Source organism: Columba livia, chromosome 14, assembly GCF_036013475.1.
Source record: "Columba livia isolate bColLiv1 breed racing homer chromosome 14, bColLiv1.pat.W.v2, whole genome shotgun sequence".
Classification (NCBI taxonomy): Eukaryota; Metazoa; Chordata; class Aves; order Columbiformes; family Columbidae; genus Columba; species Columba livia.
In genome coordinates this window covers 9,443,622-9,514,937 of record NC_088615.1, presented here as the reverse complement: position 1 = coordinate 9,514,937, position 71,316 = coordinate 9,443,622, and the positions used below count along the sequence as shown (strand labels likewise).

Sequence of the window (71,316 nt, the reverse complement as noted above, 5' to 3'; positions counted from 1 at the left end):
CCCTGAGTATGGGTAGATTGCAGGGGGGATGAGAGGGCAGTTTGGTTACCTAAATGTCAGGTTTTGGAAATATTCAGGTTTTGCAAGATTCTAGTTTAATTTCTAACATGAAATTGAAGGAAGTGAGCCCCAGGGCATGGTACTGCAGATCTCTGTTACCAACGTCTTATTGTTCTTCTCTTTTTTGATGGTGGCAAAATACGAGTGAACACACATTCCCCTGCTGTGCTGGGTTGTGTCACCCAAGTTTCCTAGAGACTGCCAAATGTGTAAAAGAAGACCCGAATTAGTCAAAAAACTGTCTATGTGGATAACAACTTATTGCTTCTGTTAGTTATGCTTATAAAAGAAATTAATTGGGAGAACAGGGCATTCTAGAGAGCACACTGTCCAAAAGTAGGCGTTTCATCTGCCTTCGCTTCTCTGATAACATCTTGGACCTTTAAAGAAATAGGAAATAGTTTATCACAAAAAGTCTTTTTTTAAATCTTGCTTTTAATTTATTTTTAGGAGGAAACATTTTTGTTGTTAGCGTGTAATGGATTCCTGAAATGCAGCATCCAGCTGGTGTAATGGGCACTGAGGGAAAGGATGGTAATGAAACCCAATTTAACAAATTAGTGTAATTTAGAGAGAGACTTTATTGCAGAGTTTCATGGGAAATAGTTTAGAAACATTCAGCCTGGGGAAAAGAAGGGTTTTGTGGTTCCTCAAAAAGCCTTGCTTCAATCTATAGAAACGCATAGTGGTTTTTTATTAGTTAACGTGAGCAACTGAAGATGTGTGCAATCAGGAGAACACACTTGTCTCTCCAGCACATCCCCAGCTGCTGCAGAGCTGCCTCTCAGTTGTCCCACCAGATGCTCCTGCAAACCCAGGCGAGGTGTGGTTTGTGAGGCTTTGCACTCAGTATTTACTTTAGTGTGTTGTTAACTTTAACCCCCCCAGTTTACTGTGCACAGCTGCCTGCTGGCTCTTGCAGAAAGACATTTCTTTAGGTCCTGGGTCCCCGTCAGCATGGTGGGGTGTGATGGGACGAGCTCCACAGCTCCATATCCCTTCCTCTCCTCTGTGGTGCATCAGCCCTGAGATGCCCCTTGTGTAATGGTAACAGTGTCTCTCTGCCTGTTCTCCATCAATGGCCTTGTCTTTGTTCTTGTCCTGTTACTGGATTTTGGAGTATTTGGGGATTTTCTTTTTTTCCTTCCAAAAAACCTATTGAATAAGAGCTCGTCTTAGCACAGCTGGGCTCATCCACCTGACACGAAATGCTGACCTGGTGGCAGCTATTAATGGAGGTTTGTGGGCAGAAATGGAAAAGTTGCTTTACTTTTCCATCATTGTGCATCTACATGCTCCTGCACCTCCCACCATCCAGGGCTGTGGATGAATGCTTAAGCAGGTCTTGTGGTGCCAGGATCCTGAATCTCCCTTGTCCAGGTACCCCAGCCTCCCAGATCAGCCCACAAACTTCTCTGTACCTTGGCACTTGCAGCACAGAGAACTGCAATATACTGAGAAAACATGTAAAGATGACTATAAATCTGAGTGATACAGCTCTTGTGATGATTGTTACTCTTTCATGTTCAGTAGATTTTCTTTTACAGTTTAAGAGGAAGTGTTGTTAGATTTTAAAAAAACTACAGGCAGAAAATGTTGTGCAGAAGTTGAGGCTGGTTTTGCTGATAGATGAAGGCAGATGCTGTCTATCCCCCTTTACTTCAGGCTGGCAGAGCCCAGTCCTCACTAAAATAAAGACTGTGTGGAAATGGCCCCTTGGCAGGTCTTTGAATGGAAACCATATAATTATAAACCACTGTCTAGCCTAAAGTACTGCTAAGTGTTTAAGCTATCATATTTCCACTGCTCATTCAAGGGTATTTTTAGTGTTGGTGGAAGAAATTGCTGAGTCTAGGTCAAGTAATCCCTCCTAAAGTCTACGATCCTGATTTGGGGAAAATAAACCATTTGCTTAAATCTGTGTTATTGTGAAGCCTCTCCTTCTCTCTGTCCAAGCCTGTGCAGGGAGAGAGTTTGCATGAAAGAGGGTTGGGCCTGGGGTACAGACATAGAGAAAGAAGACTGACTTGCACTGGCATTCAAAGTAGAATAGTCTGCTACTGCTAAAATGCAGATATTTGTCTAAATATAATTTCTGTTATACCTATACTTCCATTGCACATACTTGCTTTTGCCAGAGTGGAGGCAAGCAGCAAAGATCTGCTTCAATAAGCAGTGCCTTGGCCAAGGCCCTTCTTGGCTCATAAATCCAGCTGTGCAGCACAGCTGGCTCAAAAGCTTGGATGTGTTTGTAACACAAGTCTCTTGGTGATGATGGGATGGCATCATTAAACTGTTGCTCACCCAGCAAAGAAAAAAGCCAGATCTAGAAGTTTGCATGGTATTTGTTATCCTGTTTCTGTGTTTGGGGATTTATTGCTCTGTGGTCATGGCTGACGATCCCCATCACCCCATTCTGGTCCCTTGTGACAGCCCACTGAAGGAGATCTGTGCTCAGGGTGAGCAGTCTAATGAGCTGGAGCTGTTGGAGGGTGAAAGCAGCAAGGACACCATGCTGGCCAGCACCAAGGGTGAAGGGCTTAGTCTGCTTTTTCACAGGAGGAATAAAGCTCCAGGAAACACCTGAGGAGGGTCACTGGGTGATGGAGAAGAGGTCCCCTGCATGCAGGCGACAGGTTGGAGGGTTCACTGTTGGCAGTGGAGGCGACCTGTGCTGGCAAATGGGAGGTGGGTGCTGATGGCTTGACAGCAGTGGGAGATGGCTGGTGTGGGGATGAGCTGTGAAGAGCCTTGAGATGGATCGGAGTGTTTGACATGAGAGAGGGGGAGTCATGGAGAGAAGAGTGATGTGGTTATGTTGTCATGCCAGAAAATGAGCCCAGGCTGCTCTGAGAAGACATCCTAACTCTAAGCCACAAACACTTAAGCCAAACAGGCTGCTGAAGTCACCCAAATTAATTCTAGTTTGAACTAGAAAAATCATCCCATTTAATTTAAACACTGCCAATGAGTATCCAGCAGCAAGTATTTCTTCTGGGCAACTAACCTCAGAGTTGGGGACATGAGCACACCCAGGGTCTCCCTTGATGCGTTTGAGGTGTCACAACTGCTTTGTGATACCTTAAATGCCACTTCCAGTGGCATCGCCCCCCCTGCTGAACACCTACTTCAGGTTTGATAACTATGCTGCACCATTAAGAGAGGGTTTGTAAATAACTCCTCCCTGTGTCATTAAATCCACAGTTCATTCCCTACCCTTGTATTTCATTTCTTGAGTGGCTGATGACTTTCCTGTATGGCTTCTCTCAGAAAACAGTCTTTCCTGGTATGCATTTCCTTCTATTGGCACATAAATGTTAATTAAAACCTCCTTAGGCTGTGTTGCTTTGATGCAATGAAGACTAGAGAAGCTTTTTTTTTTTTCTAGTAAGAAACAACCAAATGTCTGCAGATAGTCTGCATTCTCCTGTAGCTCTGATAAGACATTCCTACTTGTCTGCAGGATCCTTTCTGAACACACAGCTTTGATTTAGTCCATTGTACTATGAAATAAGGAAGACCTGTGGCTCTGGAGAACCTCACGGACTAATGTTTTGCTGTGGAAAACCCAGAGCGCTTTATCTCAGGACATGGTTATCCAGCTCAGGAGGTAGATGATGCCTCTCAGTTTTGCCCTGTTGCCCCTCAGAAGAAGATCATGTCCCACCAAGAGATGTAGGATGAGTTCAGCTCCCATGGAGCTGTGGATCTCCAAACTCTGCTGCAGGGGGGAGGATGCTCTGGGCCATTCCAGCTGCCTGGTGCTTGACCCCTCTTCGGTGTTTCTGACCCAGCTGTGCCCAGACCAGAAGTGCTGGACACATCTTCTCTGTTTGCTTGATGCACATTTGTCAGCTGCCTATTCACTCCCAGTTGTGGCTGATGCCAGATTTGTCATTCCTGGTACCCAGAGCACAGTTTGCACCACTGGTCATCTAACTGGGATGAGAGCTGCTTTGAGCCATGTCGTGGTTTCACCTGTTCTGTTCAATTGAAAAGATAATTTCAGGAAAAAAATAATGTATCTTGTTCAGGACAACATATGATGTATGAAGCTTGTTTAAAGGACTCCTCTGGCAGTGTCCGGCAGAGGGTGCAGTGACTTTTTATGTCTGCACAGATGATTTCCAGGGAAAGGATGTCTTTATTGCTTACTTCTGTTCATTCTGTTTTTAAAAGGGAAAAAGATTGAAGGACATTTTGCTGTCTTAAAACTGAAGTTATTTGCTTCCCATATCAAAACTAATATCTACTTAATCTTAGAGATAAATATAGCAGTATTATAGGTTGTTCAAAAACGCTCTCTGATATCCAACTATGTGAAATGATTACCAATAGGCAACAGATGAGAGGTTTGTAAGTGTCCTTTTATACTTAATTGTATGTGCTTTTATGGAGCCCTTATGTATCAAATTGTGTTGGAGTGGTTAACATTTTGTAATGCTTTTTGGGGTGTGTTGTTCTCAGTGTTGGTAGCAAAGGCAGGATATTTCTTTCTTTGAGTTATGAGTTCTCAGCACCACAGAGGCCACAGGAGAGCATTACTTGCTGGGAAATTTTAATCTTTATGTTCTTGCTTTCAGAATGCAAATATGGTGTGAAATTAGCTCTCCTTTAAATCACCATCTCAGTGCTCAATGGCTGTTCCTTCCAGTTTCTATACAGGCTGACACAAGGTTTTCTCCCCTGGAATAACAGGCTTTAAAAACTGCCCACAGAATACTCACTGTTGGGCAGGAGGAACTTGATACTACAATTATGAAGTGCTCCTTTGTAGGATGGATGGGCTTCAGGTGTCACCTGGGCTTCAGATGATCCTTATATCAAACAGTTGTGAATAATTTCTCTGCCACCAAGAGTCAGCCAAACAGCACTGGAGAATTGCCGGGGATCAAGCAGTAAGTTCTTTTTCAACACTTTTATTTTTAATTAAAATAAATAAATTTTAAAAAACCCAAAACCACACTGGTCCTACAAAAAGCCAGTGGGCATTCTGCCCCAGCTTGGGCAGGAGCTTGTCCAGACACACTGCTGCCTTTGTATGCCAGCACCCGGTGAAAAGGGGCAGAGGATAATTTCAGTAGATGACAGCCCAGGGCTTGGTGCTGAAGGCTGAGTTGATCGAGGCCTCGTTATTTTCATAGCAGGGGCTTCTGTGCTGAGTTCACCCACAGACGAGCAGTGCCACACGGGTGCCAAGTCTCCAGAAGGTTCCCCACCTCTTTACAGTGGCTTGGAGATCTATTTATTTAATCGTGCCAGTAATGATTGACAGAAATTGGCATGGGGATAATGAGGGCTGCTGTAAAAATGGTCTGAGGGTTTGCAAAATCTGCTCTTTGCAAACATCCAGCATGTAAACTGTACATCTCAAATGGGATTGGGCTTTTGCGGTCTCTTTAAGACTTGGAACATTGCAACTCAGTGCAGCTTAATTGGATTTAGCCTCCTAATTCAAGTCTATGTTCTCTTCATAACGAGCTATAGATCTTACAAAGATTATTGAGATATCGGTGAGTGTGTTGTGAGCCACACATCAAATTTATTCTTCTTGCAAAGGAAGAGAGAGCCAAGACCTCAGCAATGGCTGCACCCAGGCAGAGCCCTCCTTGCTTCGGCTGCTCTACCAGACTATGCATTAAGCTAATGAGGGCCAAAAAGTGATCTAATTCCTGCTGGAACTGCACTGAGCAATTCAGCTCCCACATTCAGACCTGCTGCTCACACTGACACCTAAGGCCATGTCAAGGTCTGGGTACAGCCTGGGACCACGTGCTCATGGCTGTGTGATTTATCTGTTTATATTGAGCTGTCTCTAAACATCACTAAAGGGCTTGCTAATGTGTTTGAAAAGCCTGTTATTTCTCTAAAAGGAGATAATTCCCTCATTTAAATGTGGCACTTTGAGTTTGTATGTGCCAACATGATCCTTGTTGTTACACCAGGACTTGGACAACTTCCACTGAACCTGCTTAGATGATCTGTCTGCAAGAGGCACAAATTCAACAGCTCCTTGACACTGTTCTCCTGGTAGAAAGGAAAAAAATGAGTCATTTCTGCTTCCTTCTTTCCTCCCCAATGAATGGGCTGAGAAATTGGGTGAACTTCCCACATCTCTGAAAGAGCAAACCAGTCAGATACTGGTCACTGCTCCTGCTTCCCCATTGCCTGTGATGTGAGCCAAAGCTGGCCCAATAGGAAGTGGCAGTATTTTCATTTTTGATGGTCATTTCTTTGCAGAAAGGCTGTGAGCCTTCCCTTTACTGATGATGATGTCTCAGAAAGCTGTGGCAGAGCAATAGAAAGGAACCTGATCTCTGTAGGAAGATGGCATCAAAGTAGGTTGGGCTGAATTGATGGGGAGGGTAGGAAGTGAAAATTTCACCCATTTCTCAAATTAAACACTTGTTGTCCTTCTTCCTTGCCTCCCATGGCCCCTTGGTTCAGAGAGGTGGGTGAGTGGTTCAGCAAGTGCCCCATGGGATGCTCTGCATGATTTGAGCTCCAATGGTGTTTCCAATGGCAGAAGGAACCAAAAAGAGTATGAAGGCCCTAGAGAAACCTTCCTGTGAGATTTCTTACCATCTTGAGGAAACTCAAAATCTTATTCAGACAAGCAGGGAAGAGGAGGGGGTTCTTAGAGCTCTTCTGCCTCTGGCAAAAGGCTGCCCACTGCTCAGCTCTGGTGTTAAACAGTTCTGAATAACCTTCAGCTAACTCTTGCTGGTAATTAAAAGGTGGCTCATTAGTACTTGCATGTTGGAGTCCATAGTGGGTATTTCCCTAATGACTCAAGATAGCTGAAGCCGTGGCATGCACACGCACCGACTGAACTGCATCCTGTGCTCTCCATCCCTTCAGGGAAGGCAGCCTCACTCCAGCTCGCTGGGCTTCCTATGAAAAAAGTTCAACTAATAACTTAGCTGTGTATATTTTTTTCAAAAATGATGAAGCAATGTTTTCCTACTGAAACATTATTCCACCTCTCCCTGCAAGGGAGCCTTTGTTTTTGTTCATTTTGAAAAAACGTATGTCTTGTTTCAGCTCTGTCTCTGTACCAGTCTCAATCTTTTGCATTTGCAGTTAATTTCCTACTTCAAAGAAAAACAGAAAGGTCCTTGATTTACTAGATTGGCTAAATTCAATATCTTTTCCAGAAACAGTGGCTCAGTGTTTCCTAACAGTAAATTTGAATGATATAATTTCCTCACTTCTGACACTCATCAAAATCAGCATATTGTATCCAATTTGGTCTCCTTCATATCCCTGTGGCAAGTTTAGCATAAATTTTATCCACTTTAAACAATACTTGTGTTTGCCACACAGTGTCCTAAAGCTGCAAGGTCTGATTCGTGATATGAATAACACGCACAGTTGGACACCTACATTAAGTATGTATGATGAGATCACTTCCAGTAAAATCTTGAAATGCAGTAATGTGAAAAACATCTGGTTGTTGTGCATTTGATTTAAAGTTGGAAGCCTTGGACAAAGGGACTATACATTTATTAATGAGTTCTGTGCTTTATGGAGGTTTCCATGCAATTTACTCATTAGACTTCATAAGCAGGAAATTATACAACCTCTTGATTGAAATTAGCTTATTAAACATCAAAAGCAGGAAAATATGTGATCTCTTGGTGTGAATTAATTATTGCTTTTTTTTAAAGTCTGAATTTAACATAGCAATTCCCACCTACAAACCCACCACTGATACAATATGTGTGTGAGTGCTTATGCGCACACATACCAAAAACAAAACGGGCAAAAAGATTTGGATGTTGGGAGTTGGCCATGCCAAGCCATGGTGGTTCCTTAGTTGGAGATATTGGTGCATGTTCAAGGGGCAAGGCCAGAAGAGAGGATTCAGGGGTTTCTGCAGCTGTGCCAAATGTTTACAGCCACGTGGGGTGGCTATGTGATATCTCTTCCCCAGAGCAAGGAGATGCAAGGATGAAGCATCACCTCTCCCATCACCTGGGTTAGTCCCTGCTATCACCTTTGTGGCCTCAGCAGTGGCCAGCACAGGGCTGAGCTGTGTCCTGTTGCTCCGGGCAGTTGTGCAGGAATGACTCTGTGTCTACATCTCCTCAGCAAAAATGTACAGTATGTTTGAGGCGTATCGGTAGCGAGCCCTGGTAACCATGGAAATCCGGCTGTTTAGCAAATTGTAGAGGGGAAAATTCAACAGAGATGGCCAAGGGGATGAGTTAGAGCTGCCCCTTGGCAAGCACAGCATAGAAACTGGTGTGTTTTTTTCTTTAAAAAAAAAATAAATATGTACACATGTGAAATTTCTAATTTTTCATTCAGCACTGTCTGCTCTGAGCTGTGGAAAATATTTGCAGGGGTGTTGCAAAGTCTCCTACATCTCATTTGTGGTCCTGCCTGGCCTTGCCGAGATGGTCTCTCCTTACACCATGGGTGCTGCTGTGGTGGGGTGTCCGTCTACCCCTTTGTCTCACAGAAATGTGCTTTTTGCAGTCCTGAATTCACATGCTCTGAGGGGAGATCCCCTAATACGGGGAAAAAGTTGGTGGAAATGCTGCCAGGGGCATAACCAGAATGCAGAGGGGCTGAGGGTGTGTGATCTCTTCACTTGCCCATCACAGCCGGGACCCCCTTTCTATACATGAGGTTTCATATAGGACTTCTCCATTGCCTTTGCTTTGTGCCCAGTTCCTCACAACTGCCCAGTTATGATGTTTAGATCACTTTTCAAATGTGGGAGCTGCAATGGCTCATATTAATTCTATAATGGGAAAATCTGAAAAAAAAATAAATACAGGAGATCTTGGTGTTTCTGAAATTGCTTTGTGCCATATTCTCTCTGATGCTGCTTAAAGGTACATTTGTTTCTATATTTCATTTGGTGCTGCTGAGGATTTTGCTGCATTAATATTTAGTTTCTTATAAATTGCTACAAATTTACATATTATATTATGATTTTAGTCCCTATAACCTCTGCTGTAGAGAAACACAGATGGCAAAGCAATTCATCTCTGCAGCAGTCACTGCATTGTCCTTAGAAATCCAGGCAGCCAACCAAGCGTAATTTAAGCAGTTTATTCTGAAGAAGTTATTTTGCTCTTCCCTCAGGCTGCCTTTTTGGGATGCACATACACAAATCCCTTGGCTTGCGCACAGTTGGATAAATAGGACCAGTTTCCACCTGATGTGCAGTTCCCCACCAGAAACAAAGGTGTAAACCTCAGGAGTTTTGGTAAGCCTCTTTCTGACCAGTCATTTTTAACTCAGTCTGTTCTGGCTTTTTATCATTTGGGTCCAGCAGTGTTTCAAATGCAGCCGAGATTCAACTCACAGTATCTCTGTGCCTGGGCTGGGGAAACAACGGAGGAAACCTGTCCTCTGGATGTGCAGACCATTACAAATGACCAATTACTGGAAAATATTTTTCTAATGAAACTGTCTATGTGCAGTCTGACTCATCTAAAAGCAGACTAAGGAGACAAGTCACCTTTCATGTTTAATAAAACTGTGTTAGCCCCATGTATAAATATTCTTTTCCCGTAGCCCCATTACTATATCCATGAGGCACGTTCTGCTGAGCCCTCTGTGGGTCGGTTTCCCATGAAAACACAACCCGGGCATGATAATCCCAGCTACTACAGAACATCTGCTCTACATTTTCACATGATTTATGGTAACATGTTGCAAACATATATGCATACGTGTGCGTATATATATGTTTATGAAAAAATATGCTAGCACTGATCAAAATTCCTTCTTATTACTCCAACAAATGTTTTTATTACATTTCACAAATCATTTGTTTTCCAAATTCCTACATGGCATACTTGCATAATAAAACAAGAAGGAAACAGCAATTCCATTGATCTTCTTCAAAGCCAACTGCACTTTATTTTTGTATATGATAAGATAATGGAGAGATTTATACACAATATTTCTTTATTCCTACAGTTACCCAAGACTAAGGTACTTAGCAGCAGTACAGATTAACTTTGGACGATGTGGAATCATTTATGTCAGTGTAATACCAATGAAGGTCTCTAATTATTTAAGAGCTTACACGTTTCACAGCAGAAGCTCAAATTCCTGACGTTAGGCCCTTCATTTGCTTTTTATTCTGAAAAACCTGATAACCCTTGGAGGAAAGAGAAAAGTTTTTTCCCAGCTAAAGAGAAGTCTGAGCAATGACTCCACAGGAGATTTTCTTGATGAGTGTCTTACAGACTAGATTGCACAATTTCTATGCTTTTGAGTTTGCTTCTCAGTCTGCTCTTTTTTCCCCCCCCTTTAAGCAGGAAGGACTTATTCTTCCTCCTTTTCTGCTTTTTACAGTCAAAGCAGAACATGAGGCAATAGCATCAGGGACTAATGTTAGTGCCAGACTTTTCCCACTGGACAGACAAAATGGGAAAGTCAAATTCTAACTGTAAAAAAATGAAAACTTCTCAGTGAGGATGCCCAAGGGTCTTAAACAGCGCTTGGGTCAGGTATTCACTACTGTCAATACACGTGGGTTGGTGAGCATCAGTGGCACATACCCGTTTTGTGGTGCTGCTGGTTCATTAGTGTTGATATTACTCTGCAATTTATAGTCTGGAGAACCTGCTCATAGCAAAGAGCACAGGCTCTATGCTTGTAGATGCTAATTTGATGTGATAGGATAAGTCCATACATTGCACAGCAAGAAGCAGTTATGATATTTTCCCCTTTCTCTCCCTTTGTTGTTCGTGCTGTGATGATTTCATCCTCCCACATGTAATACCCAGAGCTGCAGCCTCAGGTCCCCTCTATGGCTCCACCAGCAACCGGGAATGAGAAGCAGCCCTGAACAGCAACAAGGAGTCTACTGGATGGACCGGGATGCAGATGAATCATGGCCTGCAATTATGTCAGACTCTGCAATATGTTTCTCATTTGCTGAACTAAGGCTTTTATGAAACAATAGTGCAGTGTGTGCTATGTCAAAGGCAAGAGAGCTGAAGGATAGTGGGGAAGTCAGAGCGACAAGAAATAAATAGCCCATGGTAGGTATGGACTCTGCTTCCTTTTCTAATTTTTAGTTTATATTCAGTAACTTAAATGGCATTTGACTTATGCTCAAAGTAAAGTCAGTACTGCCACACATCCCTCTGTCTTCATTTAGGCTGCTTACAGCTTTCTAATGTTTTGGGAAAAAAATATTCGTATTTAATTACTCATTCTTAAAAAATAATACCTAGCAATTATGTAATGGAGTTCTTAATTAATCCATTTATTCGCATACATGGGCACATCATGCTCCTGCTGCTATCACTGAGGAATCCCAAACATTTATTTGGTGGAGGTTATTTACCCTGTTTTTGATCCCGGGTGTGTGCTGAAGTGTGGTGTGAATCTGGGGGGCTGTGGTCAGACCCCGCCAGGGCTGCTGCTCCCGGTGACAGGCTGTGCCTGCATATGGGCACTCTGATAGAAACACTTCATGTAACCACTCAAGTGTTCATAATGCCACTTTTTTGCACTGACTATTTTGGTTAAGAGCAGTATAAAGTTACTGGAAAATGAATAACCACAGTTACAAGTGTGAAAGCAAAGCATTGGCAGGGAAATCTCCTCCCTGGGTCACCTATCTTGTTTCTCACTCTGATTTGCTTGTCCTTCCATCCCACCTTGCTCCCCAAACCGGAGCCAATGCCTGTGTTTTCTGGACCGGCTGTATCACTTACTGGAAAAAGTTGCATGATTTTGTACCTCATGGGGAGGAATAAGGTTACGTTTGATTTTTCCACTGCAGTCTGCACCTCAGGAGAACACTGAGTTGTGGTTCATCTCTGAGATATTTGCTCTCCATCACTGAAGTACATGGAGGAAGAGGAGGAGGGGGCCTGAAGGTGCACAGGAGGGAGTAATTGGAAGGCACTGGGTGGATGCAGGCTTGGGATGTGCAGGCTCAAGGGAAAGGAGAAGTGCTGTTATATTATATTAGCACAGAGGGATTGTAGTTTTGTAGGGTTTTGGTGCAATTTTCTTTACATCCATTTGCTTGAAGAAAATTTCCAGGCATCTTCCCTCAGGACTTGGAAAAGACAATGGGAACCAATGGGGCAGGGCTGGGGGTGGTGAGATGGAGAAATGAACTCACTTCCTGGGGGATAAAAGGAGAAAAAGGGCTTTGGGAGATGGGTTTTCCACATTTCCTTGGGGAAAACACAAAGCACCCCACTTCTGAGAATGCAGCAAGCGTCTGTCAATTTGTGCTGGAAAGGAGAGACAGGTCTTTGTTTGGAGATAGCTTGTGGTCCTTTTTTGAGGTCAGGGATGTGATTGTAGTGGAGAAAAAGGAAATAAATCTTCACTGGGAACTGTGTGAGAGGCGATGAGCCGAGTCAGCACTTGTGGGCTTGCTGTTGAACAGCGGCATCTTCTAGTGGTTTTATCAGGGGAAATTTGGAGGACTGGTTCTCAAACAACACCCTCCTGGGCTGGCTGTGGTGGCTCACATGGATGACCTGAATCTGGGAAGGATTCAGCCTCCAGATGTTTCTCAAATGGATGTGATGTGTATGATCCTCAGCAAAACTGGTGGGTTTGACTTAAAATGAGGCACTAATGCATTTGAGGAGGTATCTGTATGTTCTTTCACAGCATATATTTGTTTTGCAACCAAACCTCCTGGTTTGGAATTTTTTTTCGGAGTTGCTCTATATTCTGCTTCACCCATTTATGGTGCATTGCTGCAGGAGCAATGCTGATGCTGCAGCTGGTTTCACACCAGGCAGAACATCTCAACCAACAACAGCTCTGCAGCATCTTGAGGTGAGCAAGATCTGACTTTCTTGTTTATATAGAAAATATCTCAGGAACACCATTTCCAGAGGTGTCTGCTAACCTTCCCTGGTGCTTTGGGTGTCCAGATCTGGCGCATCATACCTGATCACTGCAGGTCCCACTGGGTGGGGACAGGAGGTTCCAACCCAGGCTGTGGGCTGGGTCCTGCGCAGGTCAGTGTTGGGCCCATAAATGAGGAACAAAGCTCCAGTAGTCAAACTTTTTGTCCTGTCAACGTGGGAGAGATTTGCCCAGATGACTTACATTAATTTTAATGGAAACTGTGTGCAGAAACCACAAGCTTAAATCAAGAAGATTATGTCAAAAGAGCAGACTTTACATTCATAAATCCAAATGACAGGCTCCAAGTGTGTTTTTTTTTTTTTCCTCGCTGCAAAGAACCCATCACTATTTTCAGCTTCTTAAAGCTGACACAATGCCCAGCCTTCATAGGGATCAAGTTTTTAAATGGTTTTCATAACTCAAAGGATAAAGGAAGAAATCTCCCCAACCAAGGTCATGTTAATAAGCAGTTACATTAAAAGAGCAGTTCCCAGAGACTTCAGCATAAGTTTTGGTTTGGCATCTCACCGCAGCCTCTGTGCCAAGGTGGGATGAGCTGCTGAATCTCATTTCCCTGCAGTGGTGCGGCTGGGAGCACAGCAAAGGATGTTGCATCAGTCCATCCTGTGTGCTCATCCCAGTGAGGAGACTGGCACTTTCCATGGAATAAACAGCCTTTCCTGGCCAGCTGCACTTTCTAAATTCTATCCATTGACAGCGATGAAAGGAAGGGAAAATAGAAACGTCAGGAATGTCCACAATGGATAGTATTGATTTTTCTGAGGATGTTTTTAGTCTGGAAACATACCTCCTCAGCTTGTAATGAGCTTGGGGGTTTCATGCAGATCCAATGTAGCAATCACAGACTGATCAAAATGCACTCAAAGAAGTATGGTGTGTAATTTGATGTACTGCAACAGGTTGAGAAAACCGTGACAGGTCTTTGGGCAAGCAGAAAGGAAAGGACCTGGCTTGGAGGCTGGGAGTGAAAATTCCATTGCATCCTGTGCTTGAGAGAGCCCCTTCACACCCGGCTCCTGGCTCTCTCCATTAGGAAGATGGGAACAGATAGTTCTTGGGGAAGAAAGAAGAAACCCTCCCTGCAAAAAAACCTGCTTTCAGAGATTTCTGGGCAGGGCGGGAGGAAGTTTCACTGCCAAGAAACAGTAGCCATCAATAACGAACAGGGAGCAACTTGTCATTAGGTTCTTGTCAATGATTGACATGTTTGTGGCTCTGGACATCTGGAAGGGATTTAGCAGAAAGGTCTGGTTCCTGTGACACTGCTAATCTCTCCAGCTGATGGATTCAAAGGGAATGAGGTAGAAAGAGAAAAGAAAACTGAAGAACCAAGGGCTGATTCTTGCCACATGTGAAATAAATAAAGGACCTGCTCAAGAAAGGGTAAATAACCCAGTTCTGCAGCATCAACCACTTTCTCTTCCTTTTCCCTTTGCCTGCTATTTTGTCAGAGGTGACTACTACACACTGAAAGCAAAACACACTTTTACTTTTCCCTGCAGAGACTGGCTTTCTGCAGGGTAGCGGGGCACTCCATGAGTCTCCCCCACGCTGGTTCCCAGCCACCTTCCCCTCCTGGACTGAGCACTTGGGCCTCAGCGATGCTCGTCCTGCAGAGGTGGTGAGCAGAGCTTTAACTAAAGCCCAAAACATCACTTGGTACAAACTCTCATCCAGACTTGGTGAGTACATTTGAGGCTCAGCCTGTGACCCTGCCTTTGGCTCAATGGCATGACCAGAGTAGAGCCCATCACTGACCTGGGACAAACATGGGGAACGAAGATGGAAACACAGAGGTTTTAATTGTTCGTTTCATTTTGATATGACGTAAAACCCAAGACTTGTGGAAAACATTATGCAGAGAAAGAGGGAGATTTCCCAAAGCCAGATGTGGTGTTTGGGCCTCACCTGGGCTGTGGGAGACCTGAGCTTCCTTCTCAAGAAGCCCTTGGCTGCAGGAAAATGGGCTGCTCTGAGTTAGTCATACTCAGAAATTACTCAGTCTTACAGAAAACTGCAGACCCAAAAGGTGGTTCAAAATAAGAGATGACCCGACTTTCCAGGGTCCTTGATTACTTGCCCGTCAGGTTCTTCCAGGAGTGACCCATATTTCATCATATTTCACGTTTGGGAAACCTTCCACCTCAATACACAACATACAACATGTTGGTCACGCTCTTTCCCTTGGTTCAGACCTGCTCAAGATAACCTTATCCCTACACATGGTGCTGTTATACATTGTGTACTGGTAAGCAACATGTGTTAAGTTGTTTCACTTAATATAACACAAGATTTGGAATATTATCCTATGTATGGCACTCATCTATTTATTTAAAGAGAAAACCAAAGGAATATAGCTGGTCTGTGTGTTTAATTTGCAGCCCTAAAATATGCTCTTGCATGTCTCATGTTTTTGAGATGGTCTTTTTTTAGTACCATCTGGGCTAAAATAATAAGGGTCTGTCCGGGAGCCATGAGCCAGTTTGTTAGCTCAGACCTTGGTAGGATTCAGATACAATTCCTAATTTGGACAATTCCTGATCCAAACAGTCCCTCGAGGAGAATGGCTGGGAAATTCCCTGGTTCTTCAGTTTAAAGTGTAAATCACCAAAGTCCAGTGAAAGGCTAATGAGCAAACCAAAAATACCTCAAACACCTAAAAACATATTCCCAGCAGTAATCAGCTGGGAGCATCTTCTGATGAGCTTTTAAAAATATAATAATAATTTTTTAAAAGTCACTTTTAAGAAAAAAAATCATTTAAAGAAGCTTTCAAGGACTTTGACAAGTTCTGAAACCTCAGAGCAACAGGTACCTAGTGCTGGTGCTGGAAATCTGATGTTGTGCCCTGGCAGCCCTTTTATGCTCTGGAGCAAGTCTTTGTGTGTGTATTTGCATATCACTGTGTCCCTCAGACCCTGCGGTTTGCTCTTGGCAAGCCCCAGGTGGGGAGAAGAATGTTCCATCTCCCACCTACTTGATGTGGCCTCTAGAAAGAAAGTACAGTTTGGGATTAGACAACCATGACCTCATTCTCAGAGTTTCACACTGCTGTGAGGATTAGGACCATATGACTGGAAAGCCTGTCTGATAAATATTTATTCCTGCTCATGCATAGAACTCCTCTCCAGCAGCAGCTGAAGCAAGGGAGTGTTGCCTTCCCACTTCTCCCAGTTTTGCAGGCATGCTGGACTCCCATTGTAAATTAGCCCATCCCTCTGCTATAATAAAAGCTTTGGAGTCGGAGAGTGATGAGGGTGGATGGTGCCAAACCATTGTGAAAAGCAGACTTAGAAGAATTAAAAACTAATAATGAAGAAATTAGTCTGTCTTGATTGTGCTACAACTGCCAGAGTAATCCTACTGGAATCCTCCTGAGCCAGAGCATCACTTAGTTTCTCAGTAGCTGGCAACTCTGCTTTTTAATTGTAATGGTGGAAATAACTTTGGTTTTAAGAAGCTCTTTATTTGCAGTGAGGTTTTCCTTCATTTGAATTCCAGATTTCCAGACACTGGGGGCTAATGCTAATGCAAAGTCCTATTGTATCACACTAAAGAGATTACTTCTCTGAATCTTGCCATAAATGCCCGAAGCTGAGTTTCTTTTTACCTTGCCTGAGTGAGAAGCACCACTGAAATAAAGAGGTCAGTTTGCCTGAACAAAAGGAACCGGATTTGGCCCAAGATATCTTGCTTTATAATGTGCTATGTCTCCTATAAAAATCCACGTCTCCAGTTTCTCTCTGCTTTGGATATGCCGAAGTCCTGGTACATGTTCAAACATCCTCTATGAGACCTATTCCCACACCTGCATCTCCTGTAAAAAGCAATAAACCTATGTGCTTGTGAGCTTCAGAAATGTGCCTATACTTTGCTGGATAAAACAGTGCCTGCATGTTTCAAATATTTGACTGAAAGCTGCAGAAAATGCTGCTGCTTTTATTTTACGGAAAATAAGCTACGTGGACGTGGCTAGTTGTAGAAGTGGTTTATCCAGGAACATATGTCTGTACATTGAACTTGCATAACGAAGGCAATTATTTTCCATTCAACCCTCCTAACACATATTGCAACATTTGTTCTCAGCAGTAGTGAAGAAATGCATCCAAACTGTTCCAGGTCTCCCTGGCCCTTTATCAAGGAGCCTTTAACAAGTGCTGTACTCTATATTACTAAATCATTCCCTCTTTGAAATTATTACTAACCTTGTCATGTTATCTACTCAGCTGTGACTAGAAAACCACTAAACTAAATTAAGCCATATATCCCCCTATGATTCCTTGATGTGACAATGAACTCAATATATCTAATGTGTCTATATGGGGTTTGTGTTTGTATCTGTGTGTGTATGCAGATAGAAATGGTCCAGAATCATAGGCTTGCGTGAAGCTCTGCTGGTCATCCAGCCCCCCAACACAGACTGTGGTGAAGGAGATGTCTCTGTCTCAGTTTTCCAGCCACGAGGAAGCTGGAAGAAAAGGTGGAATTCAGACACAAAGGAGATGATGAGGTATATAATCACCTGGAGTGCACAGCCTCAAGGACAAAGGAAAGCCTGAGAAAGTCTTTTGCTGCTGCTGGTGTGATGCCAGGCAGGAGAACGTGTTGAGTGGGATGTTCTGCTGTTGTACCTATCACGGTCCAGCCCTCTGGGGATCGGTGTGGAGGTGTCCAGTGAGTGAGGGCTGGGGCAGGCAGAGCCCATGCATGAGTCCCTGCTGCTGCTGGAATCATTTGCTTCCCTTCCTGCTCCTGCCCATCCTGTCTGCTGCCTCCAGAAATGCTCCTACTGCTGGGGAGCCGCTTCAGCTCATGAATCTAGTAGGAAGCTGGACCTGCCAAGTGGGTCCCACTGTGCTGGGGCAAAGGAGCAGCCTGGGAGCACCATGCTAGGCTGATGGAGGCAGGAGAAGAGCTGGTGTGTGGGACAGGGAGGAGCATCCTTTTTGGAGCAAGTCAGCTGTAGTGTCAAAGGCTACCCAGCAGAAACTGGTCCACGAAGGTGTAAGTGGATCTAATCCCCACTGACAGCTCAGGTCATTTAGTCCATCCCCCCATCTCAGAGCTGGCTCGGTGCAAGCTCTCTCCTTGCAGCAGGTGTCTGTCCAAGCTGTTACTGAAATCAAGAGGGGAGGCTGCTCAACTTCCTACCTTACAGCTATACAGACCCTCTCTGATGTCAGGTCTGTGGTCGCACATCCACACGGTGCTTGGATCTGCTTACAGAGCTGAGAGAAAAGTGATGGAGTGGGAAGGAGGTAGGTTGCTGTGTCCAAGCACTTGGTCTGATGTACAGTAGGAGAAGGCTGTTCCTCCTCAGTGGTGGCCTGGCACAAACTGTGACTGGCTGTGTTGCGAACTGTCCCTCTCGTGTCATTGACGCTTGTTCTGGCTTCATTAAGAAGAGAGACTTTTCTTTATCAGGACCTAGTTTTCCTAAAGTTTGTCACTGCTTGCCTGGTCTTCAGTCCTACACTTCCTTATGTATCTAGTTCACCTTGGTGCTTGAGGAGACCGTTGTCTGAAGAATGGAGCAAGCAGAAAAAAAACAAAACACCCAGCATTTGCATAACTTTGCAGAACTGGAATATCAGTGATGTGAAAATGCTATGTGAAATATTCACCAATATTTTATTATTATTTAAGACTCTCTCTTTTTCTTAGGTGCAGCATGTCTTCCCGTTCATGAGGGCGTGAATCAAACAAGGCATTGTAGCCTTGAGAAATACTCTGCTGTTCTCTGAACAGTTTCTTGACTACTCAGCACTTCGTAATTCTAAATATTTTTAATATGCTCCTAACTGCAAGAGTCCATTGGGTTTATATAAACCCTAAGGTTTACTTCAGATATACGGATAGTGTTAGAGAAGTTTCTATTCCCTAACAATAGTGTGTTGGAAAATGTACAGTAGGGAACATGCTTGCACTTTTACGCTCTAATGTCTCTTTGCTTTGTTAACACCATGTGAAATGTATTGAGAGATGATTGTGCAGAGGTCCTGTGGTCAGTAGGTAATGACCACCTTGTCACATTGGGTGTAGCACGTTGTTGTGGTAGAGAGATGGAGAACAAAATGGCTCCTTAAATCTTGATGAAGAAATTATCGTGCTGAGCTGCAGAAGGACGTTTTGAGGTTAGTCTTGAAGTCAGAGTTTTGTCATGCTTTCAGGGAGCTGAATTTCATTCAAAGACTGTAGGCTAACAGAAGCAGCATTCTGGCTATGCATCTCTAGTTATGAGATGGTCGATTGACATAATATAATGTAGTTTGTGTATCTTTTTGGCAGGGAACAGTTTCTTCTGCCTGTTCCATTTAACTGAAGTTAATGAGTATATTTTTTTTTTTTTGGAAGTTCCAATATATCATAATAAACTAAATGAATTCAGATTTCGAAGCTGAGCATCCCAAAATAACAGTCTGTTGTAATTTGGCTCAGGATGCTAAAACGTTTGCTGTCTTCCTGCATTACAGAATGGCCAACAGCCAACCTCAGCAGATTACTGCACTGACACTGAGTGTCTATCAGACCTTTAAATCAGTTGAAGCAGGCCAGAAAAAACTTGCTTTTATCCATTTTAAGGTCTGTAGACTCTGCTTGTCAAGTGGTTTGCTCTCCACTGATCACATAGACTTTTCCATGGCTTATGCAGCTATGCATGGAAATGAATACTCCCCAGAAAGATATGTCAGACTAAGCTTTCTTAGGGTTTTTCTACTTCATTGCTGGCTTGCTGAAAACAAGAAGATAAATTGCAGCATAAGGAATAAAATGAGAACATGTGAGAGCTAGAAATGCCTTGTGGGAGCTGTTTTCTATCTCTTTTTTCTTTTTTGTATATGGCTGATATGACTAAGTGACACTGAATTATTCTCTGAAAGTTGAATTGCTACTTCTTGTGACTTCCTGCTCTACAATTTTACTGTATCATATATCTGCAATATAGGGCAGGGGGAAGGAGGGGAAAATGGAAAACAGATGAGGGATATCAGCTTGGCCCCATAACACTGCTCATGATCTTCAGTGGGTTTATGAGTGTCAGCATATGAGAGAGAAACAGCAACGGAGAGGCATTCTTAAAAAGATTTATCTCAAAGTATCTAATGTGGGAAGATAATTACAAGCTTATACGATGAGGTAAGAGAATTGTTTTGTTTATACTAGAGAAGATAAAGCACATATTTCTTCCATCACGATGATATATTAAGAGGAAGCAGAATATTGTGTGTTAATTGCCTTTTTGGCTGGTGCTCCCCAAGGCCCCAAAGAACAGAATGACAAGGTGCCTTTTAAAGCTCACGAGCTCGCTCAGGGCAGCCACCCTGCTTAGCTGCTTGCATCGCTCAGAGTAGATTCATTTCACGAGACCTAACAAGACATTCAGCAATAACTTCCCCCTTAATCAGAAAGGAAGGAGAAAACAAACAGTAACTGCACCTGATTTCCTCCAAGCAGCTTTTTGGAGGATGTGACAGAATTGGGCTGGTCTGGCCCTCACCATGGAGCATCGCAGCTCCTCCCAGGCAAACGTGCATTCTGTGGACTGCTGGGTACCAAAATTGTCCATAGGTTGTGATGAAGACCCCGTATGGATGCTGCAGGCTGAGGAACTGGCAGAGTTTCGTGCCTTTTGACAGGGGTAAGTTAGCCATGCCACCGCAGCAGTGAGCAGAAGGCTTTCACCTTCTCAGGCTCTAATGAAGCACTGGTCTCTCACACTAAATTTGATAGCCAGAGCATGTTTCATTTTTGTTCCTTTCTGCTCTTGCTCACTCTTCCTACTCCAAATACAGTCCTGATTTTTATTTTATTCTGAATTTCCACTGTATGTCATATCTCTGAAGGGCTGCACAGGCTCTTCTGAGGTTTCAAAGACAGCTCGTGCTGCCTGCTGCTATTCCGACTGCTGGCCTAGATGTTACTATACATAATAATAAAGCTGTATACTTACAGAGGGTCTTTTGGACACAGTTTTGGGTAGAGCTGGAACATAAATATCATTAATGCCCTGCTGTGTGCAGTGGAGGCAAGTGGGATTAGTGTTCTTTCTTTTCAGGGGGCTCTGGACACATCAAATGGAGCTGTCTACAAAGGAAAACCAAGAGGATTATGTGATCTTCATCGAGATCTTTTTACAAGACTGAGGTGTGAAAGTAAGAGCGTGGTGTGAAGGAGCATCTGCTACATTATTACCACACGGGACATGGAAAGAAGACCCAAAAGGCAAGTGTGGGAGAATTTGGGGTCAAGAAGTTGCTCAAAAAAGACCTAAAAAGACCCAGAAGGGAAATATTTTCCCTTGATATCAGTATTGATACTGAAAACAGATAAAAAAGTGGGAGTGTGGAGTTGGATGAGATGGAATTTATTTTATACTGGTACATTAACAGGCTCATGGTTAAGGTCATTTCCCAGCAATTAACCCAATTCTCCACCAACCCAAGCCAGGCATGAACTGCTGGCTGTCAGCACCACTGTCACCAGGATATATTTTCCTGTGATATTCTGATTCCATCTGTCTGGATCATTTTTTGTTTGCTTCAGCCCCTTTTGCACCTGAGCCACACAGGTCCTGCCATGTCCTGTGCGGGGCTGTGCCTCTGAGAGTAAAATGAATGCAGGATCATCTGTTTATTCTTCTATATAAATTCTGCTGTATTTAAAACACAAGCACAACAACAGGCTTGGAGATATTTCCAGTGTTTTTTTTACTCAGAGTCTTGGAAAATGAGAGCAAAGGCTACTCTGGGAAAAAAAAATCCAACCTGAAATCACCACTAACAATGGAGATCCAGCCTGTTGCATGGATGTGGGGTTTAACAAATGCCACTGTAGCTTTTGATTATGGGAATAATTGCTTATAATATTCTGAGGACAGTAGAAATGTAATTCTATCCTGTTGGTCATTTCTCCTAAAACTATTACTAGAGAGGTGTAAAGGTGTTTTTTCTGTACAAGCTCTCCTTCTGGCCTTTCTGTGCAGCTCACAGAACAAAGTAAAAAATATTTACGGTCCTAAAGATTCGGTAATTTCAGCCTTCAGATTTGTTTATACAAGGAAAGCTTTTTAAATAATAGATGTTTATTATTGCTGAAGATTTCTTCGTTTTGGCTCAGAATACATCTTGCAATTTCTCCCTTTTGGTGGAGCAGCTGTTATTTCTGCCTATTGCTTACTCTGAAATGTGTATAGAAGTGTCTACTTGTGTAAGTGCAATTTTCTACGTGATTGATTTTAAAGTATTTGTATGAGTGTGCAGAAAGTCCACTGCACATGGATTTCATTTCAAACTAAACATCCGCCCGAAAGCAGAGGTTAAAACAAGTGCAAACCAAAGTAATGGTCATTTACAAATAGAATATTTGAATATTTCTTTGCAACAATTGAACCACTCTCAAATAGATTCACAGAAGCTAATTGAAGGCTTAGTACAGAGAGTCCTGCTGGAGAGGAATAATGAATAAGGATGCACTGGAGAAGAACAAGGAGGCAGCAGGACTAGGGGGGAGGGATGAGGAGGAACAAAACCAGCAGTGATAAATAAAAACCATGAATTTGCCTGTGGGGTTTGTGAGAGATGCTTTTCCATGAGAGCTCTCCACTGCCCAAATGGCAAATGCAACGGCTCTGCCCACCCACCTGCACACAGAGTATTTTCCAGTCCTGCCCTTGCCTTGCTCTCTGTATCTCCGCACAACCAACCCAGACTTTTTGGGGCAGGAGAAGCAGCGTGTTGCTCAGGATACGTGCTGGCGCTGGGCACAGGAAGGTGATGGGGCTGTCCCATCCCTCCCTGCTCTCAGCCCTGACCCCTCTCAGATGCTTGTCCCTGCTCACCCAGTGTTTGCTTAGTCTTCAGGAAAAACCTTCCCCAGGAAAAATCATTGCCAAGTTCTTTTCCAGCATTTGTGGTTCAAAAAAATTCTGTTGACTACTATGCAGGGTTTGATGTCTTGAGGACATCAATCCTTGTTTTGGAAGGTCACAACATGAATATGGTGATCCTGATGAGCTCATCCTAGGACAGGCAGCCCTGTGCTCCTGGGAAAGATGCTCTTCTGAGGGTCTGGGGCTCCTGCTCCTTGGAAACATCCAGGAGAGAGGCTCACGGGTCTGTAAACCAGCTGTGCGAATGAGAGGGACCTTGCAACTCCTGAAACACCAGCCTGGGAAGTCAAGGCAGAAGCCCAAATCCAGGTGCCTGGCTCTGCCACCACATGGGAGTTTCACTGTTGCAGAGAAATAGCAACCGACTGCTGTTGCCAGAGGACTCAGCAGTTGGCAATGACTTTGCTGTGATCTCCCTCCTCTTTTCATTTCACTTTTTTGGAACTTTAAGCCTTTCCCTGACAATAAATTACCATGGCTGGTGGAGGAGGAGTAAATTTTAAGGCGCTTTCTCTTCTGGGGCCAAAGGTTCTAACTCTGACCTGGAAAAATGCACATCCATCAGATCAGGCTTCACAGCCCTAAATCTTTCCCCAGAGCCATGGAACCAAGTCACCCCTTTTTGGGGAGAGTGTAGATCACTCCTCCCTTTTAAACAGAGTGCTGGAGGCACTCATAAAGTAACTCCATTTTATAGAGCTGCAGCTGAGAGAGGCTTGTGTCAGGTGGTACCTAAGAGGGTTCAAAACCTCCCCTTTTTCTCAGTAAGACCTGAAACCTCCATTTCCTGTCTTTTAGGCTGTAGTCATGAGCTTTTGCAGGTAAGACTTCACAGTTTACCTACTCAGATGGAGACAGCAGTGAGGCACTCCCCGGGGAGAAGAAACACAACTGAGGAATGGTTTTGTGGATTTTATCCAAGAAGCACTAATACTGTTTACTCTGATCAGATTTATTTACTGTGGGGAAAAAAAAAAAAAGTCTTTGCAAATACAAATTGTTTGTTATTGCTGAAGATGACTTCTGTTTGGCTCAGTGGCTCTTTGCTGGATACATCACAATTCCCATCCTTTGTTGAGCAGCTGCTCCTCATGGCCACCCCTCAGTCTGCGAAGCCACATGAGGGCTTTGCAGAAGTCTGTCTGTGAGGTCAAGCTGCCACAAGGCACCCCTTCTTCTTAGAAGGATTTAGGCACCTCAGTTGTTTGTCATTTGTCCACTATGTCGCCTCTTTAGGACTTCTGCACAGCCTCTTTCCTGGGAATCCTGCAGTGATTAGCACAGTGACAGCCTCATGTGAGGGTTTGACTTCTCTGCTGCCATTACCTTTACAAACACCACGCTGCCCTTGGCTGGAGTGGAGGTTTCCCACGCCAGCTGTTAGGACAACTGCGATGCCAGAGGTGGCTTCAGGGCCAGGCTGGCTTGTGGGGACTTGTCCCACCAGCCATGATGGGCCCGCAGCTTTGTGTCTGTCACCCTTCAGAGCAATGGGGTGGCATGTTGCTCACTACAAAACTCACCCCTGGGCTTCACCCCAGAGCTGTACACAACACGAGCAACCTGGCCAAGGGGACACACTGGTGACAGCCTTATTGCTCTGTGTCAGTCTAAAAAAACAACAGAAACCTCTCACCATGTGTGACTCCTGACACAGGAGGCCCCCGGGGAGCCAGGGTGACACCAGCACGCACTGAGAGGGTGCCAAGCATGGCCGCAAGCACGGGGTGACATTCAAACAGGCAGTGGAGCAGGGCTGGGCTGGCCAGATGGCAGACAGCAAAACTCGCTGGGGCGTGATGATCACAGAGGGGTTGAGATCGATGGGACCCCCGGAGTGAGTCCAGCCACCCCGCTCTGAGTCCTGCCTGGGGAGGGGATGGAGGGGAAAAAGTGCAGAAGAAAAAGCAATTGTGGACAAAATGCTGAACTGGAAGGGTGGGTGGAGAACGCTCCTGGCCGCTTTCTGCTCCCGCAGCTGTGGGGCTGTGGGGCACGGATGGACCAAGTTACGGATGGAGGGATGGACGGGTGGACCAAGGGACGGATGGATGGGTGGACGGGTGGACCAAGGGACGGATGGATGGATAGACGGGTGGGTGGGCGGACGGACGGAGGGATGGATGCCCTTCCAGGGGGCCGGCCCCTTGTCCCCTCCCTGCCCCTCCGGCCGGGCCGGGCCGGGCGGCGGCTCCGCTCCCCCCGCGGGGCCGCGCCACCGCTCCCCGCCCCCGCGCTGCCGCCGCCGCATTTAACGGGGCGTGCGGCCGCCGCCGGCCCGTCCCGGCCCGTCCCGCCGCCTCCCGGCCATGGCGCAGCCGCCGCTACCGCTGCTGCTGGCGCTGGCGCTGGGCTTCGCCGCCGCCGCCAAGTCCCCGTACCAGCAGGTCCTGCAGCACAGCCGGCTCCGCGGCCGGCAGCACGGGTAAGCGCGGCGGGAGGGCGGATCTCCGTGTGCGCACCTCCCCAGGGAAAAAACTGTTTTTCCCTTATATTTGTACAAATCTCGGTGGGAAGCGGCGGCCCCGCAGCGGCTGGCAGCTCAGTTGCCCTCTCGCCGGTTGCCGGGCACCGTCCGGTTCTTTGCGCGGGTGCGGAGGCGCCGGCGAGCCCGGGGCCGGCTACTAGCAGCTCGGCCCAGCACTCGGGGAAAACTCCGGCGGTTGCTTTCTTCCTGGGATAACGACTGTTTCTTTCTTCCGGGGTTAAGGACTTTCATCCTCGGATAACAACTTTTTCTTTCTTCTTTGGATGACTTTAGTCCTTTCTTTTAGGATGCTTAATGTTGCAGATGTCATTTTAGACTACACAGTGATTCTTTATCACTCTATCCCCATTATGGAAAAAGGGGAAAAAAATAAATCCCAGATTTTGAATGGTTAAACATTTTGGGGAAGGAATTCTCCTTTTCATAAATTTATAGAAAAAGAAAGAAAATTCGTTCAATGGTAGAGGAGTATCTCTGTGGAGTAAGCACCAATCTACTCTTTGGCTGGATCGCCCAGTAAGTCTTGAAAGTTTTCTTGAGAAACAGTTTTTAAAATGTAGTGGAAATTAGGATGGGTGAAAGGATGACAAATGTTTCAGCTGGTTTTTGTCGTTAATGGAACTGTAGCTTCTACTTAAATGGATTGCTGAAAGCAGGGTCATGAAATGTTTTTTAAAAACTCCGAGACTTAAATATTACCATTCTATACATTAGCTGGCGGGGATCCAGGTCAGTATTTAAGAAACGGGGTATGCTCTTTCTGTGTCTGATCAGGTACAGAATCCAAAAGACAAATTCTGAGCTGATGTCTATTTGTAAAATCTCAATAATTAAAGAATTACAGTGATATGCATACAAATACAGTGAGCCTGGTTCTTTATCTCTACATGATCTGAAACTAAGTAAATATCCAGTTCTGCTGATAGCCTTGAGCCAGATGTTTGCTCAGACTCAGTAAGTTACAGTGCAGTCCTGGCATAACTCAGTGCACTCTGCAGAGAGAAGCCTGTTACTCCCTGTATAATCAATAGAGGCGCAGGGCAATGTGACTGTGGTCCATGCTGGTGCCTGAGGTGTTAGGGACACACAAGGAATTGGCACACCAGGGTTTCCAGACAAAGTGAAGTTATCCTTAGATAAATCCAGCCACAGCACTTTGCTCACTGGTCCCTTTCTGATGGAGAGAGAAATTTATACCAAGCCAATTTTTAAACATCAACTGAATTTTGAACATTGATTAATGACGTGCCAGACGGATACAGCAACACAAAACCAGCCCCATGGATGTAAGGCGTGTTGTTTTGCTTGCAGGAGGGAGCTTAGGAGGGATGTGCAACCAGGGCTGCCACTCTTTATGCTGTGAGCATCCCCACACATCATCAATGCTTCTATTGAGCCGGGAGCAAGTTGGGTGGCAGAGCTTGGCCCTGCAGCAAAACTTGTACGTCTTAATTAACTTTTTTTAAAGTGAATCAGCTCGAGTCTGGGAGGGGAGCTGAGGAGTATAGAAGGAACACTAATATTTGAAGATGACAACCTAGGAGCTCTCTCCTCAAAACCCACCTGGCTTTGTGGGCACTGCACGGTGCTGGGGAGCTTCACGGGTGCAGTCACGGCAGGTAGCTGGGACCATATGGTAGGTCCTGCTCTTCTCTGCCTCTTTCTGAAGGGCAAACCCTGCACCAGCATCTCCCAGCTGCTGCCTGCCAAGTGGAAGGCTTCAGCTGAAGGGGAACAATAGGCAGTTTTATCCTCGAGTCAGCGCGGCTGGCTGGGAACGGCATGGCAGAGGTGATGAACTCCAACGAGGAGAGGGGAGAGTGTTGACAAATTCATTTTAAGCCAGACTGGGCAGAGGACCAGAACACGCACGGCAGGGAGCCGCTACTACAGCCTGTCTGTGGGAATCATTGATAACACGGCCCTGGGGGGGGATTTTTCCACACTGAAGAATAACTGGGAAGAAGTTTTCTCTGATAAATCAGGGAGGGAGCAGCAGCCCTGTGGAGCCACAGTCCCGGGCAGGGAGGAGGGAGCAAGGCAGTGTTGGGTTCAATGCTGTCCTGAAGGCACAAGGGTTTTCTTGGCAGGCTGCTCCCAGGGATCTGGGGAAAATGATCAAACAAGTCCTTCAGTAGCCAGGCTTGTCAAGACAAATATTAGAGGGATTGTCCACTGCCGTTAGCCAGACACTGAAATTGAGGCAAGGTTTGGAATTTCGATGTAATTGGAACCATATTTCGGCCTGGCGGGGCCAGGGTAGCCGAGGTGGGCTGAGTCAGAGAGCACAGACGTCTCTCTAAGCGATGATTTGGTGTGGAAATTACTGAGCCTGGGCCAGCTTGCACCAGCTGAAAGTCTGGCTTTGTGATTTCTGACTTTTTTGCAGTAGATTATTTCTCTTTGTCCCTCGCCTTAAATATAGGAAGGTAATTAAATGCTTTCATGCAGAATCAAACTACCATTACTGGATATGGCAGTAACAAGGGAAAAGGTGAGCCTAAGTCCCCCAGGTCCCACGGGCTCTCACCTTCCCCTCAGGGCAGGGTGAAGATGTCAGGACCATTAAGGGTCAGATCCTGCCTCTGCAGGACCCTGCGTCAGCCATGTCAACAAAGACTCATTGAAGACAAGCCAAGCTCCAGCCAAGACTGGTGCTGGAGTTAGGCAACGTATAGAAGACCCTCATGTTAATTCATGTTAATTGACCCTAATGATGGTCAGACTGATCTGTTTTGGAGAGATGAATTTGGGGTGCCAGTGAAAAGCAAGTGTGGCCTCAGGAAGACTTGGTGGTTGGGCTCCAAACTCCTCTTTTATTAATTTTGGTAGGCAAGAAAGCAATGTCTCAGTCAACCCAGTGTGAAACAGGCTGCTGTCTGTTTTCCTAAACAGATCAACAAGACTTTTACAACAGCATCTCCAGACTCCATCAGGAGTTTAATTTGTGCAAATGAAAACTCTGCCTTGGACAGTGCAGAGCACTTCTGATGGGCTGAAGTAATGGTTTATGTATTTTGATTAATTATTTGTGTTCCCTCCATCTGCTTGGCAGCTAATACCGTACATACTTTTGGTGCTGCTGCTGCAACTGGGACATGGTGTTGGTGTTGGGAATCCAGTCTCAGTTAAGCTGAGCATGCTCAGCTTGCTTGGGCGTTTGCTACAGCTCTGGCTCAAGACCAGAGACAAGTCGGTGGCCTCACAATTGAGATCCATAAATCAGATCTCATGCATTGACTGTGCATTGTCCACATCCCTGGCCAAGGCTGCTGGCCACAAACCGCAGAGCTGGTGAGCCAGGCTGAGCAGGGAAATGCTGTGCTGGCCAAACCAGCAGCGAGGAAACTCCCAGCTCCTGTGTGACCATGTCTTTGCTCACAGTGATACCACTTCTTAGAAAGCTGAAGGGCTACAGTCAGCTTTCAGTGGGGTTAATCACATGTGTAACACCAACCATCTGCTTTTCTGGTTGAGAAGAAGCTTTCGGTACCTTTGGGGGTGATACAACCACCCTCAATCTGTGCTGTTGAAACTGGAGTGGGCAGTGCCACTGCTCATTTTCTTCATCAGCTGCTCAGCATCCATGTCCAGATTCAGCTGAGTCTGACATACAGCAAAAGCACATGTTCTGGTTTTGGTGCAAGTCAGTCTATAGGCTGATGAATACCTGTCTGCTTTTAGGTCTTAAATGACAAAATAATGTGGATTGTTTTGAAGGAATTGAAGTGTTGCATAACTTTATCAGGTTTTTACCTGGGATCCCAAATTGGAAGTAGCTGTTCACCATGGAAATACTGACCAAAGTATTACTTTTAACTTAATTTCTTTATGTTTTGGTGAGAGGTTCAACATGGAAAAAATTCAATGAAGAAAAGATACCCTGACAGAGTGAAGAGAGATCTCTTTCATTGCTTCTTCCACTTCATGGTAGTTATTATACGCTCAAATTGAGCAAGTTGACTTACAGCTCTCGAAGTTTCCTCCCTCACAACACCAGCAGAGCTTTTTGGGTGCTGTCAGGTCAGGTCTGGCTCCGCATTGGGGTTCAGCACCAACAGGAGGGAGGCTTACAGGACCCTCTTCTGCTTTCTCATTACCTGTAGCCCCAATGTGTGCGCAGTGCAGAAGCTGATCGGCACGAACAGAAAATACTTCACCAACTGCAAGCAGTGGTACCAGAGAAAGATCTGCGGGAAGTCCACGTAAGTACCTGAGCTCTGGTCAGGGTCTCCCCAAAGACCCTGTTGTGGAGGTGGGTGCTGGGTAGGAGAAGCAGATGGTGTGACAGACGTGGGATGTCAGAGCCCATGGTGTGGGCTTAACGTCTATGTGTGTTAAGAATTGGTCTAGCCTTTTACTCCCTAAGAAATATTTGCTTTTTTCTCAATTTGCAAACATGATCCTAAAACACTTAGATGCTAAGAATGGAAAGTACTATGTAAATACAAACCCTGATGGTTTATTCTAATTGCATTTCTATATATACTTATAGAGCTCTCAATGCCGTAATGAAGTGTGTACCAGATGTTTTCTAGTACTTAGCCGTGTCTCTCTACGTGCATAGCTAAAGAAAAAAAAAAAAGGCAATCCAGAGCTGACGGATATTAGAGAGGACATAAAATTCATCTACACGTGTTTGCTTTGGAAGGAAAAACAGAAATAAGGCAAAAGAGGTGTCAGTCTTAGCCAACACTCTCTGATGACTCCACCAGGAAAGGTAATTAGACTTGCAGGCCAGTTCCCCGTTTAAAATTGCAAACAATAATATTCAAGTAGCTGTTGCATAAAGTATCTGTGTGAGCAGCCTCGGGACATTCTTTTGAAAGATGTAGTCAGCAGATAATTAAGGATATGTGAGCTTGACTATCTGCCAGGCTGTAGATCAGGAGTGGGGAATCTTTTTCCTTGGTGTAGGCCAAACTGGGCTTTCAGACACATTTGCTGGCCCAGACTTTAGCACATACTACCATGTTACTCAATGTCAGTGCAAAGGTGCTGGCTGTGGGGAACAGGGCTGTGGGCCAGGTCTGGTCCTGGATCCACAAGGTCAAGAAGAACAAACAGCACAAAGTCCTCTCGTGTGTTTCTGATATGGTCTGATGTGAATTATGATTAGATCCATAGGAACATGCTGTTCTTTACTGCAGAATAAATAACTTCTGTGTCTGTAGACAACAGCAGACTTTGAGATCTTGAAGTCTGGTAATCTGTATTGCTTTTATTTTGGTTGCCTGCATTGGTTTAGCTGTGCTGGCTGATCATGGGGATTCATTTCATGTGTCTGGTGTTGGTATTGTGAGAAGGGATGCAAAACAGGAGTTGTCACTGTGAGTGGCTTTTGGCCTTTCATTGTACTACCCATGAATTTGTCTAAAAGAGGAAAATGCTGTACTTCAGAAGGATATATTGCAGGATATACCATAGAGAGAGCATATACAGTGGTTTTCTTTATGTCCAGTTCTCTTTACAGAACCAAAAAAAAAAAAAAAAAGGAGAGGCAATATTGCAAAACCAAACAAACAATGCCCCCCACTCCCCCCCTTAATTCTACAAAACCACCAAATCTGGAAAGACTTAATTTGGGTGATTAGAGGTCAGGCTCTCATCTTGGCCAAGTGGTGGCTTTTTTGATGTAAAATGGACAAGATTATGGCATGGCAATATGGTATTGTCATTGCCTCTTCTGATAACAGAGTAGCTTAGTAGGTCTCCAAAGAAAACATGACTCAGCTGTGGATGTGGGATTGCTTTCTTTTATAGTCACAGAAAGGCAAAGCCATCCAGCCACAGATTTCTTCAGCTCTGAAGCAAAAGGGAAACTAACCTCACGTAACCCAAGCGTACAGCTGTATTTGGCAGAAACAAACTCACCCACTTATCTCCAGAAAGAAGTGGAACAACTGGCATCTGGCAGTATTTTACGATTTCATTTGAGCAGAAGGGGTCAGTTTTTTCTAACCTCACTTTCTCTGCTTTTACCCAAGGGTCTAAACCAATGACGCATTGCTGAAAGAAAAGCTTACACAGTTTTAACCTGCCTGTTAACCTGTGAGATAATATTCCCATTATATGCAGAATTTGCTCACTGTTCTTCACTTTGCATCATCTCAACAATGGGTCTTATTGTCATCTTCTCTTTTCCTAGTCATTTTTGAGCCCGGGCCCTACTTTGTCCTTTAGCAGAGCTTGTGCAGAACAACAGAACATGCCTTGACTCGCATTTTCCAGAGGACCCTGGGACAGCTCTGATTACAAACGTTTGCTGGTGATGGCTCCCACTGGACGTGGTATTCCTGGCGTATGGAAGCAATCAGGAGTCATTTGGGCTGCAAAGGACACGTGTTACACTACAGCAGTCAGATTCTTAAAGCCGTGTCAGGGTCTGATGCTGTGCCAGACTCAGTGCATCAGCACCCAAGAGAGTGTGTGGACGCAGTTAACAGTGGGTGCTCAGCACAAACCCTCAAAACTGGCCTGTTGTATGGGACTGAGCTGATCCATGAGAGGTTTTGCGAATACCAGCAGCCTTTAAATCCCAGAAGGAGTCAGGATTTGGCATGTTCATCAGCATAAGTGGGTGGATCCAACTTTTGCTTGGGGTCTGTAGTCGGAAGTCCTCTCCTGAAGCTGTGTGCTTGGTCCTCCCATTGGAGGGGGATCTACACCATCAGCCCAGGGCGGGCTGTGAAGCTAGATGAGCATGGTCATTTCTCTCTTCTTCCTAAAAGGTTTTTCTCATGAGAAGAATAGTCCTGGGATTGTAGACACTTGACTCATCTCATCTACTTTACATTTGACCTGGTTGTTATCCCCTGTAGAGAATCCATTGTTCTTCTGAAAGGGTCAGTGGTGCAACAAGTTGGGTGCAAATGTCTGGGTCTAGGAAGACAGTTAAACTGCTTTGATTTCTTTTCTTTTCCTGCTCTGAGCACTGTTTCAAAGAGGTAGTAGGGAGGGAGGTCAGTGAGAGACCAGGTACTGCAGAGGGGCAAAGCTGAGCTGCTGCAGGGCTGACTCAGAGCAGAAAAACTCAACCCTGGGTGAGGAAGGCAGAAAAGCTGCTGCAAGCCTGTAGCACAACCTCACTCCTTCTTGGATGGTCACATCTTGCGTCATGAGACACAGAATGACTGGAGCAGCAAGGAAACCAGCTCGAAAAAAGTGGATGTGCCTGGTCTTTAATCTTTTCTCTGGGTGCATCCTTTTCAGTTGCTGCTGTAGCATGATGGAAACTTCAACTCGTTCATCAGCAGAGGACTCCTACCTCCTTATCTACTTTTTTTCTTTGTTTTTCTTGTCTTTGCTTAAGTATTGGCTCACATAGTTAGGAAGAAATTAGAGGATTTATGTACATTTTTTATCATTGCGTTACTTGCTGATGAAGTGAGATAAGACAGTTGGCAAGAAGCCTGACAGTGCTTTGATTTTAATGAGCACTGAAACAAGGTTGTTTTGGTAATTAGGTAATTTTCCACTGCTGGTTATTCCAAAGCCAAAGAAATAGTTTATTTAGAGTATATTCTCATAGTTGGGCCTGTGTTTTTTGTATTTTTTTCTACCTTCTGTATGCACTGAACTCATTCTTCCAGGACTGGGGTTGAGATTGAATATGTCCCCATACACTTTTTTGTCATGAGAATGAAAAGACAACTTACATAAACATGGTTTTTGAATATTTTTTGAGGAATAACTACTGGCAGTAAGTTGCCCCTTAATACATTCATTTTTTTTAACTTTTAAATTAACTTTCCTTTTCTTGTCTGATGTACTTCCCTCAGTTCAGGAGAAAAAAAAGACTCTCTGGCACTTACTTTACAAAAACAAAACATATGGGTTTTATTACAGGAAATTATTACAAATGGATCTTTATTCACTAATATATGCCTAAGCTTATTTTTATTACCTTGAAAAATGCACTTAAAATTTAATTTCAGATCCTGAGAATGCAACAGCGGTGAAACAATGCCTAATAAAAGCCAGGGAGCTTGCTTCTGGAGTCAGACACAGATAGACATTTAAGAAATACAGTGTTTCAAAACCAGAGGCTGAAAAGCTATAGATTTGGCTCAGAATTCCTCACTGAGGAGGTCAGGAAATTGTGGTCAGAGGCGCTGCGGAGTGGATGACAAATACTCTTTGTAGGAGGGCATTGCTAATTGAACCCACATCGCTGGCACCCGCTGTCTCCTGGTGTAGCGGTCTGGAGCTGCAGAGCAGACACCAGAAACGGGGCTGGACATGGCAATTCCAAAAGCTTTTGTGCAGAACCTGCCACACGGCGCAGTGGTTGCAAGTGTTCAGTGTTTTCTCCCATGAGCTGTTTGCCCCTGGCCATGTAAAAGAAATACTCCTTACAGCAGACTGTGGCTCTGACCCAGCTGGAGGAGGACATGTCAAAGGAGCAGCCTTCCTCCCGTATGGATGTGTACTGTAGCATCAAGATGCAGAGTCCTGGAAGCAAGGCAGGGCAGCCTTCAGCCATGGCTGTACTGCTCCCCCCTAAGACCTGGAGGTGTCTGCAGGACCATCTTCCCAGAAAGGGTTGTTGGGCATTGGAACAGGCTGCCCATGGCTGTGGTGGAGTCACCATCTCTGGAGGGGTTGAACAGATGCAGAGATGAGTTTCATAGGCACATGGTTTAGAGGTAAACTTGGGAGTGTCATGTTGATGATTGAGCTCAATGATCTTAAAGGTCTTTTCCAACCTAAACAATTCTATGATGGCCTGTGCCCAGCCTGGAGTGACCCCTTCAACAGTGCCCATGTGCCTTTGGGTGGTCTGGGTGGTCTTGTGCTTCCACCAAGTCCACCAGCCACAGAAGGGCAAATGACTGAAGGTGGTTTTTACAGTCCCCATCTCTGGCTGTAGTAGGTGTGAACACTGGGCTGAGCACCTCTATGTTCACCTGGCCCTTTGGAGTTTTCTGGTACTTAACTCAAAATGCTGGTCTGCAAGATGCGTAGCAGATGATGCTGGTAGGCCACCTTCAGTGGGTGAGTGAGACAGGGGGCTTGAAGAAGCCCCTGCACAGGTGGAGCTGGCCTCATTACTGGCCTTGGTGCTTCTTGCCATTTGCTTCCCTTGTGGGGTGGTGGTGGAGATACCCATGAACTTGCTGAAAAGCAGATGGTGTGGTCCCTCCATCCCTTCTCGGTGCCCTCCCCTCCTGGCTGTTGGGGCAGCCCTGAGCCCCACGCTGCAGGCTGCGTGCATCGGTGTCCTGCCCCTTCTTCACAGCTCGTTAATCTCCAATCGATCTATAAATAAGCCTTTTAAAGCCTACGCCAGCACTCAGGAATTATTTATGCTGAACTTTGGAATGATTTCTCTTTAATCAGCTCTTCGTCTTTGATTACAGGTCTGAATCAAGGGAACTGTCTAGACTGGATTTAGTTTCTATGGGGAAAAAAAGAAAAATTGGAGGTAGGGGAGGGAAGTGGTGGGGGGAGAAAGTGTGTGTTTCTAATGAACATGAGACAGAGGGGCTGGGGAAAGTGGAGCAGCAGGGTGTTAAGATCTCCAGTAGTTAAAGGAAGGGATTGCTTTAGGCAAACTCTTTCCCACATGGAATATATAATGTCTAGACAATCAGTCTGGGTTTGCTTTGTAATTCTCTTAGGAAACCATGACACAGAATTTATTTGCTTCTGTCACAGAAAAGCAGGTATTTGTTTCACTTACTGGCTCTTAATTACCTTGAAGAATTCCCTCTCAAACCCCAGGCATTTCCACGGTTTGTTAACAATGTTAAAATTATGACAAATATCTGAAGCTTGAGGATTTTCCTTTCTCTCTGAGCGAGTGTGCTGAGGCTCGGTGATACAGCATCCTAATTGTCATGAATCCATCTGGGAGCTCAGAGGAAACTCTCGTCTTTGGGAGGAACACCTATTCCCTCTCTGTCTTAGCCCATCAATCAGACAGCTTTGCTCCTGTCACACCAAGTGTAAGAGCAATAGGTGAAAGAACCCCCTGTGAAAAATAAACGAGCACCTTCTGGAATGATCATTTTGTTTCTTTTCCCTGTAAATATCAGAACATGTTCACTCAAATGACTGGCTTTGATAATCAGATGACTTTTGTTTCCCACTGAGCTGCAGATGATGGACACAGCATTCAGGCATTCTTTCTTGCTTATTTAGGGTCTGCAAATCTGCAGGATGGACCCGAGTCCCCAGGACCTGGTCTCTGGCCCCTTTGGTTTTACTGAGGGACAGTGCTTAATTGGAGCAGCAGCTTGCTGCTAGCCAGAAGAAAATGCTCCACTGAGGGTGCTCGAATGGACGTACCCAGGGTTAGCAAAGGTGTTTGTGCTGTGGTACTGCCCAGGGTGCCCGTGGGTGCACATGCTACCACCGGTGAAGTTTGTCCTTGCTGGGTTTATCCCAAGCCCTTATGCCCGCGCATCCAAGACCAGGGATGCTCCTTCCCTTCCAGGTCTGTCTTGTGGATTTTGCCATAAGTAAGCAAAGAATTTCTGCTGGTGGACAAGAAAGGGGTGAAATGAAGGGGAAACGCTTGGCTGGTTCGGTAAAGCAGCTGCAGAGGAGTTGCAGTGTGTTGCCTTCACAGTGATCAGATGCAACAGCAGCGGTCAGCTGGGGAGGTCCCTAAATGCCATGGGGAATGCGCCCAAATGAACCAACACTTACAGTGTCTTGCATAGGTTATCTGTTGGGACCACGACATTGGTTTCCATCCACTATTCACACAAAGTCTCCTGGAAAGTGTGGTTTTGAAAAGAAATTGACTGCTTTTGTTTGGTGGAGAAATTTGCAACATGAAGCCTTGAAGGAGATAAAAATTGTGGTTTGAGTTTTGTTCAAGTCTATATTTCTAATGAAGAATCTGCTTAGATACATCACCAAATATAGATGGACACAGATCTATAGCCAACAGAGGAAAAGCAGTGAGATGCCATCAGTTAATCTGCCGTATCCATCTCTTATTCCAGAGTAATCAGTTATGAGTGCTGTCCTGGATATGAAAAGGTTCCTGGAGAAAAAGGCTGCCCAGCTGGTAAAAATACTTTTGACATTTTTCAAACTTCTTAAAATTATACAGCTGCCTAGTAAAGGGAAATGTTATAGAATTACTCAAAGTGGATTTGATTTTTTTTGCAATTTATGCACAATATCACCATGAGCAAGTCAAAAATGGACTCAGCAGAGCACCAGCTGAGTGCCAGATTAGCTCCAAAGCATGCAAAATGTTCCAGACAACTTAAAACCTTGGATATAATTAAACTTAATCAAGCATGGGAGGGCCATAGGGAGCTACATATTACAACAAGTAATATAGCTGTATTGGAAATACAAAGGAATGATAGAGTAGCGCACAGTTCTGCCAATCTCTGCTCATTTTTATTTTGGCAAGCACAAGGTTAGTGAAATTGCATTTAGGAGAAAATACAGTTCAGTCACTGGTGGGGATTGAGAGGGAATTAACTGGGTTTATTGAAGAAAGACACAGCCTGCTTTTGCTTTCTGAATGCTTCCTTACACAAAAGTTTGATGCCGCCCAGTATACCACGTGGGCTGATGTGGCTGGGAGAGCAGCAGTGAGCTGCCGGCCCCGAGGACCAAAAACCTGACTACACACAAGGGTTGGGCGAAAGCAATTAATATCTTTGCTTGCCTCCATATAAACCCAGAGTAACTCCATTTAAACCTGCAGAGATGCAGTAGATCCTGGATTGCACTCCTGTAATTGAGGCTGGAGCTGTCAGACTATGATTATTTATTATCTAATTAATGAACAGATCTGAGTTCCCTGATGTGCTTCATTTCCCCAAGCATTTTCACCGGTAGCTCTCCTTTAATTCAGCTTGGTGCAGGGAAGGATGAGTGATGTTGTGCTGGGAACAAACCTTCTCTTTTTTCAGCGCTGCCACTTTCAAACATCTATGAAACCCTGGGAGTCGTCGGGTCTGCCACCACACAGCTCTATTCCGACCGGTCTAACCTACGACCAGAAATTGAAGGACCTGGAAGTTTTACAATTTTTGCCCCAAGTAACGAGGCCTGGGCATCCTTGTCTGCTGTAAGATTTAATTACTCTTCTTTCTCCTCTTCCTCTGGCTTTTTCCTAGTGGAGATCCACCTCTGCACAGGTCTGGATCCAGCCCCATTTAGCAGAACAGACACAGTCCTGACATGGGAAGGTCTATGAATATCTATGATGAGAATCACTGTGCTGGTCCATCAACTCCAGAGCTTTGTTTCTGAAACACCAGAGAGATGTGGATGCTCTCCAGTGGGTGGATGTAGAAATCACCTCAGTCAGGTTTCCCTACCTCCTACCATTACAAATTGCATCAAGACCTGCAGCAAGTGACTTTTTTTTTTTTTTTCCATCTCTTTTGTTTTTTCTTGTTGACCTTTACCAGTCTAGTTGTTCTTAATAATTTGCACAAGTAGCCAGTCCCAACTGGAGCCTCTGTAAACCTACAGGCTTTGTGCATCGGTGTGCTCTGATGCCCAGTTACATATAAATTTCCCTTACATTGGTTTTGATTTTCTCACTCAGTGTCTTGCTGAATTTCCACTCCTGAAATTGTCACCACTGTCCTGCTGGTGCTCCCACCCTAGTGGAGCATCTCTGTGAACAAGGGCGAGTCCTGATTGTACAACCCCTATCCAGTTACATGCCATTTAAATCACTTGTTCGTGTGTATATATATATATATATATATATATATATAAAAATATATATATATATATATGAAAAAAAAATATATAGGAACAACTACTGGGGCAGGGAGGGGACATCTTTTTGGCTTTCCCCACTACCAAGCCTCTATCCCAAACCTGCACCAGCAAAGCTTCTTGCAGGGATGATGCTGTTGGGGAAGGTCTCCTGGTATATTTGTCCTTGGCCCTGAGTGATGCCTTTTGTTGCCTTACTGCTCGTTTTGATGCAGTGATCCCACACTGAAGCTTGCTGCCATCATCCCTTCATCTGCCAAGGATGGGGCATTCTAGAGCTGCTAGCTGCTGTCGTAAAGCAAAAGATAAAGATTTACAAAAGTTAGAGCTCTTAATTTGCACAGATGGCTTAAGGCTGAATAGATCACTTAATAACACACACACACACCTTGGATACAGCCAGACCTCCTGGCTCTCTCTAACAACTGGCTTAATTGCACTCAGCACCGAAAAATGATTTTTTCTGATTTTCAGGAAACTTTGGATTCCTTAGTCAGTAACGTCAACATTGAGCTGCTCAATGCCTTGCGCTACCACATGGTGAATAAACGTGTCCTCACAGATGATCTGAAACATGGGACTACACTTAACTCAATGTACCAGGACCTGCCTATCCAGATTCACCACTATCCCAACGGGGTAAGACATTTGTATTCAACCTACCCAGAGTGGGTTTGCTTTTCTGCTGTGTTGCCCCTTCTACATTGTCTTTGGGCTTTCAGGACCCTGTAATGCTTAGGTTGACAGCTATGGATTTAGGATACGTATTTAGAAGGAGCTTGAAAAGAATATTTATAAGCAACTAGTTTCATTGATGCTGTTGGAGGGAAGTTGCCCACATCACTATGTAATGATATGCTTGTTGGTTCTTGCATATTTTCTTAGTATCCTTGATGATTCAGGGTAGACAAAAACACTGATTATTTTGAAACCTCTTTAAACATGAAATGTTTCAAACATGCCTGAAAGATCATTCTCATTCTTTGTGTGTGTTTTTTTGGGAAACCACATTTCTGCTCTGCTAATTCAATATTATAGCACTTGCTACATTTGAGAAACAGCAGAGGCTGCTTTACCTTCTTCACATAATGTCCCGTGGCTCTTTCCCTCTGCAGATTGTGACTGTGAACTGTGCCAGGCTGCTGAAAGCTGACCACCATGCCACCAACGGAGTGGTTCATGTCATCGACAAAGTCATCGCCACCACTACAAACAGCATTCAGCATATCATTGAGACTGAGGAGAGCCTGGAAACACTTCGGGTGAGTCCAGCCAATGTGTGCTCTGGGGATCCTTAAAGATGTTCAGTCATCCCACTCCCAGTGAGTTGTCATCAAGAGCTCGCTAGTGCCTGGGTGCTGTGACCCTAAAGCTGCTGATAAAATCCTTGTACCAATATGGCTTATTTTGCTTTAGGAAGAGAATTCTTTGGTATCAGCACAAGTGAGTTTTTATGAGAATAATTGTCACTCGGCTATTGTTGTCAGTAAAGAGATGTGGACTGAGTCTGTCTCCTCACTCTTCAGTGGGAGTCTTAGCCTGATTAACTGTTTGGGACTGATAGCCACAAATTTATTTGCCATGATATTTGCCAAGTAAAGGAATAACTTAAAAAGCACAGGGGTTTTGCAGTTATCTGGTTGTAGGTTCTGATCTGAGATATTCACTCGAACTACTGTGACCCTTTCCAGGCAGATCAGGGTATTTGAACCAGCTCTCAGCCTTGCCAAAAAAGGGCTCTTGTACTCAAGTTTCTGGAGCACGAGAGAACCACGGGGCCAGGTCAAATTTTTAAAGGGACCAAAGTGCTGAAAGAAGCTATTCAGGTTTTTTTTGTAAGTCCTCTGAAATTATAAAAGCCTTAATAAATCTGGCCCTTAGTGTGTGCCTGGACAAAGTTGCTGACCTTTGTATTCTGGCTGACTGTGTTTTACCCTCTCTCCTTATTTCTCCGCAGGCTGCTGTGGCTGCCTCTGACCTCAACAGCTTGCTGGAAAGCGAAGGCCAGTACACACTCTTGGCTCCAACCAACGAAGCCTTTGAGAAGATCCCACGAGAAACACTGAACAGGATCCTGGGGGACCCAGAAGCCCTGAGGGGTAAGTGCTTGTTTACTGAGCCCATGGAGAGTCTGAAGAGTATTTTGAAGTTCTTTGAATCCTTCTCAAGGGCATCTGAACGGCTCCTTGATACACTCTAACAACAGCTGCAGTAAACACATTTGACAGATTCCAGCTTGTTAAACTGGACAGACCAGACTTCTTTGGATGTAGATGTGGTGGACATGTTGGCATGGCAGAGGGAGTGGTATCCAGATGTGGAGGAGGGAGTTGAAGCAGTCTCTTTTCTGAGTTTTCCTTTAGCACTCCTGTATGCGATGGTGATTTCTATCAATCCAGCAAAATGCAAGAAAACCAGTATCTAATCAGTGTAACTCCCCCTGACAAATGAGTCAAATAACCACACAAAACCTATTGAAGTTGAAAAAGGTGTATAAAAATTACTTTTTTAAGCACTTAGTTTCCCAGGCTGGTGAATTAAAACCAGCACAATTTAAAATGACTGCGCATCTTTTGGAGTGGAGTCCCATACTATGCTCTACAGGAGGCCCTTGCCCTTGAACAGGATCCCTAAAAGCTGCAGTAATTTTATAGTTGATTGTTCCAGCTCACTAAGACACTTGCTTCTCCTACAGACCTGCTGAACCATCACATCCTGAAGTCAGCCATGTGTGCTGAGGCCATCATCGCTGGCCTGACAATGGAGACTCTGGAAGGAACCACCTTGGACGTGGGCTGCAGTGGAGAAGAGCTGACCCTCAATGGGAAGCCCATAATTGCCAACAAGGACATCCTGGCTACCAATGGCGTTGTACATTTTGTTAATGAGCTGCTGATCCCAGACTCAGGTACTGATGCCTCTCTGCATCTTTCTATTGCCTTTCTTTTGTCTATTTTTCTTTTTTGCCAAGGAAATACTGGATTTAGAGGGTCTAGATATTTTGTAGCAATGGGTGGATTGCCTTTAACGCAAGGTCACTATGCATTGCTTTTCTTTTCAGCTAAGACCCTGTTTGAGTTGGCACAAGAATCTGAAGTTTCCAAGTCTACAGACCTTTTCAGACAAGCTGGTCTCAGTTCTCATCTAACTGGCAGCGAGAAAGTGACCCTCCTTGCCCCAGTGAATGACGTGTTCAAAGGTAAACTGGGGAGTAAATCCCTCTTTTGCATCAGTGTGGGCCACATTTCAGCCAAGTTTCAGTGCACAAGCATGTAAATCCTCTCTCAAATGCCTCAGCTATAGGCAGTGGCATCTAGCTTTAAAATTAAAAATTAGTGTGGGTAAAACTCTGTATCTGGGCTTTTTTAGTGTCTCAGCAGTTGTTTTAAGTGAATCACTGGTTCTTTCCATACTTTTTCCTGCAGATGGACTCCCCACTGTTGACAGCAACATGAAAAACTTGCTTCTGAACCACATTGTTAGAGATCAGCTCTCCTCAAAATATCTTTACCATGGACAGAAACTACAGACTCTGGGTGACAAAGAATTGAGAGTTTTTGTGTACCGCAATGTAAGTCCCTGCAGTGTGCAGTGCTATATATGGCTGAATGATGTTTGTTGTCTGCAATGGTATGGCTATCATGTAAAAGTTATAACTGAGCATTATGGAAAGTATAAAAATCTTTTGAAGCATAGGCTAATAAAGTCTTTTTTTTTTCTTCAATTTTGTTTTCAGAACCTTTGCATTGAAAATGCCTGCATTGCTGCCCATGACAAGAGAGGAAGGTTTGGGACACTGTTTAGCATGGACAAAATGTTGACTCCACCATCTGGCTCAGTGATGGATGTTCTCAAGGCAGACCATCGCTTCAGGTGACCTTTCTACTCTTCCTAAGTGCTATCTAGGAGCAGAAGAGCTGCCAAAGCAGTTTCTATTTGTTATGCATCATAGTCGTGACTATATGTATTTTTTTTTAACATCAAGAGAGCATCCAAAACCATAGTGTCATCCCTAACTTATGGGGAGTGAGACTTCAAATAACCCTTCCATGAATTGTGAGCCAAGAGTGTGTGGTCCCCCTTAACATAGTAAGAATCTGTCTCCGAAGCCATCTCTGCCCATCAGAGCCACTGTGGCCAGGCCTCCCAGCCTCCAAGGATTCAGCATCTCCAGGTTGCTTTGCCATTTCTCAGATGTTCTGACTGGACCTCACAGGCTCATTTCATACCTAATTGACTTTTTGGTTAATTGATTTACAGGAACCCAGCAGCCTCTTTGTAATTGTAACTCTTTTGAACACAACATGCAATTGCTCAAAGACTAATAAAAGTAGTTTATAGTGAAGCATTTTCTCTTTGTTTTGCAGTACGTTGGTGGCTGCAATCCAATCTGCAGGTCTGACAGAGAACCTGAACAGGCCAGGCACCTTCACGGTGTTCGCTCCAACAAACGAAGCTTTCCAAGCCATGCCCCAAGGGGAACTGAACAAACTCATGGGTGAGCATTTTTACAGTATTTGGAGGAACGGCTGCTGGGTGCTATTGGCATGATATGGGAGAAATGGCTAAATTTCTATGCCATATCCTGTTCTTTGACCCTGTCTGTTGGAAGCATGGGCTTCCTACACAACTGATTTGGATAAGCCGTATCCAGCAGAAGGCCAAGGACGCACAGTGGCACTGAACTCTCACACAACATGTGGGCATGAGTTTGTATTTAAACACAGCAGATATGGCCTCAAGTTCTTCCAGGGGAGGTTTAGATTGGATATTAGGAAAAATGTCTTCCCAGAAGTGGTTATCCAGCACTGGAACAGGCTGCCCAGGGCAGTGGTGGAGTCACCATCCCTGGAGGGGTTTAAAAGATGTGGAAATGAGGTTCTTAGAGACATGGTTTAGAGGTGGACTTGGCAGTGCTGGTTTAATGGTTGGACTCCGATCTTAAATGTCTTTTCCAACCAAAATTATTCAAGTGTAACCAAAATTATTCAAGTGTGTGCTGCAAACTTACTATGACTTTAATTTGGCTGTGCTGGCTGGTGTAAGCAAGATAATTCTAAGGTGTTTCTCGTGGAACCAATGAGGTCTCTGCCTTGCAAGTCAGGGATGGAAGAAGTGGGAATTTGGCTGTCAATCACATAAGACCAGAGTGTCTAAAGTAAGTTTTGCAAATAGAAACCATGGCCCACATTCATCTCCAAGTTACACTGCATTAAATTTAAGTAGTAAAAGGATAGAGCTGTTGCTCCATCTGTGTATGTGGACAAAGCAGGAAGTCTGGTCTGATCCTGAGAAGACAATAAATATTCCAGTCTAGCACAGATGAAGACCAATATCCTGAAAAGCACAGGCATGCAGGCTGGATGTGGAAAAAAAAAACATGGGAATGTTTCATAACACTCTTCTTGATAAGCAGCACAATCTTTTCTTTTGTTCGTGTTAAAAATCAGCCGTGGTTGGAAACAATGTCAGGTATTTGAGTGTAACGTCTTCTCATCATTAAAGCCCAACCAAACATTGACATAATAATTTGAGAATCATCTACCCATGGTAGCTGGTTATCCTTTTAAGTGCAGGGATGAGGAACTGGTGATATCAGACTGCATAACCAGACTAGTGCTTCACGTATAAATATCTCAGAACAGTTTTGTAGCTATTGTAAACGGCTGCAGGAATGAAGTAACCCAGATGCAGACACTTCAGATGTTCTTGTTTTTTCACACAAATATTTAGCTTATGCTTCTGATGAAGAAGTGAATCATGCTGGTGAGGACGTGCAGTGTGAACTGTGGCCACCCTAGGAAAACTGTAATGGAAAAAAAGCTCACAGTGTATTCAGAAATGGTTAGTGAAACAAAAAGTCCCCCTTGCTGAAGGGGCTGCTCTGGTTTCATAGACAGAGACCATCTCTTGCACCAGCTGTTCCCCATCACCTGTCTGGGGGTTTTACCAGTGAAAGCCCATGTGTGTCCATCACTGCCTCTTCTGGAAAAACAGATTGCAAAGGGGAAGCACCTTTTCTTCCTAAGATCTTTTTCAAAGCATGACTATATGAATAGAGACTCAGTGGGATGGCTATGGGGCCACCAATCTGCAAGGTATTAGTGACATTTCTCCTGTACTTTTCCCCTTCTTACTCAAAAATCCTACAGTTCCGGCTGTGAAGATTGTTGCAAAGTGACACTGGCTTTGGCAAAAGTATTGACATTTGCAAATACCAGAGTGATATATTTGCTTCCTTATTTCACATAGGGCTTTTTTCCCCCCTAGATTTCCTTGGGAAGTGAAAGCAGAAGCAGGAGCAGGTTCACAGTGTGCACAGTGAGAGAATGAAGGGACTGGAAAACCAAGAAATAGGGATTTTGTGTATACGGCAGATTTGGTACATACCACAGTGGAACATTGGGAGAGTGTCCTTCTGGAGTCACTGGGATCCTGATCTGTCCAGACAGGAATGGCTTCAATGTCCTAACCAGCTCCAACCAAGGTCCTTCTACCTGGTCGTTTCAACTTTCCATTGTTTCATTGCACTTTGAGGAAATTATGGTGTTTTCCATGTAGTATCATTCCAGCACATGGAATACAGGAAGCAAGCGCTGATGCTGTTTTGCAGATTGAAAAGTTTTCTTCCCCCAGGTAATGCCAAGGAGCTTGCCAACATCCTCAAGTTCCACGTGGCTGATGAGATCCTGGTGAGCGGTGCAGTGGGTGCCCTGGTGAGGCTGAAGTCCATGCAGGGAGATAAACTGGAAGTCAGCATGGTGAGCCACCTCGGATGGGGTTTTGTGGTCAGCAGGGCTGTGGTCTGTGTTTAGCTGTCTGTGGTGAGGACCAAAGTGTGTCTGTGCTCATTTGGGTGGTGTGGGAACCTCTTCGAAATTGGTGCACAGACCCATGGAACAGTGTTTTCTGGGCTGGAACAGAGGGACTGTTGCCATGTGTTAAACCCAAGAGGCTGGAAGTCTTGAAATGTGTGGCTTTTTTCAGCTTTCTCCCCAGAAGACCAGTTGTAAATAATTTCCAGGAGCTGTTATAATTTTAACCCCAAGTCGTGGGGGAAAAAGCTTAAATAAATTAAACTAATAGCTTATTCAGCTAACACATCTCTTTTGGTGTAACAAAAATGACCTCTGCATGGGCTCCCTTAACAGCAGGATTTATTTAGATGTATAATTTAATTTCAGAAATTCTGCACTGCATTAAGAGAATGTAGAATCTTTTATGGAGGGTATAAAAAAAAATCCAGACAGTAAATCACCCAAGACCCACTCTGTGCATAAGGAAGAAAATGCAGGACAAAAATGGAAACGCTGGTGTTTCCAAGGGCATTGAGTTGGCCAGCTTGTGTGCTAGACTCTTCCCATGTCCAGTCCCGATCTGCCCTCTCCTGATGTCATCTCCTCAGCCATGGGGGAGCTGGTGGAGCTGTTCTGATGCCATCGCACAGCCTTCCCAGCCAGAACACTGAGAAAGTCCATGCTCAGGCTATAATTTGTTTTTATATTCTCCTTAATTGGCAAGAGGAGTGAAAATGCCTACGGCCATCCAGTAAATGAATGAATGCAAAGTGAGAGCTTTTTTAATAAAATTGGAAACCACTGATGACAAAAGTTTCTCATTTTCTACTCTTTTTTTTTTGTTGTTGTTGTTTTTTCTTCTTTGGAACAGAAAAACAACATAGTACATATCAACAAGGAGCCTGTTGCTGAAAGTGATATCATGGCCACGAATGGTGTGATTTATGCTGTGAACTCTGTCTTGCAGCCTCAGGGTAGGTCCATGGTTAGCAACATCTAGAACCATACCATTAGGGCAGAGCTGCTTTGGGAGGGAGAGGTGACACATGGCAATTGCTTTAGTTTATTGAGGGGGATGAGTCTGTTATGGGATTTTCAATGCATACTGACATGGAAAATACTCCAAATACTCCAAAATACTGGCAGGAAGCAGCCTGTGTGCTTTGCAGAGTATTTCAGTGCTATTTATGTCCCACCCTTAGCTTCAAAGCCACAAGAAAGAGGTGACGAGCCTGCAGATCCCGCGTTAGAAATCTTCAAACAGGCATCTGCATTATCCAAGGTAAAAGACAAATCTCCCACACTAGAACAACTGAACTTACACTTTGGTAATAATGATTGGAAGATAATATCATGTGCAGATTTTGATTTCCAAAGAGAGTGAGCATGTCTGTGTTTCATGGAATGACCAACCCTCTCTTCTTACATGATTTAATTATATAAGAAGTAAAACATTTTGCAATGTGAAGCCTATGGTTTGCAGCACCCTGTGAATGGAACCTTGACATGGTAATATATATGTCAGCCTCCAATAATGAAGAGTGATTTATGCATAGTTTTTGGAGACTACAGATAAATATATTTACATGAAAACCGTTCTTAGAGCGGTTGGAGATTTGTTGTATTTATGCAAACTTGTATTTTCTTTCCATGCAGGTTTCTCAGAGGAATCCTCGACTAGGTAAAACAACTTCTCTACCTTGTTTCTAATTTCCATCATACATCCCTCTCCCTTAAAGAGAAGTTTACTCTGTTGTCTTGCTCCAAGCAAGATGTAGCATAACCAGGAGCGGAGGGGACAGGGAGATGCTGTGTGTCTGTCCCACCCAGCTTGCTTTTCTCCTTGCAGCACCCGTCTACTCCCGGTTACTCGCGAGGATGAAGGAAAACTCAGGTGGATTCTGAGCAGCATCATGAGCAACCACAGTCAGCACCTCCATCCCACCCGCTCTGGCTGACAGCTAAAGAGAAGGACAGAATAATTTTTAAAAACCAAATATCACCCTTAAATTTATTTTTGTTCCCAGTAAAATGGTTAAGAAAAATGAAAAGCCATACATACATATATATATTTGAAGATCATTTTTATTTGGTTTTGACATTAAAGTTCCCAGACTGAGGGTAGGTTTTGTTTTGTTTTTTAAAGTAGTCACTAATTTGCAGATTTTAACATACCCAGTTTTTGGCTTGATACGTATAACACTTATGAGGGCAGGTGCTTAATTCCGCCCTGGTTCAGGAGCTCAGAGGGATGCTCAGAGCTCATCTTGGTGCTGTCTCACTGGGTGAGACCAAAAGGGGCTGAATTTAAAGCCCCTTTTCCAGGCTCCCAGTGGTACCTACTGGTACTGCAAACTCCAGGCTCCCAAAGCAGGAAGCCAGGTGTGATCTCACTGAAACCCCCTCCAAACCAGTGCTAGAATTGAGAGATTTTGTCCAGATTGACTTGGCGGGAATTGTGTATGTTCAGTTTTCTGTGCAAATACATTACCCGGGCTAACTGTATGGCTGGACAAACAGCAATTGCTTTGGAGGAAGTAAATTTGTTGAATTAATTAACCATTACCCAAGCAATTTTTTTTTCCTGGATTTCTTTTTTTTTTTTTAAAAACAAGCATGTGTTTCATTCTTCCTCTGTGTTTTAAAAGTCTTCCATGAAATTCTGAATTGAAGTTTTTTAACAAAAGCCTCTCTATTGACACTGAGCAAACTGCATAATTATAAGCTATGGTTTGAACTTGGGGGGGTTTGTTTGTTTTTGTTTTGTTCTGGTTTTTATTGGGTTTTGTTTATGCCTATGGGTTTTAACTGTGCTGCATTTTGTTCCCAAGACTGAAATGAGACTTCTCCCTGGCTGAAGCCTTCCAGTAAATGATTCATTTTTAATAATGGTTGTTTTTTAATAAAAATTTAAAGTAAAATAAAAAATATAAATATGACAAGTGATGATAATGCTTGTTTGTTTTTCTGTTTGGTTTGAATCACCTGATGGCACAGTTTGATCACCTGAGCAATGGGAAGGAGGGTGGTCAGATTTGGACGGATCACTATTGACAGGTCTAATAGTTACTGGAGTGGAATAGCAAAGCATTTCTCCTCCTCTCTGACCCTGGCCTGTCATCATTTTTCAGCAGTACTTTTCTGTCACTGTCACCATTTCAAGGACAGGGCAGCCGTGTGCATCCTCCTGACGGATGCTCAGCCATCTCTGCTGACAGCTGGGGCTCAGCATTCCATGCTGTGATGCCAACAGCACTTATTCACCCCATCAGGCCTTTATATTCACTCCCCAGCCAGTGGTTACCTTTGTGAAACCCAGGATTATGAGGTAAAAAAAAAGAGAAAATGAGTGTCAAGTGCAGAATACAAACCCCACAGATTGTTTTGCTTGCTCTGGCTGAGAAACACACTGGTAGTTTTTCTTCTATTAAATCCCAAATTGAAATCCCATATGCTATTGGCCATCTGCATAACTCAAATGTTAAAATGTGGACAATAATCAAGCTTTTCTTTTATTTCCCATTACCAGTCTCCCATCTCATCTTTTTATTTCTTTGGCATGGTGCAGTCCTGTATTTTAAGGCTGGAGCAGTGATGGGGAACCCTTTGAGCCACCTGTTCCCAGGAACCCAAGGAAGAAGAGACACATCAGGGGATTGGCTCCTGAGGGAGGCTCAGCTTTTTGTAGTCAGAATAATTGATTACTGACTCCTACAAAAGCCTGAAAGAGAGGAGAAACCACCTTGCATCTTGCTCAATAGTAGCACATGCAATTGTAAGGGCAGAGCCTTGCTTTTTTCTTTTTTTTTCCCCCACCTCCTTCCCCTGCTGCATTCTTGATGCTTCATGACTAAGTGATGCAAAGCCCATCACAACTTGGGAAGCTGGAAAGCAGATCTGATCCACATCTACGTGAGTACCTTTTCCTGGTACATTCTTGGTGTCTGACCTGGTGACTAATTAAGTGTTTCTTTGCAAAACAAAACCACTTGAGTAGATGGGAGTAGGGGAAACTTAGCTGAGATGTGCTTAGTGATTGCAAGAAGTCCTATCTGCTGCTAGAGCAGTTGTCATCTTCTCTTGGGAACACAGCCCTGGTTCCTCTATTGCCTGGTTTATGGGCAGGGTTGCTGGTGACACAGCAATAGTCTCCTTCGTGTTTTGCATGTGGCCTGACTTTGCTAGGCTTGCTTTGTGGGGGACACCAGGTTTATGAGTCCCAGCAGAATTTACAGTAGATAGTGGCATATTATCCTTTCAATCCAGTTCCCTTTTTGCTCTCTCCCATTGCTTGTTCACCTCGGCCCTCTGGCGGCGCTCCCTGCCCTGCTCTTCATGCATCCCGCTCTATCTCCATAGCTGATCCCTGGGATCCGACATCCTGGAAAGCCATTCCAGGGCACCTTCCCATGGGGTCTGTGCTTTGGTGGCTCTAGATGACAGTTCATGTTGGTGGAAACTCTTCAGATGACTTAATTCCCTCCATTTCCCTAATCCAAGTTGTTTTTTTCACCCAACAGTGCTCAGGGGGGGTTCCCCAGACAGCTTAGATCAATGGTTGAGCTGTTTTAGTTGATCAGCAGGAACTGCATCTCTTGCTTTGATTCAGTGATGCTTTGGGGATGTTTTTTCCCATGGATATTAATCCCTGTACATTAGCCCTCATGGAGTGAAGGCAGGTGCTGGCAGTATTCCCACCAAGCGGGGTGAGACATTATTACTTCAACCTTCAAGGGCCGCAACAGGAGGAAGCGAGAGGAGAACAGCTGAAAGATGGGGAAATGAGGAATGCTGAGATGATGGGAATGTAAAATTTATCTGTCACTTTCTAAAGATTTATTTTTTTAATGTGACAAAAGGTGGAAGTGAAAAGAAGAAGGAAGTTGCTGGTGCTGAGGAGAAACATAACTCCCCTGGGGAAGTGCTGGCCGAGGGTCAGAGAGTTCCTCCAAGTCCAGCTGGGCATGGGAACCAGGGATGTTCCAGCTGAGGGATGGAGGAGCTGGGGTTCCCCTCTGGACTCACCCCATCCCACCCCACAGCTCCAGGCATCCCTGGGGAGGGAAGAAGCAAAACCTGATTAAGGTGCTGCTGGGGAATGGTCTGGGCTGCCACGGCTGCAGAATCCCTGGGGCAGCTGTGAGACAAGCAGCGTTTAGTATTTGCCTTCTTGTGGCAAATGCCCCTGGGGTGTTCAGCTCATAATCATACTGCACCAATGGTTTTGGTCTCTCTGTCAGAGTATTTCCACCCAAAGCAGAGAATGCATTGGTGCATGCCACCATGAGCTCAAATTGGGGCTGTCCTCTGCAGGAACTCCCTCCAGGGCTGGGGCAAAAAGAACCGAACTGAGAGCAAATATGAGGCTTTTAGAGGAGAATTTTGTGTTTTTCCTACTTTGGAGTCAAGAGTGTTTTCCCATTGAATATTTGCAGGAATGTGTAGCCGCCCTTGTTTACTTTTTTAGAATAATGATTCCTTCACTTGCAGTGGCTCCAGTTCAACAAAATAACTAAATGTATGCAGAAATCCATGTAGGAAAAATACAGCTTTTAAGTTTGTCCTCTGCTAAGTCCTCAAATCCCACTGATGTCCACTGATCATGGCTGGGCTGATGCTGGTCGGTAGCTCCTGTGTCAGCTGAGCACCAGTGCTCTCCGGGGTTGGAAAATGGAAAGCAAAAAGCATCTCTGAAGGGATGGAAAAACAAATTTTGAATGCGAAATACTGCATTTCGGGGAGCTTAACGTGGTGGTTTTGCTCATTTGCATCTTGAGATCAGCCAGAGATCTTTTCTTCTAGAAAATTTTACAACTTTCTGGTGGCTCTCTGCAAATATACTTAAAGTGAGAGAAAAAGCAGCACTGTGCTTTGTCCCAGTAGAGATCTTGCATTCAGTGCAGTAGTGGAAAACATGTGCTTGTCCAGCATCACGGAAATCTCGGAGCACTGTTTCCTTGGCTCACAAAAGAGGACTGGAGTTGACCTGCCCTAAGTTCTGGGGCTTGGGAGGAAATCAGGCTGGGAGGGCTGGGAGGTGGGTGATGGCAGCTCCCCCCTGCACCTCCTTACATGGAAAGTGGAAAGGCAAAAGCCTTTGTATGTGTCAAAGGCCAGGCAGAGACTTGAATGAAACCAACGCACTGCAGTCAGATGCTCTGTAGAAGGATGACCCCTGCAAGCTGAGCCTGAAGGCAGGGGTGAAGCCACCCATGTGCCATTGCTGGAAGAAATTGTACTCCCTGCTTTTCTGCTGTACATGAATTCTTGTTTGTACATGTGACTTGTTGGAAAGTCATTGCACCTGTTAGCTGTTGTCTCGGGAGGAGCAAAAGGAAAACTAAGGGTAGAAGTAGTGTCGGTGAAAGGCTCAAAAGAGCAATTGGCATCACAGGCATCCAGCTGTGGCTCAGGCAACTCTTGCATTTTTTTCTTCAGAGTCCTCTTTGGTCATATTTGAGAGATTTTGCAGAAATCTGTAAATTCCCCAAAGAAAAATATTTAGGGGGAAGTGTGTTGGTTTTTTTTTTTTCCTAACAATGAATGATGCCTTACTGGTTTGTAATATTTTTATGAGTAAATACTTTGCAAAAGCTCAGCACTTTTCCTAGTAGAAGTTACCTAGGGCAAGAGCAGAGGAATATCAAGAGTGCAGTGGATCACCCAGAACACTGTGCCACATGAAGGCAGCCCCTAGCTGAGGTAGAATAACTCACCTAAGATTCAATTATTGCCTCCTGGAAAGGAAAGTGAGAGGAAGGGTTTGTTGGATGCTGCCATCCATGACGCACTGAAAAATTCTTTGCAGAATTGTCCTGAGTTGGCCCAGGCACATATCTTTCCTGGGATGCCTATCCTTGACTTTTCTGCAGCTTTTCAGAGAGCTTGGCTGCTGCTTAGGCTTTTGTCATGCCACCTGTCTCTTCTTTCTCTGATCAGTTGGTCTTTCCAACGGTATTTCATTTGACTTCTGAAGTCACACCATTTCTTTTCAGGTGCAGCTTGTGCATCAAGCCCTATTATCTGACAAATGCCAAACTGGTGATATTTTTAACTGTTTCTTCTGGGAGAAGAACTGAGATTTCCTCCTGCTTGGAAAATAATTGTGCAAAACCTGGAGGCCATTTGTCAAATTTGTGTTTTTGTGGAGGCAGGAGGAGCAATTAATAGATTTCAGGACTTCTGTACAGTTTTTCTAGCCGTTTGCCTTAGTTTCAAAGCTTACAGTGGGGTAAATGATCTTTTTCAGTGACTGTCAGGTAGAAATCCCATACAATCCCCAAGTGTTACAATGCTATCTTTGTATATGTAGTACTTGTGGAGTTACCAACTTCCATGAAGAGCCAGAGGATGGCTCTGGAGAAAGGTGAAGTATCATGATGACAGTGGCAGCAGTTGTGACTTTATAATTAAGTTACTCATATATAATATAATGTGACTTAATATATATATGTAAAATAAAATGTGGCTTAATAATATAGAATTATAATGCTAGTTGGAAAATGCATTTGCTGTAAGTTGTAGGCATCCTAATCCCTCTACCCAGCATGGGTGTGTGTTCTCCTAGCAGTGCTGTCAATGGTGTTCATGCTTTTAGACACCAAACAGGCTCATGTGGTCATGGGGCTTTCCAGCTCAGAACTGGCTTAAGGTGGGGATCTCAGAGTTCAGGCTGTGGGTCTGGCTGGACAGGGTGCCCTACCAAGTCTACCTGATTCTATACTTAGATACCAGATCCTCACTCCTCTTGTCATGCAGAACCCCAAGTGTTCACACAGAAATATTTACAGGCTTGTCCCTGACAAAGGTACATCAATCCCTTAAGCTAAAGGGACCCAATTTTGCAATCCTCACTCACATGAATTGTGGTGACACACCCCATTAAACACCCACACAGACGTGTGCTGGCACCAACAAGTGATTAAACTAGCCAAAGTGGCTGGTTCCCTTCCTTAGCTCGTAACTAAAGAGCAGGAAAAAGTGAAATAAACAAAGCAAAGCTGCCAAGTAGTCACGCAAGGCAAAAGGAACTGAGGAGCATCAGCACAAAGTGCTCCAGGACAACACCAGCTGCAAGCATTTGAAGTTCAGGAAATTCTGCTCTTTAGGAAGTTCATGGTGCTGTTGCGTACGGCCGGAAACAGGCTGGGGGTGAAGCTGTGCAATTGTGCCTTTTATTTGCTCAGCATATTTTGCCTCTTTTTATGTAAAAGCAGCAAATGAGGAACTTGAAGTCCCTTCTCTCATCAAAGCTTTTGACTGCAGAATTGTTTATGAGCTTTCTTCTTTTGGGCTGCTTCTACCTTGCAGTCTTGCTGCTGTTACCCTGAAGTCTAGGGAAGCGTTAATTACATGACCTGTGCTCCAAGCTTTTTCTGAAATGCCTGTGAAACTACAGAAGCCTTTGACTTGAAGTCCTAAAAGATGGGACACTGGATCAGTGCTGAACAATGAGCCACTGTGCAGGCTCAGATGTGGTCCTGTGCTGTGCCCAGAGAGCTCCTGCTGGAGATTTGGGAGATGCTTTCTACTGGGTATGCAGACAGGGCAGGAAAGATGCTCATCCATCCCTGATTGCCCAGGCTTGGGCATGGGAACTGGGCTTGCCATGAGATCCCAGCTGTGTGACTGGGGTGCAGCAGAGAGGCTCTGGGGCTGCCCTGGCTTTACACAATGACAGAGCAAGATATAGTGTTAAGGAGATAAAAAACAGACAGCCTGGGGAAAAGCAACTCCCTGGCACATGTGTCCTCTCCACCTTCCTTTCCTCTGAGTAATCTCTCCCAAGTTAAGTACCTTTACAGTAAAAAATGCAGCTGCTGTTTCAGGTTAGTGGTTTCTGAGGCAATATCATTGCCTCATTGTTTATTGGGTTTCCTGACTCTTCAGAGTGAGCTGGCTTGTGCGGAAGCCACGTTCTCCTGTTTGTCCCCTGCCCGTCACCGGGCAATGGCACTGCAGGCCAAAAGCACATCCATGCAGGATGCTGCCTGCTAACTGCGTAAAAGTCTTGCTGAGTCCAAGGAGATGCTGAGATGTTTGAAGGCACTTTTTTTTTTTTTTCTTGAGGATTAGAGCAGTCCAGATTATATAGAAGGCTATTTTAAAAAGACTAACTTGCTTAGCTTTAGGTCAGGTGAACAAGGATTGGGGGAAACTGAGGCTGGGCTTACCAGGGACAGCACAAAATGCTGGGATGATGGGCAGGGCGGGGGATGCTCAGCATGGAGAAGCGTTTCTGCACCACACAACCTGGGGATGCTCATGGGTATTGGGGAATGAGGGAAGCGCAACGAGTAATACATGGAGTAGGTGGTCCCCAGCGTGCTGACCAAATGTTCTTCCCAAGCTACTATATTTGTATACCACAAGCCAAGTGATTTCACTTTCCTGTTTAAAAACAAGCCCCCTGAAGTTACGTTGCTGGCTGCCAACGCTCGCCGAGCAGCAACCCCTCCTCTCCTGCGGGTAACCTCGGGCAGGACAAGTTCTGCCTGGGAGCGAGGAGCTGCAGAGCCGCGTTGCTCCCCATTTAATTGTAACCAGATTCCCCTAGAAAGGTCTGCTGAAATATTTATAAATAACATAGCCAGCAGCTGCTAACGCCAAACAGGAAATTTTAAGCTGAACAAACTTTTCCACGTTTCTAAGTGGGAAATGTAAACTGTAGCTAAGACCAGTATTAAAAAAAAAAAAGCCTAAATAGCAACAGGCTTCTTCTGTTCCATATCCTGAGAGAAGTTCATGATTTCTTGAAATCTTAGTCCCCTCCAGTTTGGTCATTTTCTGTAAGCAGTATGTCTGCACAGTTATACAGAAGGTGGCTCTAAATTAGAAAATTGGGTTATACCTCAGCATGTGTAATGGTACAGCCTTTAAATTGGGTTTACACAGTGGAAAAGGGCCACTGGGAAGCTTTCAGTTGAAGGTATATATGTTGTACCTTGTGTTAGTTACCCATCTCAGGAGACTGGGATTTTAAACTGTTGGATAATGTAATTTTGAGGAGAGAGAGGAGAAAAAACAAAAACAAACAAAAAAAACCAACACAAAGAAAATCCAGAACTAGAATGGAAATCAATGAGCCAGGGTTGAGGCTGGTGGGAGAAGTGGCCACCCAAGGAAAGGAGCCAGTTTTGTCTTGCACTTTGTATTTTGGGCTTTTTTTTTTTTTCCTTTTCTCCCAAGGTGTTTTTTTTTTCTTGAATTTTTTTTTTCTGCTCATTCATTACTTGGTATTGAGACAATATTTTGAAGCACTAAAACATAGACAAAAGGGAACAATAAATCTTTGTGGAATTATCTGTTTTAAACAGCTTCTTCAATTTACGGATTTTCTAAACTCATCTTTAGGAAAAAGCTGTTTACTAAGCTTTTGAAACTGATTCACAGCACTTAATAGTAAATGGTACTGAAATTTTATATTAATTCTAAAATCAAATCAAGCATCTTCCAAATGGTGAAGTAAAGATCTGTAACCTTGAGCTTTTTGAGGAATGAATCATCAAAATAATACAGTCTCTACCATCCCTGCTGTGGCTTTCTCATATGGATATTTTTGTGATTTTTTTTCAATCAACTCTGGCTCCTGTGTTACCTTAATGGAAAAAGAAGAGCTTTCTAAAATATTGAACTGATGCTGGTATTTTTTGTTTGTTTTCATCTTCCAGTTGCTGGTAGCAAACCCTTACCCACTACTTTGCGAGTTAATTTTCTTTGAAATGAGTCAATGGTGTATGGCGAGCTTGGCAATAAGAGTGCATAGGTTGAACTGCACTTCACTGTCTGCGTGGTTTTTGGTAAGCAGCATGCATTTTAAGAGGCAAAAAGATCATAAAAGGAAATGAAGTGTTAAGAATTCTTGTAAATTTTAGTGACTAATAGTAGCAGGATCCCAGGAAGGCTTTATTACAGTATAAAATGTGGAATTCAGCAGCAAATTTATTCATAGCTTTTCTACTTGAATGGACTCTATCTGGTTTAATTCTGAGTGGGAAATAAAGCACACAGGTGGGCAGCCCTGTGAACACTTGATTTTATTAGGAGACTGTGATGAAGGAAGGTCTCAGCCTGGTGTGGGATGAAGAGAACCATTGCTGGCTGGATGGTCTGAGACATCCACGTTGCCCAGAAGTCCCTGCCAGCTTCCTTGGGAACGTGGTGCGCTATGTTGCCAGGTCACTATCCAGAAATTCATGAAACTCATACAATTCATGAACTTCATACAAGAATACTGCAGGAGTTTTATCCTTAAAAATCCCAGTTTCCATTCTGCTGATCACCTCTGTAGGTTGCTGTTAGACTTTTGGCTTTTAGGATTGATCTTTCTCAGCTGTTACGTAGGTACCCTGGAAAGATGCAAGTGGGACAAAAGAAAGGGTTCAGTCTCCCTCCTTTGCAGGCAGGTGGTATCAGCACTGATCCTGCCTGGGCTTTCCCCACACATAAAACAGCCCTTTGCAATTACTTTTTTCGTGCTGCCACTGCAGATGCTATATGAAAAACCAATCTGAATTTTTCAGCAGCCAGAAAGACACCATAGCAGCTGAAAATAAAGGTGGGGAGCTTTGAGCAGGTAGTATCCACATAAGTGTTTTCACTCACAAGAATTTTAAACAGTTTATCTCACTAGTTGTTTGTCACCAGGTAATCAATCCTCCAGTTCCCTTTAATGCCGAATCTCTCAGTACACAGGTTTGCTAAGGGCCAGTCTGCCACGCTTGAGTGCATTTTGCTTGGAAATTGCTCAGAAATCTGTGTTTTTCCTGTTGTGGAAAGTGAATATCTATCCTAGACCTCAAGTCACCTGTGCCAGAGACTTGACGACTTCTTCTGAGTTCTGGCTGAGTAATATGTACAATGTGCAGACTCCTTGGCAGCTCCCTGCTGCCACAGCACCCTCCTGCTGTACCCTTTAAAGCATCACCGGGTGTTCCTCTCCCTGCCTGACAGGAGGCACCAGGGTTCCCTGGGCCAGAATAGGCATGATGGAGCATGAGTCACGAGTTCTCCATGTTCTAGTAACTGGAACAACTTTGAGTCTAATTTAAACCAGACACTTAGCGAGAAAATGTGCATCTGAGCCTCTGCAGACGTGTAGACAGTCAGGAGGGGCACATCTTAGCAGAGGGAGATGTTTTGTCTCACTCCTAGTTAATGCTTAAGAGCTCCAAGTGAGGCTTGAGAAAGCAGTTAAAGAATTTGCTGCCACTGGGTAAGTCTCTAAGGTCTTTGATGTACTCTTGGATGCAGATCTAATAGTATGAAGCTGGGGTACTCCACACATACCTTTCTTTCAGAGGTATGGCTTTCTGAAATCCTTAGTAATGGCTTTACCCAATGGCTGGTCAAAGTCTTGATATGAATCTTGCATGCATAGATGAGTAGATGATCTAAGGTCTGTGTTTCCCCAGATTTGTGCATCTACCACCTCTACCACCACTGGAATGGCCTCAGCTTTTCATTGTCTGCTGTCCTGTGACTTGTTTAGATTCAGATGTCTCCATGGTCAATGTCTTCCTCTTACCATATGGACTTAGCAACATCTAAACATGCAGATCCAAGACAAAGCAATTAAGCTGCAGTCAGATGCCACTGCTGTGACAAGGTCTATTTACAAGTCTAGTTTTGTAAAGTCAGCAACTAAATACGTTTTTTTACACAATTGATGAGAATTCTGGCTGCTTACCACTAAGCTGTAACTAAGAATGTGGTTTAGAAAAAACTTTACTTTCCCCAGAATGTGGTGCTGTATGGCTATGGGCTACTTTTAAGTCTCTGCCCATCAGCTTGGATGGGCATTGCCTGACTCCTACACAACTTTAAAAATTTTTATTTATTTTAATATGATTCCTAAGGTGCTATTCTGATATTTTTCTCCCAACCCCCATGTGATGTATAGGAGTTGACAGGAACGGTGATGCTGAGAATCTCTTTTGCGGGGTTTGGGGAAGAACACTACATGGGAGTGCATAGCCATGTCCTGAAAGGCAAAGCTGACTCACTCCAGACCAAGACAAACATTGAATCAGGAACACATTGCTCTCCACCATCCACTGCCAAACACAAGATTCCAGATGGTTCAGAGCAAGAGATCACCACGGCAGCTTGAGTAGTTAGACATGAAAAAAGGAGCAAGCTACAGACAGCTGCCCACTGCACATTGGGTTGTTTAAGGTAAAGGTAAACTGGAAAGTCCATAAACAGTGAGAGGAAGGTTGCTGGCCAAAGCACTGTGCATCAGGTCCCTGCTGAGGTGGCATCACTCCACATTGCCTCGGGTGCTGGAACTGCGGCACTTGGAGATCTGTTCTGGAATTTTTATTACGTTCAGGAGCAAATTAGATCTGGTTTAGGAATTTTCCAGTAAAATCCTTCTTTGCTGAGAAATGTTGATTCACTGAACCCAAAACAGCATAATAACAAGAAAACTTTCTCATTATATCCTGCATGGGCTTTTTGGTAAGAGAGATGGAGACCATCACAGCATAGCTCACACAGGCTTAAGACACTGAGGTTGATATTTCAGATTGGATTCAGGCTAGAGAGATGCTCATCCATACCTCAGGTGCAACTTGGTGGTTTCTGCCCTTTGAGAGATGCAAGAGGTCTCCCAGCTCCTCATATGGACTTGGGCAGTGCCATGAACTGAAGGCTGAGGAGCATCAGAGCTGACTGGCTCCTTACAAAGCCCAAGGGAGCTCTGGAATACCAGAGGAGATGATCTCCCCTGACCAGCCATACAAGGCCTAATCGGCTGGTCATGAGACATCCCTTAAGCACACAGAACTTGCTGGAGATTTACAACAGGTGGAGATTAATGGGTTCACATCTGGTTTTGGCTCTACAATGCAGGGAATTAACTTGTCAGGTTTAAGCACTCCACATCTCTTACAGTTCTACAGACTCTTCCCAGTTGCCATAATGGAAGAGGAAATTAAGTTTGATTAAATCCCCACATGCATTAAAATGTACTATGTGTGTTTACACCCTGCTTCTAATACTTCACCCACAGAGCAATGACTCTTACCTCGAAATTTTCTTCCCTGACTTCTGGGACTGCACCAGATGCTCACCAGGGATTGCAGCTGATTAGAGTGATGGAAAAGAGGAAGAAGTGCCAACTCCTGGTTCTGGGCTGCTCTGCAAAGGGTGACTTTTCTGCTCCATAATGGAGGCTCAGCTGAGCAAGGCTGTTCCACTTTCAGCAGAACAGACCCTTGAAATAGCTTACCCGATTGATTAATCAAGGTTCCTATTAGACAGACTCTCAGAACGGGACCCATCAGAAGGAATGAGGCTCTGCTGCAACTGGAGGCTGTGGTTGAACCTACTGGCATTCACACAACAACGTGCAGGTCAGATGTATTACAGGGCAGCAGACCTGGATACAAGAGCAGAGCGTGGTGGCCACCAGCTCAAGTCACCAGCCTGACCACCCATGTCCTAGTAATTCTTGGGCTTTTTAATTGTATGGATTGTGGCACATATACCTTGCTGGGCTGACTTAGCCCTGAGAGTAATGCCTTTTGGTGACTTGTGTGTTGGTCTACAAGCAAAGACATGTATTAGCGCTGCTGTTCCAGAAGAGCTACAGCCACCAGGGATCTAGTCATTCATGTACCCTTCTGCACACTCAAGTTGTCTTCTTCCAGCCCACTCCTATGTGGAAAGATGTCTTTACCTTCTGTTTCCCTTGTTATTTTTAACCAGGGTCAGAATTCAAACAAGGATATGCAAATGGGAGATAGTGATGGCACCTGCTCACAGCCCTGTCAGAGATAGCCCTGACCCGGCTGCTGATTTGGTCCCTCCTGCCCCATCTTGACCTTGAAGACCTCAGCATTGTGCTTAGGATGATGCTGAAGCTCAGCTGCAAGTGTTTTGGCTACTGTTGTAAACTGTCTAAATAGACTGATACATACTTCAGTGTACTTACTATAGGTACTTAAATATGTAATACACAACAGTAATACTACTGTTACATCTATAGCAGCAGCTGCACCCACGTAGTAAATGCATGTTCACATTAGTGTGGCCTTTCAAACTATGGCACAAGGTCTATTTGTGAATTACTACCTGCCCTTTCGCAACTATTTGCCGATGGGATGCAGACATCTGTGAAGTTTTGGTCTCTAGTGGCTGTAATTGCTGCTAGCTTAGTACTGGCAAAGATTCTGGAATTTGTTCTGTGTTTCATCTGTTGGATTTTAATGAGGATTTTTTTTCCATTGCTGTATGTTTTGCACATAAAGATGCCTTGCATTTTATGAGCCTTATGTAGAAAACATACCATCGCTCTAAGGTGGTAGTATAATTATGTTTACTATGAAGCCCATCCACATTCTTCTGGTTCTAGTGATCTGTTTCTGGAGACTAGATCACCAGGTCTCTGGTAGTCCAATATATCATAACCAAGTCACACAATTACTGTAGGAGCAGAATTGCTGTCACTTGCAGCAAGCGTGTGTTTTTGTGTACAGGCTGACTATAATTGGAACCACCTGCTGTCACAGAAGCCAGGAGCTTTTTGGCTTCAACAGACTTTTGCTGAGGAGGCTAATGCAATTACTTATGTGAACTAATCTGTAAAGGATGTTTTTTCTGTTGTCTCTGAATTAATTGCTTCCAGCTTATGGCATAGAAATGTTTTTGGCACTGGCTGGCCAGGGGGAGAAGGAAAAGAAGGAACGTTCAGAAGCAAATGGAAGGTTTGGATGAATGCAAGAGATACTTGGGTTTTTTTCTTCCTACTCTTACATTAATTAAATCATGGGAAAGGAGGTAAAGCTATTTGATTAAGTCACACTCAGTAGAGCAGGCCATGGTCTGCCACAGGGCAGCTGTGAACTATTTTATACCTGCAAAACTTTCTTAAAATGTGTCATATGGGTCTCCAGGGGTCTCTTGCTGCTTGGGAGCAGGTCTTCAGCCTCCCTTCTGTCCCTGGGGCAATGAACGTGCTCTAGTGTGTGGGATTTCTCTTTTCCCAAAGATCCTACAGGCAGACTTGCTGTCCCAAGGTGGCTACTTTGGGATCCTGTGGCCTTCCTCAAGTTTTTCTGCTGCTCCCAGTACACAGAATATAGCTATCAGTAGCTTTCAGCCCAAATGTTATTCTGACTCAAGCACCACTTGTCTCATCTCCAGCAGCCAGTCTGATCCAGAGAGGCTGCATGGGCTAGACAACCTTTTGCTCATTAGCTAATGTATGAACATCTCTTCCCAGCAGTAGCTTCCACATGTTGAAATTACTCACTTGACATCCAAATATTAATGGAAAATGTCTTTTTAATACTGAAAGCTATTCCCTTGCATTCATGTCCAAACTGTAGCCTTTTGGATAAGCTTCTGGCATGCTGCTGGTTTCTCCAGAGCAACCATCTCCTGTGAATGCTAAGCAGCTAATGGAAAAGGAAAATCCATTTGAAGCACTTGGAAAGAGAGATTATGAAGCTACTTCACAGAAAACTGCAAATTTTAATCCCAGATAAAAAGACACTAGAATTGTTCTTTGGAAATACCTATTGCTTTGCATTATAGAGTTCTCCTGGGTGGTTGTAAAGACAATGAATAGGAAGGCATAGAGCACACAGCCTGATTGATTGTGATGATTTCTGGCTTATTCCAGAAAAATAATTGAAGAGTGAGTACCAGCAGATTTTAACTGGCTGTTCTTTGCAGGCATCAAAGTTTCTCCTATGGGAGCAGAGCAGTGAAGGCAGGTGTCACAGAGCGTTGCTTGTCTGGGTATTCTGCATGGTTCTTTTTGTGGTTTTCCTGGGAGTGTCTCTCCCGTTACCTGTTCCTCTTTTCTGTTCCATTTTGAAAAAGAAAATTACTTGCTGTTCCAATACTCAGAGCACAGTGCCACAGCAAAAGGCAGTTTTGCTAGTTAAAATGTAAGCAATATATCTGCCTGTTTACATACAGTTTCTTGAGGCATGTCAAGTATGTTAGCTCTGGAAGGAGCACAGTCATTTGAAATGGTCAGACTGTATGCAGACAGCCTAAGGATTTCAGAAATAATTTCCTTAAATTTATTGCTGTTTCAAGCTTTTGTTTTGTCTGTAATGTTGTGTTTTACTTTGCAGTCTACTCACCATCTGCAAAGTTGTTTTAAATGTGCTACCATATCTTGATCCATTTCCTCAATAATCAACATTTTGTACTAAGTGCCTTCACTCTGCTGTGTAGAATCCTGATTGATTTTCACTGAGCCTTGACTTGACTGTCAGTCCCAGGACACCTCCATCCTTTCTGCAGAGATGTTGGTGATCTAAACAGGACCACCTTTCAGAAGGGGTGACACCAACCTGGGCCAGGTTTAGGTTGTGATGTGACATTCAGAGCATCTCACCTGTCTTTGCAGAGATGGTGGCTGCAGGGCTGGCTCAAAGGTCAGGCAACAGCTGGAGGTTCCCTTTCCTGTGCACTTTCAGGAAGGTCCTGAAAGGAAAACTGTGCATTGTCTTGCCATTCCTGCTCCGTTTGCTGCCTGTGGATCTCCATACCAGGGCAGCTCTTCCCAGCCTCCTTGACAGAGTTCTAGACTCCCCTCTTCTTGCAAAAGCCTCTCTTTCTTGCTGGCTGTTGTAAGGTGGAGGGATGGGAATCTAGCGCATCCGGGTGCTGAACAGAAATGGATGGTAAAACAGTGAAGTCATTGGAGCAACGTCAGACAAAACCTTTTGAATGTGGTGTTAGTGCAAAAAAGATGTGGCTGATGGGTTGCATATTAACTTGACATTTTTCCAGCTAAACATGAACTAAAAAAATAACTTGATGGCTAACTATGTTATGATAAGGAACATTAATTTATGGTCGAAAGCAAAACCAGTACAGTGTCATTATTAGGATTCTTGACTACTGCTCTACCATGTGCCATTTTTTTCCTCAATTATAGTCAAAATGTTAAATACCAAGTTTGACCCTAAGGTCTTTAAGAAAGCATTTGTCTCTGATTTTACTCAGAAAATATTCTGTTTCTATTGCAACCAAAAAGCCCAGGCCTTTGGCTGGGTTCTGCAGTTTTCAATGGCTGTCTCTCCCCATGTGGTTTTGTTATTCCATGACCAGTTTTGCAATCTGGAACGCTAATGCAGAGCAAGAGCCAGGCATGGAGTGTGCACACACCAGCTGGCTCCTAATTTAACATTTCTAGTAATCACTGGTTGTGATGCTAAGGCACACTGGAGCCTTAGTCTCCCTGTGACTGAACCTCCTCCAGAGCCAGTACTGATGGTATAGTCATGAATTCCTTCAAAAATCAACTATTAATCTCAAGTTTCAATTATGTCTTCATCTGTTAAACATCAACATAAATATATATCCATTACCATGTAATTAAGATCTTTTTCATTTATGTAACAGTGTCAGGACTTGGTAGACTTGCTGTTACTCTGAAAAGTGGAAGAATGTGGATGTGAGCTGGTAAATGGGGAAAAAAAAATCATCTCCTAAGTCCCTCTGCTGCTGTTTCAGCAGTACGATGTACATAAACTGTGAGGAATACCTTCAGTTCCAGTGTGGACAGATGTAGGTCTCTGGGCATCACTCTGGCTGTTCTTGCAGGAAAACAGCCCAAAGGTGTGAAGGTTTTTCTAGAGGCTGCTCATCATTCCTCTGAGCCTTACTTGGGGCAAGAAACCCTTCCTGCTCTTAACAAAGGGCTCCTACCTTTCAGGTGCCTTCTTGAATTTGCTTGCTCATGTTAGTGATTGCAGATTGAGAGTGACTCTATTCTTGTGTGAAAGTAAAAGATTTATTTCTGTATTCCCCAGTGTATGCTGGGGTTCTCCTGTATTGGGTTTTGGTTTTGTTTTGTTGTGTGTACTCAGTGTGTGTGTTTGTTTTTTTGGGGTGTGTGTGGGGGTTTGTGTGTTGGTTTTGTTTGGGTTTTATTAGTGGTGGGTTTTTTTTTTTTGTTTTGTGTGTGTGTGTGATTTTTTTATTTTGTCTGTTTGTTTGTTCAGTTCTTCTAAATCACAATACATTTCAAGGTTAAAGAAAGAACTCTTGCCATCTGCTGTTTCTGTGCTGTAGTCTTCCAATCAGACCAAGAAACTGTCAGTTGGCAGGACTCAGTTTTGTTGTCCCCAAACATTCTAACAAGAGTTTATAGGAGGTGAAAGTGAGGAGAGAGAGAGAGAAAGGAGGCTTACTAAAAATGAACTTAAACAAAATAAAATTAATGGGGTGCTGATAGGATAGGATTTGACTTAAAGATAAATGCTTGATGCTCCCAGAGCTCTTGGATGAATTCCTGGAGGATACATAAGGAAACTAGAGAATTCATGAGAAATTTAGATGTTGGCCTCAAGGATGGATTTCTCTTTTGAAGGTCTATTTGCTTCTTCCTCAGTCTGGCAAAGCTCCTTGCAGACCTGTCTTACATGGCAACAGTCTGCTTCACCTAAAACTGATGCCAAAACCTTCTGTAAGAGCTGAAGGAGATGCAAAAAAACCCTTATTTCTGCATACTTGTGCTGGTCCAAATTATGCTGAAATTAAGAGGAAGTTTTTATTCCAGTATTTTGTATCTAGATTTCTGCAGCTCAGCCCTCTGCCTTGCAGCAGGAATTATAGCTACTGAAATAGCAAGGGGACCAAGATCTTTCATCCCTCTTTCATAGTAAAATGATCCCACCTTTTATGTAACATCTGAATTTTCCAGCCTTTTCTTCTGATGTGAAAAACACGCTGACAGTAATGAAATCTGCTTAGTTTCTGCAGGAATTATTGCTTTAACTTGGTGCCACTGTAAATTCTGGCATGCTTTTACAGGGAAGATGTCTGGAGTTTAGTTTATAGAAGAAAATTAACAATAAGCATGGAAGGCTGATAAGAAAAGCTCTGCTTGCATTTCAGCCAAGCAATTAAAGAATCAGAAAAAATGGTAGGTGAAAGGAAGTTTCCCTAGTTATCTAGACTCTAATTTTGTTGCTATAAATGAATTTAATTAAATGGAATTTTGAAAAGTTGAAAATTACACTTGGGGGGGAAAAAAGGCAGTTTTCACTCAACCAGAATTTTAGAGGTAATATTACATTAATGTTGATATTTTACTGTTTTCTTCTGAACTGCAGCAACCATAAAATCTGCTTTCTCATCTTTCAGAGTCAGGACAACTTAATTCCTAACACCAAGAAGTGAGACGCAGAGCAAAGGCACTGGGATGTGTAGGGAAGATCATCCTGCAAGGTGACAGGGAGTCACTGCACACCCAGTTTCCATAGTGTGAAGCAAGAATTTTATGACCATCTCTGATATTAACACTGGGTCTCTGGTTGTAGCCATGAAAATATAAGCATTAAGCACCTTCTAAGATTACACTTGGCCAATCATGCCAATTAATGTGGGAGTGTAATGAGGTCAATTAAGTTTGCACAGTGTATGTGTTTTACGCATGGGAGGCAGCCAGTCAAACCCATCTCTCCTGTCTCCTAAAGGAAAAACATCCATTAAGCAGGGAAAGTGTGTGGTGGGTTTTCTTTCCTTTCATCTTCTGAACTTGATCCTGTTACAATGCCTCATGTTATCAGTGGTCATCACCTGATAGCATCTCATTTTACATTGGATCTGTGAGTCTTCAAGGTCATGGGTCCTTTTGGAATCGTGAAGAATGGAGGGATGATGTGGCTGGTGAAAGCCTTGGATTTGAGGTAATGTGCTTGAGGCAGAGGGGGACAGTCCACAGGCAGGTAAATAGACATCATGGTATTTTCAGGGCACTGAATGACAATAAGAAATACAAACTGCCCAGAAAAATCCTCCAAAGTCGGGACTGGCTATGCCTTGCCAGAAAGCCCAGTTTCTAGCAGAAAGCATTGTTTATAGAGGGCCAGTTGGGGACATGGACTTGCTGCTTGTCCTTAAACCCATCCTGTATATATCTGTCTTTATTTTAATTGGATAATTGTTGGCTCTGGAAGCGTTTCCTTCTAGTAATTACAGCTTTTGTTTGTTCCTCTGTCTCAAACATGTGGTGTGAGGGAATTTTCATTGCTTCTTAAGGGCTTCTCTCTCATTACTGCGTTTCTTCTCTGCCAGTGTCTTCAGCAGTTCCCTCTTAAAACACATCAGGGGCTCCTAAATCCCCTTAAATTGACTTGAGTGGTAGTTTGGCAAAGCGGACAAGGGTGGGTTTGGATCTGGAATACTTACTGCCCGCGTCTGCTTGTTTTTCTGGGTGTTCTTGGAAAGCTGTCTTGGCCTCAATTTGCTTAAACCTTGTTAATAGATAAGGCTGCTTATTTCTTTTAAACATTTTGAAGATCTCCAGCTACAGAACTTACTGATGAATGACCTTCTGATGTCTGGATCGACAAAGGTGGTGGTGTAGCTCCTTTGCTTCTGCTCATTGAGATGTGGGGTAACAGCGGAGTGCTGCATTATGGCTTTGAAAAGCCCTTTCCCCAGTATGATTTCCAGATATCTTTTCCTGGCTCCTTGTTCTTCTGTTGCTGGTTACACAAAGTTACCAGTGAGGGAGAGTGGCAAGGTCTAGCTGACAGCTAGAGAATTGCTGGAGATCCCAGGGGAGCAGCATTCCTCCTGTGTGTCCTCCCTGGGAAGTGAGTCTGGGCAGGTATTTATTTTACTGCCATCTAACAAAATGCCTTTACAAGCTGACGAGGTCTTCCGACGACCTCCTCCTTTTTCATGGTGATGTGCTGTTTTGAAATGGAGGCCACAGATTTCTATTGTGGAAGGTGATGCTTATAAGCAAATGCTGATATGAAGGAACAAACTAATTCCTGTTCAAGCAGGAAGTCCTATGCTGTTGCCTGCCGTAACAACCCTGTGTGTGATGCCAGGTGTCTAGCCATTAAAGTATTGAGGTGACAGAAGGACAGAGCTCCTCACATAAACATCACTGACAAGACAAAAGACCCATTGGAGAAAGGAGCTAAATTTGGCTGTACACAGAGATGACTCACACAGAAATCTCATCCATTTGTAGGTTGTCTCCTGGATAGCAACGGGTCCAATTCCCCTTGGAGACAGTGGAAACACTTACAGGGATTTCAGTGGGAGTTCAACTTGGCCGTAGGGAATATTTTTCTTCCAAGACTGTGGAGCATTAATCAGTAGCAGCACGATGAGGCAGGCATGTAATTCTTAAAACATCCTTACTTCTGCTAATGGTTAAACACTGCTTTGTGCTGAAATAACGTCTGGGGCATTGGCAAAACTGGGTTTGAAGCAGATGTTGGTGTGTTGCTGCCTGGAGATTGCTGCAGGGAGATGCTGCTAAATCACCCATCAAAACAGTATTTGCATGAGTGTGCCACTGAGTGAAAGCTGTGGGCCTGGAGATGGACAGTGCTGGGGAGAGGAGGTGAAAGTCTGGAACAAGAACAAGTGGCAGGTCAGGAAAGGATGGGGTATTTCGAGGACACCAGGCAATGCTGGGGGAAGATCTGCCCTTTGCCTGAAAGGAGAAAACTACAACTAAACAGAACAAGACTAATGAAGGGCAGGCAGTCAGCAGGGGGCTGTCACATTCACGGAGCAGCAGCTGCCCTGGTGATGTCCCCAAGGGAGCAGCAAAACCAAGGGAGATCTGGAGGTTTTCCTCCTCTGCGGGGCAATGGATCACAGCTGGGGTACCTCAGTGCTGGTGTTTGCAGAATGAACCCCCCCATGTCGCACCACAAAACCTGGGGGCACGGCAACTCCTTTGGAGGAGAGGAGGCTGAAGCAGCACATGCAGCGTCCCCATAAACACCGCCCCACAGCCGGCACAGCACAGCCCTGCACAATGGCCCTGGGAAAGGCTCTCTTCCAAGTTCAGCAGTTAAAGGAAATTATCATATCAAGAAAGGAAACCCCCTTAACATCAATAAAAGAATTAATCTGCACATAATTCAGAGCGTTTGTGATCCTGAGCTTGCAGACATTGTTTCTCACTCGTGCAAAGGCTGCTTGCTTTGGGCCTGGCCACTTACGTAGGGAAGCACAAGCCATTTGCAAAGGCTGCACAGCACTTTCATGCATGAAATTTTACTATGTAATTATTACGCATTTCAGTTGTCAGCACAAAATTTATTAATAACCAGGTGGAGTCATGCATGTGGGTGGCTACCACTTTTTTGAGGTACCATTTAGGATGACCATTTTTATCATTATTGAAGAATGCTCCACAGTAAAATTATTTTTATATCACACAAAAAAGGATATCTGATTCATTGTGCATTCTGGAAATAGAGATCAGACCCCAGAGAAGGGAAAAAGGGAAAAGAATGAGAAGTCAAAACACGAATGGAAAGAAGAGACAGGGAGGGAATGGGTAATTTGGAGATGTGTACAGCAGGAGTCTCCCCAGTCTGGAGGCACTGCTGGAGATGTGGTTGGGGATGGCTGCAATCTGGCAGGTACAAGGGATTAATCTGCTTTAACAACAGAACTGAATTTTGACACAGCCAAACCTCAATAACGCACCAAGCATCCTCAAAATTCCTTAAATCAGGAGGATGTAAGAGGTTTTCTTGTGGCTATAACTACAGCTTACATGGTTAAAAATATCCCCCCAAACCAATCCCAGAGCTGAGTCCATCTGCTTCCAGTGCCTACACAACAGGAGAGTTCTTGTTCTTCCTGTGGTTTAATTCCAAGGTTTTAGTTTCTTTGCTCTTAAAGCATAAACCATAAAACCCCAACATATTTTAAAATAAATCCTTATGCCCACATCCTTATTATCAACCTATAAATTAATACAGTGACCAGGGCTTAAGCGCTTTCTGTCCAGTGAGCTATGGTCTCACCATGATAAGTCTTCTACCTAAAGTGCCTCAGGAGAGCCTGGAGAACAGTGTTCCTCACCTGTACTGACAGGACTGATTTCCAAGATTGCTCTGGGAGGATGACCTGAAATTTGTTTTTTTTTTCAGTTGCCTCTCAGAGAGGGGGGAAAAAAATAAAATAGGATTTTGGAAAGGGGAAGGAGCAGCCCAGCAGCCCTTGGCTGGCTGCCTGTGGCCAGTCCTGGTGGGAGCAGGGAAAAGGAGTTCCCTGGGATGACAATACAACATTTGATGCTGCCATAGAGTATAGCAAATGGGTATAAAAGCTTAAGGCCTCTTTTGTGAGGGTAGTTACATCAAATTATACTTTATAAGGGTAGTTGCTCTGAATCGGCGCAGAACCAGGTGCCTAAATGCCAAATCACTGGGTGTCCCTGTTGCTTTTTAAACTGAGTGCTGTAAAAATTGGTGATGCGGGTCAGAGCTTTAGCATGGATGGAAGCACCAGGTGGTGCTGGGGCTGGAAGGAAACCTCTCTGCTTTAAGCAGCTCCAGGGAAAGGGGTTTAAGGTGTTATTTTCTGGTGCTGCCGGAGAGCACCACGTGTGCTGCAACAGAGCAGTAATTCCCATGCATTTCCAAAGAAACCATCTGGAAAAGAGGGTTAATCACAGGCTTCTGCTCACAAATGTTTGTGTGTATTTACTTGCCCCAAACCTCTTCTCTAAACAGTCTCAGCAATTAAACTCCATCACAGCCTCTCTGCTCTGAGGCTGCTCTTGCTAACTCAGGCTAATGTGAAAAAGCAATATAATATTAACTAGCGGCTGTGGGTGCCGCTGGGCCACCTGCCCTCCCCATGTTACATGACTCACTGGGTGTCTGTGAGGCTGGGGGTCGCTGCAGGTACTTGCTGGCACAAACTGCCCCTTGAGCAGCTCTGTATCCTTTTCTTCTTGTTTTTGCTGCTCTCCTGGTGATTTTGGGAGGCAATCTAACCTCTAATCCAACTGTTGTCAGAGCTTATTTATATTTGGGGTTATGCTAGAAAGAAATTAAAAGAAAAATCACCCAGCAGAGCGTCTGAGGCTCAAAACTGCTTCCTTGGCAGGTTCCTCCTGCCCCCAGACCCTGCATGAGCTGAGGATCCTATTAGGAGAGGGAAGAAGAAATTGTTCAGCCTTAAATAGTCACTCTGATAACATCCACTTGGTCTGTGCAGCCTCGAATCTACCCACGGAGTGGTTAATCGTGCATGGCTCCTGGGCTTTGGGCACCACGGGTGTTCTACCTCTCCTCTGAGGTGTGGATGGGGAGTTTCTGCAATTAAATGGTGTTTAATGGGAGATGGGGAACCCAGTTTCTCAAACATTTTTATGCAAATGTACTGATTTGATTTCACTCTAGTTAGGAAACCCCAAAATCAGAAGGAATTAAATGAAATTCTTACAGAAATGTTAGTGTGAGGAATTAGTTTCCCTCCCTCTTCAGATTTAAGCTACAAAGTCTGGTGTGAATCAGGTGGAAAAGGAAGATGATTCTCTGCAAATGGTACTGGACCTTGGGACGTCTAATGATGTGAAACAAGGACTGTGCATGTGTGCTTACTCTTGTTTGATGAGGTTTGATTTGGGATGGATGGAGAAAGGCAGAAGCTGTTGACATGCTGAAGTCCCTATGTTCTCGGTGGCGGTTTATCGGCAGCTTTGCCAAGAAGTGAGGCCTAAAGCACCTTGTCACTCCTGCACCTCCTTCCTCGCGTGTGCTGGCAGCAGCTGTTGCCGGAACAAGGAGGGTGTGTTGTTTCCTCGAAAATAAGAACAGGGCTTTGCTCTCCTGGGAGCTCTGTAGTTACATCCCGAGATAGTCATCCGAGCCTGGGCTCAGAGCAAGGGCTGCTGTTCCTCACCATCGCTGTGCAGGAATTTGTCTTCAGTGAGCAATCTAATTTCACGTTAGCTATGATGGCCACACGTCAAGGGGGCACCGCCAAGAGTGGGGCTGCCCTCTGTTCTCCTCCCATGCCTGGGGAAGGGGGGGGCTGCTGCATTAGCCTCCCCCTCCCTCCCCAGCAAATCCAGGTTACTTCTCCAAAAAAGCTGAACCCAGGTGTTGACCCAGGGAGAAACACATGGGTAACACAGCTGGGAGCTGCCTCTGCCCAGCCCACGGTTCACCCTGGGGCAGGAGCTTGGTTGGAGCCTGGTTTCCCCAGCTCTGAGCAAGAGGTCCCTCTGGTGGGGATCTCCGCTCTAAACCGAGCCCAAAGTGGCACTTGGACCTCTGGCCAGTCTGACCAGTAACTGTCTGCACCCCTAGACCTGTTCCCCACAGGCAGTGTTAGAAACCAGCTGGTTTGCCTCACTGACCCTGTAGCAAGGAGGGGAGGCTCCTGCTTTGGGGCTGATTTCTGATGCTCCTCTTTGCTCGCTGCTCCTCCTCACTAACCCTTCCTTGCTAGGTCCTTTGACTGAACACCGGCCAGTGGCCTTGGCTTTATCACACTGCTCTGCTTTTGCAAACACACCAGGGGATTTGCCCCCTGTGCAGCCGAGGAGCAGTGCCAGGGCTGGCAAACACGCACCCAGCGAGGGGATCCAGGTTCTGTCCATGTGTAGGAGGGTGGTGGGGGCTGCAGCATCTCCCTCCCTCACAGCACAGCAGGGCTGCCCAAGCACCGTGTTTGCAGCTGGGGGTAGGCAGCAGTGCATGCCCCTCTCCCCTCTAATTGCAGTCTCCTTA

General features: G+C 44.4%; 1 protein-coding gene and 1 long non-coding RNA gene across 2 annotated transcripts in view; both read left to right on the top strand.

Annotated features, from left to right (window-relative positions):
- The window catches only part of LOC110359433 (uncharacterized), a 12,372-nt gene extending 814 nt beyond the window's left edge, over nucleotides 1-11,558 (top strand). The window contains exons 2-3 of the long non-coding RNA XR_002414622.2: nucleotides 9,160-9,283; nucleotides 10,818-11,558. This is a non-coding gene — a long non-coding RNA (uncharacterized LOC110359433). The remainder of the gene's footprint in view (nucleotides 1-9,159; nucleotides 9,284-10,817) is intronic.
- A 13,505-nt stretch (nucleotides 11,559-25,063) lies between these two features.
- TGFBI (transforming growth factor beta induced) lies at nucleotides 25,064-47,769 on the top strand. The gene is made up of 17 exons (XM_065029945.1): nucleotides 25,064-25,256; nucleotides 29,426-29,524; nucleotides 36,278-36,342; nucleotides 37,208-37,365; nucleotides 38,505-38,669; nucleotides 39,146-39,292; nucleotides 39,988-40,129; nucleotides 40,726-40,938; nucleotides 41,092-41,229; nucleotides 41,456-41,601; nucleotides 41,767-41,903; nucleotides 42,398-42,528; nucleotides 44,667-44,791; nucleotides 45,699-45,801; nucleotides 46,030-46,109; nucleotides 46,484-46,508; nucleotides 46,677-47,769. Exons 1-17 carry the CDS (start codon nucleotides 25,141-25,143, stop codon nucleotides 46,730-46,732), a joined length of 2,046 nt encoding a protein of 681 aa, XP_064886017.1. The 5' UTR covers nucleotides 25,064-25,140; the 3' UTR covers nucleotides 46,733-47,769.
- The last annotated feature ends 23,547 nt before the right edge of the window (nucleotides 47,770-71,316 follow it).

Bases quoted from the DNA above. Each gene is read 5' to 3' on its own strand.
- TGFBI (XM_065029945.1), top strand. From the start codon at position 25,141: ATGGCGCAGCCGCCGCTACCGCTGCTGCTGGCGCTGGCGCTGGGCTTC. The intron at 38,670-39,145 runs GTAAGACATTTG...TTCCCTCTGCAG, and splicing joins TTCACCACTATCCCAACGGG to ATTGTGACTGTGAACTGTGC. The intron at 42,529-44,666 runs GTGAGCATTTTT...TTCTTCCCCCAG, and splicing joins GGAACTGAACAAACTCATGG to GTAATGCCAAGGAGCTTGCC.